We start from the raw sequence: 61,202 nt of genomic DNA on the forward strand, positions 1-61,202 counted from the left end.
ATCTCTCATGTCGGTGATGTGGTTGTGCAATGGAATCAAGTGATCATATCATTCTAGACTACACATTTGCAAGAGCGATGTGGTTTGGTAATTCGCTCTCTTTTTTTTGTCCCAAGTTTAGAAGACCTGAAATTATACAAGTAGATTAAAGACTGGGACATAATTGACTTTGAAGAAAGAAGAAAGCTGATAACACTCTCAGCCTCTGCTCTTTTATCTGCTGGTATCTTTGGGTGGCAAGAAATGATCTGACATTCAATAGGAGGAATTGGTCTCCAGTGCAAGTTTCCCAAATGTCTGAAAAAGCATTTCATGAATTCTGGGAAGCAAATTCTGCACCCATACTAAACTTCCTTTTCCTCCTCAAGGCATTGAAGGCCACCAAATTGGTATCCTCCTCCTAAGGCTGCTCTCCCAAAAGTCTCATGTTTAGGTGGAGTTGGTACTATTACAAGAGATCATCTTGGTGCTCAACTGTTTGCATTTTCAGAACCAGCCCTCTTCAAAGATATTCTTATTGGAGAAACCTTGGCCATTGGACTAGGTCTGGCCATTCTATTGCATCTAGATTTTCTCATATTCAATTGGAATCAGATTGTAAAGAAGTGATAATTTACCTAAAAAATCCCAACAAACTAGCTCCACTTTTTTGGCTTCACCAGTTCTACAGGATATAGTTCAACTTTCCTCATTTTTTTGGCTGTTTTTTCAGCTATATTTGTAGGGATTCCAATGCTATTGCCCATTCCCTAGCCCGGAAGGTCCTGTCAATGACATGTAAAATAGTATTGCCACATTCTACTACTTGGCTCCATGAACTTCATGTCAATAGTATGAAATCTTATTGACGAAAGTGACATGAGGAGCATAAGGCTTCCTGTACACAATTATCATGAAGCCAAAGAGAGGATTGTGGCCAAACTGTCTTACATGTCATTGATAGGGCCTTTCTAGTTAGGGAATGAGCAGTACTAATTGTATCCCAAGTGCATAGCTGAAGTAGCATTCTATGAAGAAGGAAGATAAATGGAGGATATCCTGGATGGTAGGCGAAATCTAAAGGGGAGGTTTGCTGGGGAGTTTGATAAAAAGCTAATAACTTCACTGTATCAGATTCCAGTTGAATTTGAGATAGACCATCCTTAAAAGCATAATATTATCCTAATTAAATAACAAGAGCTTCTCCAGTAAGGAAGTCTTTAAATGAGGTTGGTTCTGAACTAGCAAATTAAGCTCCTAGATGGTTTCCAACAATAACTCCAAGATCTTTGAACAATTCATCTTGAGGGAGGGCAACATCACAATTAATCTTATAGAAACCAGATGGAGGTGGGTGGCAAAATGTTCGAACATTGTCATTCATGGAAGATGAATTGGGGTGCTGATCCTGAATCTTTGATGTAGCTGAGAAGAATTCATCAAAGGCCCTCTGAGCTACTGAAGGCTTCAATTGATGACAAGTCCCTTCTGTTGAACAAAAGCCATTTCTTGCAATCCATAAGTACCAACATATAAATGAACATAAACTTAGGCTTCTTCAGCCCTTTTCTTGCTCATAAATAGAATTTGGTCCTAGCCTTGTAGCCATCTAGACAGCTTTGGAACTCTTCCCGTAGGTACTAAGAAAGACAAGGAACTCCCAAACCATGTTGCTTTTGCAAAAGGACAGTCAAGAAGAATATGGTCCTTTGTTTCCATATTATACTTGCATTGCTTACACGATGGGTTAACTGGTAAATGACGATTAGAGAGACCTTCTCTTAAAGTAATGTCCTGGGCATAAGCTCTCTATAGGAATGCTTTGATCTTCAATAGAGATTTATAGTTCAAATTCTTTTCCACACAATATTAGGGATAAGTTTCCACTCGAGACAACGAGAAGATGATGATTGAAGGGATGCATAATTAATTCCTTTGGTTTGAGAGCTGGTAACCTGTCTTGACTGAAAAATCCCGTTATGAGCACCCCACCACTTCTGATGATTTGTTCGAGGGAATATGCCCAAATTGATTTTCAGAATTTCATGCTTATAAAAGGCGTGAAAAAAGAATTAAGCACGCCAATTTTCCATGCTTTGGTTTCTTTGTCAATAAAAGCAACTTGAATCAAAGGGAAATGTAACGGTTTAAGGTGTTGAATGATGAATTTGGAAGGGTTGAAATCCACTTATATTCCCATATGTGGATTCTCCCCCCTGCCAACTTGCTAGAGAAGGCCACTTGAGAGAACTTTCCGGCCTTCGAGGACACTTCGCCAAGCTTTGTCTCAAAGAGAATCTAGATTTGACCATAAACGCCATGTGACTTTTGATAGACATCCTGATCTGCAAAAAGGATCACAAAGACCAAGGCCACCACGTTGTTTAGATAGACAAACGAGTCCCAATTATCCAATGAATTTTGTTCTCCTCCCCACAATGACCCCAATGAAATTTAGACATTGGTTTTCTAATCAGATTATGATGGGATTTCAAAAGCTTGAAATGAGAACCAATATAACTTGATATTGATGCGTACAAGGTTGCGGGTGGAGAGAAAATAGGGGAGAATATAGAAAAGAGATAAGGGAAAGAGATTGTTAGAAGGGTTGCGTGAGGAGTCATGGCCAGCTGTCTAGCGCATAGGATTAAAGTGTTGGTATCGGTCGGCCAAAATTAAGATACGTATCGGAGGGTATCGTATCATATCGGAGATACGCTAAGATACACTAAAGATACACATATAAATGCATAGGAAACATTTTCTTAAACACTTTTGCATAAAGAATTTTTTAAAAAAAGCTATTGATAGCATGTATTATGCATAAACACTAAATTGAGGGTATTGCACTAAAAATTCAAGGTTTGTAGTTGTCCCATAAATGTAAAATCTTTATTCCCAACATTGATTTCCACTTTAATTAGAGAGAAATATAACCGGTAGTAACTTTGGAACAAAAACTTCTCAAAAAATCGTGTTTTTTTGAAAAATTATCCATCGTGGCCATTATATGATCGTAGCGCACTATATCGGTACATACCGATACTCATCGATACGTACCGATACTCATCTATACGTACCGATCGATACATACAGATGCTCACCGATACCTGCCGATCGATACACCGATACTCACCGATACTTACCGATACATACCGAAACGTACATTTCACCTCGATTTTATATTTTTCATAAAGTCGTATCGGTGCATATCGTATCGTATCGATGTGTATCGGTGGTGTATAGATGCATATCGATATGTATCGTGGGATATATATCGATATGAAAGGATTTTAAAAATTCCATGTATCGTATCGATGTGTATCGTATCGGTCAGCTAAATTTAAGATACGTATCGGAGGGTATCGTATCGGTATCGGAGATACTTTAAACCATGAGCGCATGCCACGAATCCCCTTAGGGGTTTCATATTCTAACTCTAGTTTGTTAGTAAATTAGAATTAGAAGTTAGCTGTGTTTCCTGTTTTATTATTTCCTATTCCTACTAGGAATATGTAATTACATGGTCTATCTAAGGAGAAGAGTTGGGCCTGGGCAGCTCAATCTCATTGTTTGGGACTCCCAAGTTTTCCCATTCTTTCTCATTTGTCTCTTTCTATTTACATGGTATCAGGGCCTGGTATCTAAGAAAGTACATTGATCCTTGCTATTTCTTGATTGCTAGTAACAATCCTATCTTCTTCTACTTGGCTGTTACTGGTTCTTCTTAAGGGATCCATGACTTCTTAGTGGGGGTGGTTTCATCCCCTATTTTGCTGATTTGTGAATGGAGGTTTAATTGATGTTTGATCAATTATATGACTTCAAGAATCAACTCAAGGTACTGTTTTAAGTGATCGCTGGTTGGGTTTCATGTTTTGAGGACTAAAATACTCAAATTGAAGAAATCGGTTGGAGCTATTAGGGTTTTGGTCTCTACCAAAATTGATTTTGGCTATATCTCTCTAGTGTGATCTTTGTTTGGAAAATCCTTTCAAGGGTTTACAAGCATCATATCAGGGACATTTAGTCCAAATTTGAAACTCATTGGAGCACTACACACCCATCCACATGTATCTCTGTTTCTCACCCAAAATAAGGTTTTTTAAGCTGAGTCGATTCTTTTTTGGTTGCTGAATTGGTGGAAGTTTGTTTTGAGACAGTGTTTGTTATCTTGCAGAAGAGGTTGTTTCCAAGTTTTGAACCTGTCTCCAAGGTGGCATCTCTTGCAGATACTTTTTCCCTAATCTTACGGGTATCTCGAGAGAATTCTTATGATTCTACCCCAATGGAAAACTCCGCACTTGCAGCATAGAGTAATAATCGTGGAGCTTCATATGGTGGTAGCAAGGGGCAATTTATTGGAAACTCTTCAGATAGTTCAGGGGCAATACACTCATGCCACCATTGTGGTAAACCAGGATGCATCCAACGTTTCTATTGGAAACTTCATGGCAAACCTTCTCAGAAGCAATTTGCTAATTCGGTTACAGTTGAACATTCTCAGTCTGGACAATCTGAGGGTAAGATGGTTAAGATGATCGATGAAGAATTTGCACGGTACAACCAGTTTTAGGCTCAAGCTCCTCAGCATTCCATTGCTACTTCTGTTTAGACAGGTAATGCCATTGTATGTATCTCCTCTTCTTCTCGTCCCTGGATAATTGATTCAGGTGCATTGAATCAAATGTCTAGTGTTTCAGGTTTATTTTCTTCCTTTAAGGAATCCTCTACTAATGCCACATGGGCCAATGGTTCAATTGTTAAGGTCAATGGCATTGGCACTATTCGTCTTAATTCTTCTTTTTCATTATCAGTTGTCCATTATTTGCTGCAGTTACCGTTTAATCTTCTGTCTGTAAGCAAGTTTACACATGCTTACAATTATTCTATAACCTTTTATTCTGACTTATGTGTTTTTCAGGATCTTATGACGAAGGAGATGTTTGGTAGAGGTTGTAAAGTTGGGGGCTGTACCTTTTATAAGATAATTTCATAGCCTTTTGGGGTATTCTGACTCCTCATCAGGTTCACTATTGTTGGGACCATCCATATTTACAAAGTTTACAGAAGCTTGATCCTAGTTTTAATTCTCTTTCTAGTTTAGAATGTGAGTCATGTTAATTTGGAAAACTACATCTGTCTGTTATTTGCCTTGAGTTAATAAATGGATGCGTACCCTTTTGCTTTCATTCACTCAGTTGTAGGGGGTCCTTGTCCTGTAACATCCAAGTTAGGTTTTCAGTATTTCGTTACCTTTGTTGATGACTATTCCAGAGTGACTTGTATTTATTTAATGAATTTGAGTTGTTTACTATCTTTTGTGCCTTTGTTGCTGAAATTTAAAATCAGTTTAATGTGACTACCAAAATTTTACGAAGTGATAATGCAAAATAGTATTTTCTGGTCTATTTTCTCAGTTTATGTTTGGTTTTGGTATGATACATTAGTCTTCTTGTTCAGATACTTTTCAACGGCATGGTTCGAGAACGCGAGCGAATTTCGCAGGTATTAGCCCAGGTCGAAACGAAACCTTAGGGGATTTAAAAAAATACCTGTTTCGACAAGTTTCGACCAGGTTTCGAAACATGGGAAATTTCGACCTTCTCTTGTGCATTTTTTCTCCCAAGTGTGGGAAACTTGGGGAAACAGTGGAGATTTTCATTTTTTGGCACTTAAATATGCCAAATATCATTTAAGTAATACTTAAGATAATATTCATAAATAAGGAAATACCCCCTATTTGAATCCAATAAAAATAGTTTAAAAATCAAATTCCTAAAGGATAAAATGTCAATCCCCCAGTCCAAGAACAAAAACTGGATTTTGGTTATAGGGGTGATTTTCAACTTTTAAATGCTGGGGTTTTTCTCAATTATAAAATTTTTATAAATCCTATAATGTTAAAACATTGCTAAAAACCAAGAGTCTGGTAAAATAATATTTTCTTTTGATATCCCTAAAATTATTTTCATTCAGGCGATTTTAACAGCATTCGCACACTTTAAAATAAGTTTGACTGGAGCATAGCTATGTCATTACAACTCAGATTTAAGTAATCCTATACTTATTGGAAACTGGTTTTATGTTGTGCCTAATACGAAATGTCTCATGTACAAATAAAAATCATTTGACCAGTCAAACTTATTATAGAACAAGAGCATTTCTCTAAATGTTGATTCTTTATAACTTAGTGTGACTTAATGTTGATTTCTTATGATTTAATGTGGCTAAATGTTGATTTTAATGACGTGATGTGGCTTAATGTTGATTTTTTATGATATAAGGTATATATAGCTTACTATATAATGTTAGAAAAGATAACATGCGTGCCTTGAGGGTAGTAAGTCACTACTTGGATGGAACCGCCTAGACGCTCTACTTGGAATTGAGTCACTACTTTCGAGTGTTGAGTAATTGAGTCACTACTGTTCAGTGGTGATAGATAACTGTTGATGATGTAATATTTTTATCTATTTTGGATCATTTGGATTATATCTTATGTTTTGATGTAGATTGTAGACTATATATAGTCATTATGTAGTAAAATTTTAGAATTTAAGCCAACAAGTCAGTGTAATGATTATCGAACCTTTGGTTCACCACACAAGTAAGACTTTATGTGTTTTTGTTTTTTAAGAAACTAATGATGTGAATGTGTTAGAAATGTTTAAAATAGGTTGTACACAAAAAATCAGACAAAATAAACATTGTTTGGGGGTCGAAACCTAAGTTTCCACCATACCTGGAAAAATTCCTTGGTATCCTCGAAATTTCCCAGGTTTCCACTGAAATTTCGGTCTCCCCAGAGGTCGAAACCCGATACCGTGAACCTTGTTCAATAGAATGGAGCGGTTGAAAGGAAGAATCGTCATTTGATGGAGGTTGCTTGGTCCCTTATGTTTTTTTTTTTTTTGGATGAATAAAATTATATTAACCCTAGAAGAAAAACATATTGAAATGCAAAGAAGGTGGGGAGAGGCATATGGCCTGCCAAAGGGACATGCCCAAGCAAAAGAAAGATTAAACTAATGGATACAATCCCTCAAGGGGGGAGAATAGAAGAGGGGAGGTTCTATGAGTGAATGATGTGTCTGTTCCTAGGGGAGTTCTGGACCATGTGGGGCTAGATGGTGGCGATTTTGGTGGAGACTTCGAAGGAGATGGCCTTCCAAATCCCGTCAAAGGAGTGGGAGTTAGACGTCCTACGAAGATTCCTCTCCATCCAAATGTGGTTAATGGTGGCAAAAAAACCAAGCTTCCCAATGGTATCACAAATGGTGGGGCCTTGGAAGGTCATGTCAATCTAGATCCATTCTCTGTTGAAAGGGAGAACTCTTCTACTACCAGGCCAACAGCGAGAAAGGACATTCTTCCAAATGGTAGAGGAGAAGGGACAAGAGAAAAAGAGGTGATCCACATCCTCATCTCCTCTCTAGCAAAGGCAGCAGGCAGGAGGAACTTGAATGTGGCGGTGGAGTAGGAAAGCCTGTGTGGGGAGGTAGTTAGTGAGAGCTCGCCAAGTGGTGAAGCGATGGCGAGGGATATGACCTTTGAACCATAGGACTTTGCGCCAAAGGGCTGGTTGGCCTTTCGTCCTGACGAAGTTCCAGGCAGAGGAGAAGTTGAACTTCTTAGAGGGGGAAGGGTTCCAGAGAATGGAATCATCCCTCTCCGAGTGGTCGGGGGGGGAACGGAAGGGAGGGAACACTAGATATTGCTCAGAGAGTTGGGAAGGGGGGAGGCAGCCCATCCTTCCAAACCAAGGACAGAGGAGACCAAAGCCATTCTGTCTAACCCTAAGGAGTACAACTGAGAAGATGGAGGACTCCCGAGGGATGCCAGGGGTCCAGCCAAAGAGAAGTAGAGGCTCCATTTCCAATGGACTAGGAGATAGCCTCGAGGGCTAAGGGTTTGAGGCAGAAGATGCCTCTCCAGACCCAGGAGGAGTTGGGGTGGGGAGTAGTAGACCAAATGGAGTTGGATTTGAGGAGGTAGGAGTAGATCCAGGAGATCCAGATATTGTTCTGCTTAGAGGCAATCCTCCAAATCAAATTGAGGATGCCCACATCGTTCATGTCTTTAATACGCCTGAGGCCTAGACCTCCCTTAGCTTTGGGAAGGTCGACAGAATTCCAGCTGGAGGGGTGGAGGAACCAGGTGGTGTCAGTTCCTTTCCAAAGGAAGGAGCTGATGAGGGAGTCGATGGCTTTAATGGTTGGGGGAGGGAGGACAAAAATACCAGACCAATAGAGGTACATGGATTGGAGAACAGATCTTGAGAGCTCCAGACGACCCGCATCGGATAGCAATTTGCTCTTCCAGAGCTGGAGCTGCTTGCGCAGGAGATCGAGAATTGGGGTGTAGTGATGAGCAGAGAGCCTAGCAGGAATGAGCGGGAGGCCCAGGTATTTGACCGGGAGAGAGCCAAAGGAAAAACCCGTGATTTGGAGGAGAGCTTTCATAGTCCCAGAGATCCCAGAGGTAAAATGGATGGATTTAAGGAGGTTGATGCTGAGGCCCGAGAGGCTCTCGAAGTGGCGAAGAGAGAGGAGGAGATGGAGGAGGGATCGGATTTTGAGAAGATCATGAGATCGTCCGCTAAGGCAAGATGAGTGAGGGAGATAGATTTACATTTGGGGATGGGGGTTATAAGGTGAAGGTCAGTGGAGGATTGGATTGATCTAGAAAGAACTTCCAGGCCAAGGGAGAAGAGATAGGGGAGAGGGGGCAGCCTTGGCGGATCCCAACTGAGGAATGGAAGAACCCCGCAGGGCTCCCGTTGACAAGTACAAAGAACCTGAGGGTAGAGATGCAGGCATAGATCCAACGGACGGAATTTGAAGGGAAGGACATAAGGAGAAAGGTGTTGCAGAGGAAGTCCTAGCGAATGGAGTCAAAGGCCTTATGAATATCAATTTTAAGGAGGGCGGCTGGCATGGTTTTAAGTATCGGTACGTATTCTTACCGTATCGACCGATACGTATTTACCGATACGATACATGAAATTTTTAAAACCCTTTCATATCGATATGTATCCTATGATACATACCGATACGCACTGAGACACCACCGATACGCACCGAGGCACCATCGATACACACCGATACGATACGATACACACTGATACGTATCGATACTCTATGAAAAAAATAAAATCGAGTAAAATATACGTTTCGATATGTATCCGATACATACCGATACATACCGATACAGTGTGCTACGGTTATATAATGGCCAAGTTGGGTCATTTTTCAGAAAAACAATTTTTTGAGGGGTTTTTGTTCCAAAGTTGCTACCAACCATATTTCTCTTTAACTAAAGTGCAAATCAAGGTTGGGAACAAGGATTTTATATTTATGGGACAACTACAAACCTTAAATTCTTAGTGCGATATCCTCAATTTAGTGTTTATGCATAATACATGTTATCAAAAGTTTTTTTTAACAAATTATTTATGCAAAGGTGTATAAAAAAGTGTTTCCTATCCATTTAAGTGCGTATCTTTAGCGTATCGGATACGATACCCTTCGATACGTATCTTAATTTTGGTCGACTGATACGGTGATCGATACCGATACTTTAATCCTTGGCGGCTGGAGAATGGGATTTACAGTTAAAGGCACGAATAATTTCGTGGCATAAGATATTGTCAGCAATGCTTCTCCCTGAGATGAAAGCAGACTGGTTTTGACTGACAGGGGAGTCAACGACCTTCTGGATATAGATGGAGAGGATTTTGGCATTAAACTTGTAGATCAAGTTACAAAGGGAGATGGGCCTGAAATCCTGCATGGAGGAAGCCCCTTCGGACTTGGGAACGAGGCAAAAGAAGGTATGGTTAATACTCGAAATTTGGGCAGGATTGAAGAAGAAGCTTCTAATCGCCCGGATGATGTCGTCCTTGATGATATCCTAGCAAGGGGTGAAGAAGCCCATGCTAAACCCATCAGGCCTAGGGGCTTTGTTGGCCTTATGGGATAGGATGGCTAAGGTGATCTCATCATCAGAAGTAATGGACTGGGGAGAGGGGAGAAGGTGACTGGGGATGAATTTGTTGATGAGGGGGATGAGAAGGGGGTGGAGGGGGGTTAAAGAGCTCAGAGAAATAGGAGGAGGCTTTAGCCTTGATGTCTTCTGAGGTGCGAAGCAGGGAACCATTCCTGGAAGTAAGCAAGGAAATGGAGTTAGCATTGTTCCTAGCTTTGACATACCGGTGGAAGAAAGCAATATTGGAGTCACCGAGCTCCAACAACTTGATTCTGGTTTTTTGCTTGAGGAAACTTTCTTCCTGAGTGAGAATGAGGGAGAGCTCAGTAGAAAGGGAGCCAAATATTTTTGGGCTGATGTTGTTCTCACTGCTTGTTGCCTTATTAATCATATGCTTTCTTCTATTCTATGTGGTGGTTTTCCTCATTCTTTATTATTTCCTTCTGAACCACTTTTTGTTCTTCTCCCCCATGGTTTTGGCTATGTTTGTTTTATTCGTGATCATCATCCAAGTTTATCAAAGTTGGATCCTCGAGCCATTAAATGTCTCTTCTTGGGTTACTCACGTACCCAAAAGGGATACCGATGTTATTCTCATGTCCTTCAAAAATACTTTGTTACTGCTAATTGTCGTTCTTTGAGTCCACACCCTATCTAGATAAGTCATTTGTTTTGTCTGAGTTAGATGATGATCTTCCACTTTATGTTATCCATCATTCTATTCTACAGGTTACCGCAGAAGCATAGTTGCCATCACCACCTCCTCCACCGATTGTTCCATAGGTTTATACTCATCGTGCTTGGGAAGAATCAGCACCCCCTCTCTCTACGGCACCTACCCCAGCATCTTCATCTATGGATCCTACTCCAAGTATTCCTCTTTCTGATTTGGATCTTCCTATTACACCACGTAAGGTTGTTAGGAGCTGTACCAAACATCCTATTGTTGATTTTGTATCTTATTCTGGTTTTGTTGTCTTCTTTTCATTCCTATCTTTCCATTATCTCTCGTTATCCTGTTCCTAAGTCTATTGCAGAGGCATTATCTAGTACTGGCTGGAGGACAATAATGGAAGACGAACTACTTGCTTTGGATAAAAGCTAGACTTGGGATCTTGTATCATTGCCTCCAGGAAAGAAGGCTATTTGTTGTCGTTGGGTGTATGTGGTTAAGGCTAACCCTGATGGATCTCTTGCTCCTTTGAAGGCATGATTAGTAGCGCAGGGGTATGCCTTTGTTTATGGTGTTGACTATCTGGATACCTTTTCTCTTGTTGCCAAGTTAGCTTCTGTTCGTATTTTGATTTCTCTTTCGGCTTCGTCTCATTGGCCATTGTTTTAGTTTGATGTGAAAAATGCATTTCTTCACGGTGATTTGCATGAGGAGGTGTATATGGAGCAACCTTTAGGGTTTGTCACTCAAGGGGAGTGTGGAAAGGTGTGCAAGTTTAAGAAGTCCGTTTACGGGCTGAGATAGTCTCCTTAGGCATAGTTTGGTAGGTTCATTGATGTGGTTTGTGCATTTGGGCTGTTAAGGTTTGATAGTGATCATTATGTGTTCTATCGGAAGTCTGATGTAGGGAGGATATTTCTGGTTGTATATGTTGATGATATTGTTATTACTGGAGATGATGTTGAAGGAATCAAAAGTTTGAAAGCACATTTACAACAACACTTTCAAACTAAGGATTTAGGAAGGTTGAAGTACTTTCTTGGGATTGAAGTTGCTGCTCAGTCTAGGAAGGGAATTTCTCTATCTTAGAGACAATATGTTTTGGATTTTGAAAACTGGTATGTTAGGGACCAAACCCCTTGACACTTGAATGGAGTCAAATGTGAAACTTACATATGAAGGGGACGATTGTTAAAAGATCCTGAGAAATATAGGAGCTTGGTGAGAAAGCTGGATTATTTGACTGTGACTCGACCTAACATTGCCTTCCTTGTCACAGTGTTGTGAATCAATTTCTTTCATCTCCACAAACTTCACATTGGGATGCCATTCGCATTCTGAGATATCTCAAGAAAGCTCCAGGTCGTGGTCTGTTGTACTCTGATCATGGACATAGTCTTGTTGAAGGTTTCTGTGATGCTGATTGGGCTGGATCTCTTGTTGTTAGGCGGTCAACGACAAGATATTGTACTTTTGTTGGTGGAAATCTTGTGTCTTAGAACAGCAAGAAGCAAACTGTTGTGGCAAGGTCTAGCGCTGAGTCTGAGTATCTTGCCTTGGCTCATGCCACCTGTGAGTTGATGTGGATAAAGCAGCTTTTGACGGAACTTGGGTTTGAGTGCACTTATTCTATGCAGTTGTGGGTGATAACTAAGCTGCAATCCATATAGCATCAAATCCAGTGTTCCATGAGAGGACAAGACCCATTGAAGTAGACTGTCACGTTGTTCGAGAAAAGTTACAGCAAGGAGTGATCTCTACAAGTCATGTTCGAACAGGAGAACAATTAGCAGATGTTCTCACTAAGTCTTTTGGGAGTGGTAGAGTGGACTATATTTGTAACAAGTTTGGCATGCTTAATATTTATGCTCCAACTTGAGGGGGAGTGTTAAAAGTGATGGGTGAGGAGTCGTGGCCAGCTGTCTGGCGCAAGTCACGACTCCCATTAGGGGTTTCCTATTCTAACTCTAGTTTGTTAGTTAATTAGAATTATAAGTTAGCTGTGTTTTCTATTTTATTGCTTCTTATTCCTATTAGGAGTATGTAATTACATGGCATATCTAATGAGAAGAGCTGGGCAGTCTAATCTCATCGATTGGGATTCTAGGTTTCCCCATCGTCTCTCTCTCTCCTCTCTTTCTATTTACAGAGATAAAGATAAAATAGTTAAACACACTCCTGACGGCATAGCTGAAGGTCAATGCCATGGTAACTTTTAACTAGAGGCTGCCTATTCGGCCCATCAGATCAGAAAAGGAGAATAGGGTCAGATCAGAAAAGGAGAATAGGGACTTTCTTTCCCGGGTGTAAGGAAGGGGAATGAAATAGAATGGAAATTCCTGGCACCCCTGTTGTGTTTTGGTTTTTTTTGCTGGGCGCAGAAACAAGAAGATCAATTTTGGGTTGAACCAACAACCAGATTGTGTAGTTATTATAGATGCAGATAGAAATTCCTTAATATTGTACCGTATTGGCCGATATGTATCAGTATCAACCCTTTCCGAACGCTACATGGAAAATTTAAAATCCTTTTGTATCAATATGTATCGTATGATACGCAACGATACACATTGATGCACACCGATACTTTATGGAAAAGTAACAGTCGAGGTGAGATGTACGTTTCGGTATGTATCAGTACGTATCAGTATGTATTGGTCGTACGATACATACCGATATGGTGCGCTACAGTCATATAATGGCCAAGATGGTCATTTTACAGCAAAACACGATTTTTTGAGTGGGGTTTTTGTTCTAAAGTTGTTGCTAGCCATTTTTCTCTCTAACTAAAGTAAATCAAGGTTGGGAACAAGGATTTTACACCCATAAACAATTATAAATCTTAGATTCTCAGTGCGATACTCTCAATTTAGTGTTTATGCAATACATGTTATATATAGCTTTTTTAACTATTTTCTTATGCAAAAGTGTATAAAAAGTGTTTCCTATCCATTTATGTGCATATCCTTAGCGTATCTCCGGTATTATACGAAACCCTCCGATACGTATCTTAATTTTGGCCGCGACTGATATGGTGACTGATATCGATACTTTGATCCTTGCTTATTACACATATATCACTTCTCTAATAACTACTATTCTAACTACTGACAACTCCTACATAACTGATAACTCTTAACAGGCACATTCCCATCTCTCAAGTAACTATTCCCTCCCATACGTGCCCATAACAGATATGAAGTAAGCCATTGATTTTAATAACGCTTCTCGACCTTCATGAGACAAACAATTGACATTGAGTTCTTTGAAAACTTGAGCTTTAGTCATGCCAAATTCAGCTGGTAAGTCCAGGTATTTAGAAGAACCATTTCCATATGGAACCTTGAGAATTCGGGAGAGCCAGCATTTGAGTCTGTTTGTGGTGTTGGGGCTGAATGTCAATCTCGATTCTGCAAATTGATGGCCTGACCACTAGCCTTATAATACAACTCAAGAAAAGCTTTGGGGAGAGAGAATTCTTGAAGCTTGACTTCAGAGAACAAAGGCAGTCATAGGCAAAGAGCAGGTGGAAAATTGGTGGAGATCTATTGTGGATTTGATGCCATGTAGAAGATTCAGATTTTCTGCTTCAAATATGATCAAGCTGAGGACTTGAGAACACATTATGAAGATAAAAGGAGAAAAGGAGAGAGGGAGACTCCCTGCTACCTCTAGAAGGAGAAATAGAACTCCTGACTGCTCTATTGATACGAATGTGATATGAGACAAATGTAATACTCTTCATTATGAAAGAAATCCAATGATTACAGAAGCCAAGTCTGATGAGAACCTCTCCAATATATTGTAAGCTTTCCTTATGTCAAGTTTGAGAGCTAGGAATTGCTTCTTGCCTTTCTTCTAGTGCTTGATATAATGGAAAAGTTCATGAGCGATAAAGATGTTATTTGAAATCAAGTGGTTTGGAATAAAGGATGATTGAGTGGGGGAAATGATTCCTTGAAGGGCCTCCTTTAAGTCTATGCTCCATGATCTTGGTGATGACTTTAACAACGATACCACAAAGACCAATGGGACGGAAGTTATCAGCGGCTTCTAGAGATGGCACCTTAGGAATGAGGCAGATGTAGGTGCTTTTAAGCTCTTTGGGCATTAAACCTGTGAGGAAAAACTCTGTAATTAAATGAATCAGATCATCTTTAGTTATATTCCAGAATTTTTGAAAAATTATTGGAGGAAATCCATCAGGGTCAGGGGATTTAAGAGGGCCCCTAGCCATGAGAGCCTTCTGAATTTCGTCCATGGAAGGGGTAATGCACAAAGCCTCATTAAGAGCATTGGTCGCCATTGGATTAACAGTTGCAAGGGCCTGACGCAGAGAATCATAACAATCTCCTCAGATGAATATATATATATATATATATATATTGCGGAAAATGGTTCATAATGTAAGGCTGGTTACAAGAGTACCCAACCCCAATTACAATCAAAACTCCAACACAAATAATAACCTAATCAGCTAGGTCCAAAAACAAGTCAATAAAGCTGTTGGCTAGGATAGAATGGATTGACACAACCAGCAAGGTTTAACACTTATATCCCCAATAAACAACAATAATTAGGACCACAAAAAGTCACTGAAACTTAGGATCGGACCTAACAGAGAATTGAACTCAGAAAGGGGAAACAGTACCAGATTCTTGAAGTCAATTAGGACGATTAAGAGAAAACAATAACTCGAAATCCTGGCCTCTGATGAGGCTGAAAGTGGGGTTGAGTGGGGGTATTAATAACTCCAATAAAACCCTAAAAAATCAGCATGAGTTGATGGCTGATTGATGAGTTTTGAAGATTCTTGATGAAGGTCACCAAACAGGAACTTTTGGTAACAGGTGTTGGCAGCTTCAGAAAACCATCAACTTTGGATCGAAGGAGCTTTGATAAACCCAATGAATCTCCCAGAATATGGCCTGAAGTAGATCAAGGATCAAAGAGATAGGGGCAGTCAAAGTCTGACCAGATATCTCTTTTCTAATGTTGTCGCAGATGCTATGTGATCTCAGAAACAGCAGCAGTAGCTTCACTTGATGCCTTCTTGAATCAATCCTCAGAACAATGTTCAATAGTCTCTTTAATACCTCAGCATATAGAAGAAATAGGAGAAGAGAAATAGAAGGAATTGATGGGGATAGATAGAAGGGGTAACTATCTCAGCTAATGGGTCTCTCACTGATGCAGATTGAGCTCTCAAAATGAGAGTTCAATGCTGACCCAATTCTGGTTCAGATTTGGTTCAGTTTTGTACATCGAACCGGCCTTATTTTTCTCCAATCGGATCAGCCAACCTGCATTACTGTTCACGGAGGTACTGTTCACCTGAACAGTACCTTGGGGTCCAATATTGACAGTTGGTTTGGGAAAGATGCTGCCAGCACTTGTTAGGATATTAGATATTAGTTTCTATTTTTATTTCTTTGTTTTATCTTGGCAAGAAAGCTTTGTTACTTAGGAAGATTTGTTTCCTTTTTTAGTTAGTTTCTATTTTCTTATTGAGCAAGTTAGTCTAGTTAGTTTCCTATTTTGTTAGTCAAAGAAGTTTCTATTTTGTAACTTAGGTTAGTTTCCTTTTTATCATTAGTTGTTAGTTTCTAATTTACTCTTGCTTGGTTAGCAAGTTACAAGTTAAATTAGATGGTTTTATTTCCAGCATTAGTTTCCTTTATCAGTACGTCTTTGTGTCCAAGTAATGTAGGGCTATTTAAAACCCATCAATTATAATGAGAAGACAGATTTGAGTAAATAAAAAAAGATGGCCTATGCTGTTGTGCTGTGGGATGCAGTTGGGTGAGATGCCTAACCTTGAGGGGTGAGATGCCATTCTCCAATTCTTCTTCCACCCTTCTCAACCCTCCATCAAATTCTGTTTTCCTTTATTTCTTTATTTTTTCTGAGTGCTGAATATCCGTCCAGTACCAGCTTGAAGACCACTTGCAAGGCTGTTTCATTATTATTGTTGCTGTAACCTGATTTTCTAGGAAGCAGTGTTATTGCTATAAGTTCCTGATTATTGAGCCATTCGATGTCATCTTTTGAAGGCTTCATTGCGTTTTTACTAGGGTCCTTCAACTTAAATTTGAAGACCATCCAAGGCCTGTAGCTGCTGCTACTGCTGAGCTTCCATAAAGCTTCCTTTTTCATTCTTCGAGCATAACTTCCCAAGCAGCCATCAGTTGAGGCTCATTTTTAGACGGTTTGTTGACCCATATAGGACCTTCGTCTACTCCAAGTTTCAGCTCCATCTAAGCCACGGTTTGTGAGTTCATTAATTTCTCCCTATTCAGCCAGATTTTGAGATCCAGCCTGGGATTAGGATCACTTGTGATTCTAGTCCCACATTACTCACACTCAGCTATACCTGCTGATCTCTCAGTCTTTCTCGAACAATAGTGCGGCAAGCAATAACTCAAAGTTCTATTAATCAATTCTGTCGAAAGAGTCCAACTGATCCCTTTAAATAGGCTGGGAAACCTTGTACAAAATAGGAAAGTATTAAAAAGGAAATATATAGCAAAAGGAAATAGAAGGGAAAAATAAATTTCTTCCCCACTTAGACTCCTAATTTGACTTAACTTGCTTGACAAGAAGAATAAACAAATAAAAGAAACAAATCACTCCTTCTAGAAGACTTGATCAATTCCCTTTTCTTCCTTACTGATTAAGTCTTATAATAATACAAAATTCCTACTCAAATCAGAATCGGTAGAGAGAATATGAGGGCTTCTAGATGATGGTCCAGCCTAGGACCACTAGGTTCAATTGGACTGGTCCAAGGCTTGGTTTTTTCTGATGGTTCTTCCTTTAGGATACTTCAGTCCAGCCATATGATCTACATAAGTTCAGGATCTCTGTGTGCACCTCTAATTCAGATTGAGTCCATCTTGATTGCTGTTTAAGTTTAAGTATTCTGTTAATTTGCCAACACTGAACAGTGGTCACATTTATTCTTCTCTAGCAAGCTCTTCAGCCAATAAATGAGAGATTTCATTTCTCGGTCCTGAGTATGAGCAGACGATGTGAGACCTTGGAGGTGTTTTAATTCCTTCTTTAAGAGATCTGATTTTAAATTGCACTATAGCAAACTCCTTGTTCCACTTCTAGAGAGTGGATTTACAGTGCTCCATCTTACATTGAAGATTACGCGCATCTGAACCAGCAGTAGAAGTGGACCATGCCTTTACAACCACACCTTTACATCCAGGATACCAAATTGATTCAAAACAAAACGGCTGGGGACCTGAGGATTTAGCAGTTCTCCCATGGAAAAAGATGGGCCGGCTGGCGGTGCCTTTGGGTCACAGGCAGGCCCCCTCGACTGATAGCACTTCATTATCACAGGGGCCAACGGATAGTACTAGTGTACTACCCTAACTACCAATCCAAAGTGCCTATGTCAGTATCAACTAATATGGGATTATGATCTGAGCCTATAGTATGACCAAGAACTTTCTATCTGCATCTATAATAACTACACAATCTAGTTGTTGGTTCGACCCAAAATTGATCTTCTTGTATCTTGAATGAATTTTTTTCGGACTTGGGAACAATTGGTCAAAAACCCCCTGATCTTCCATTGAGAATCATCGATACAGGCGATTCTTGTCGCCATTTGTTCTATTATCTCATCGAATGATGGATTGGGCAAACAAATACCGTTGCATTCATCGAAATTGTTCCTCCATGATGGGTTAGCTAGAGCATGATCGAGTTTATTTCTCATATTTGAGATACCTGACGTTTTTGTTGCTCCAGGTGAAGGTTGGCCTATTAGAGCCAAGGTCCTTTAGATGACAATAGTTGAGCATTTCTTGAAACTGAGTTGATGCAGATTAATAACCAAAATAGGCTTGTTTTATTAGGAATAAGCCTAGGGTTGGGTTGTATATGTGTTGGGCCTTCAATCCATGTGGTTTGGAGTGTATTGGACCACTTTTATGGGTCTAAAAGAGGGGCTCTAATATTGAGTACGGGATTACCAGTTAGTTTCATATTTTCATTAGTTTCTTTTTTAGTTGGGTTTTGATGGGGTTAATTAGTTTCTAATTTTAGTACCTAGTTAGTTTCTAATTTTCAGTTATAAGTTAGTTTCTAATTCCAATTGTTTTATTTCCTAGTTTGTTTTTCCAGATTTAGTAACTAGATGTTAATAATCCTTATTTCAGTTTTTTAGTAACTTTGAAGTTACTAAATTGTAATTACCCCCCATCATTATTATAAATAAAGGAGGAGGCTCATTAGTAGTTCACGATTTATACAAAAAAAAAAAAAAAAAAAAAAAAAGATGCTTCTGCATTTTCTCCTCTAGAGTGTTTCTTTGTGTTTGATCAAAGAATAAGGGTTTGGTGTTTGATCCAAGCGACTCCTTGCGGCGTGAAATCTAGGAGGGTTTCTACAAGTCTTCTTTTCTCTTTCAAGTTTGTTTCAGGGTTCTACTACTGTTAAACAATCCGGTATTTATATTTCTGATTTTACCCAGAATTTCCCAAAAATAGAGTAATTGGCCTCCTTTGGAAGAACCAGTTCCAGCCATCGGTTTGCTCCAATATTTTGGTCGATTGTTCCCCTCTATCTAACTAAGAATCGATCCAATTTCTGGCTATTTCTGTGCAGCCATTAGTGAGATTTTCAAAATCTCCATGTTTTTGTCTTCTAGTGATCTGTCAAGACCAGAACTGAGATCGATTGGTTTATTCCAATTTTTATTGGTTGTTAGGCCTGTGATTCATATTATTCTGTTGGTCTGAACCGATTTGATTGAAGTTCTATTGGTTCCTGGTTGAGTCAAATAGATTACGGATGATCTGGACTTTTGTTAACATTGCCTCTTGAAATCGGTTACCTGTTGGACTGTGAATTGTTGTTCTGGTTGTTGTTATATTGTTGGACTGGTTTGATTGGTCTTTGGTTTAAAAGTTCCTGCAGTTTGGGTCTAGTTTGAGCTTTCAAATCTAGTCTTACATTAAGTGGTATCAGAATATGGCTAAAAACAACAGTCCCACCTTAGTTTCTGTTATGGAGATGCTACAGAATATGAGAGCTGAACTGAAGACTGAACATCAAGCTCTTGGTGCAAGGTTGTTGGCTGTGGAGACCCAACCACAACAACCTACCCGTGACTCTCATACACCACCTGAGGTAGAAGCCCCGTTGAATGTAACTGCTCAGTTGGCTAACAGGAGACCTATCCCTAATCTGAGAGCACCACAGAGGGTTCCTGTAGTGCAACCTACTTTTGAAGAACACATAAGGGGTTATTTTGACACTGAACGACCTACACACCAGAGTTACTCTGGAGATTCACAAAAATTCAAGCTTGACCTTAAGGAGTATGATGGCTGGCATGACCCTCAAGTGTTTTATGATTGGATAGCTGCATTGGATAACTACTTTGACTACTATGACCCATCTGAGGAATGAAAAATTAAACTAGCTCGTGGTCAGCTAGTCGAGGTTGCTCATGTTGGTGGAGAACCTATGAGCGTGAACTGGAAGACCGTGGTAGAGAACCTACTACATGGGAGGAGATGAAGCAAAAACTGTCTGACAAGTACTTGCCACGTAACTTTAAGGCTCGCACACATGACCAACTGAACATCTTCGTTAGGGGAATATGACTGTTGCAGAGTATATGAATAAATTTGATGCATGTTATTCTCGCATAGGCATTAGGGAGAATTAAAGGCAATTACTTTCTCGGTTTCGACTAGGATTGCGAGCTGAAATTAATAGGGGAATTGGTGTTACTAATGTGTATACAGTGAGAGATTGCTTTGATAAGGATCTTCGAGCAGAGGAACTTATAGCACAACCAGGTATAAGGTTTGGTCACCAAGCTGGGGAGGTCAAGAAAAAACTTTCACCCAATAAACCTAACACTTCAGCACCCCCAAGAGCCACAACTCCTCCATGGGAAGTGAAGATACCCCTATTCAAACCAAAAGAATTTGAAGTCAAGGTTCACATTGAAGAGATAGTTCTTGAAGCTTCAAAGGTAGAAGGTCAAGAGATAAAAGGTTCAACTGAAGAGTTCTACATTGAAGAGAGCATAGTAGACAAGACTGAAGCCGTGGAAGATGCGGTAGTGGTTGAGATCACTCCGCAACAAGTCTTTGAGATTCATGATGACAAGGAAGTGCTTGTTTCTCCAACCCTTTATGAGAAGGTTACCAACGTTGACGACATTATGCACACGACATTCACAGTTGGTATTGATTCAAAGGTCGAGCATATAGAGTTTGTTATGCCATTATGGTTCTTCGAAGGGGAAGCTCTACGCCTTGAAGACTACCTTCCAAAAGTCTACAAGCAACCTGAATTCTGTTTGGGAACGGTTACAGCTGCTATTCACATGTTCGACCTCATCACTGTAAAATTCGAGGACGAATTTTTTCAATATGGGGAGAGTTGATGCAGATTAATAACTAAAATAGGTTTGTTTTATTAGAAATAAGCCTAGGGTTGGGTTGTTTATGTGTTGGTCTTTTAGTCCATGTGGTTTGGAATGTATTGAGTCACTTTTATGGGTCTAAAAGATGGGCTCTAATATTGAGTACGAGATTAGTAGTTAGTTTCCTTTTTAGTTGGGTTTTGATGGGGTTCATTAGTTTCTAATTTCAGTACCTAGTTAGATTCTAATTTTCAGTCATAAGTTAGTTTCTAATTCCAGTTGTTTTATTTCCTAGTTTATTTTTCCAGATTTAGTAACTAGATGTTGGTAATCTTTATTTCAGTTTTTTAGTAACTTTGAAGTTACTAAATTGTAATCACCCCCCCATCATTATTATAAATAAAGGAGGAGGCTCATTAGTAGCTCACGATTTATACAAAAAAAAAAAAAAAAGAAAAAAAGAAAAGAAAAGAAAAGAAAAGAAAAGAAAAGATGCTACTGCATTTTCTCCTCTGGTGTGTTTCTTTGTGTTTGATCAAAGAATAAGGGTTTGGTGTTTGATTCAAGCGACTCCTTGTGACGTGAAGTCCAGGAGGGTTTCTACAAGTCTTCTTATTCTCTTTCAAGTTTGTTTTAGGTTTCTACTGCTGTCAAACAATCAGGTATTTATATTTCTGATTCTGCCCAAAATTTCCTGAAAATAGAGCAATCGGCCTCCTCTGGAAGAACCAGTTCCAGCCATCGATTTGCTCCAATATTCTGGTCGATTGTTTCCCTCTGTCCAACTAAGAATCGATCCAATTTCTGGCTGTTTCTGTGCAGCCATTAGTGAGACATTCAAAATCTCCATGTTTTTGTCTTCTAGTGATCTGTCAAGACCAGAACTGAGAACGATTGGTTTATTCCAATTTTTGTTGGTTGTTAGGCCTGTGATTCATATTATTCTGTTGGTCTGAACCTATTTGATTGAAGTTCTATTGGTTCCTGGTTGAGTCAAATAGAGTACGGCTGATCTGGACTTTTGTTAACATTGCCTCTTGAAATCGGTTACCTGCTGGACTGTGAATTGTTGTTCTGGTTGTTGTTATATTGTTGGACTGGTTTGGTTGTTCTTTGGTTTAAAAGTTCCTGCAGTTTGGGTCTAGTTTGAGCTTTCAAATCTAGTCCTACATTACTGCTGAATGTCACAAAGCCCCTTTCTCCCCCATCTTTTGTATGGCAAGACAAAAGGATTTAGAATCTCCAAGACAATCATTGGTCCTACAGATTAGAGCCCAGAGAAATCAATTTATTCCGCACTACCTGGTGGATTGCTATAATCTGAGTTAAGAATTTGGAGTTGAATGTGCTGATGCCATAGTAAGGCAAGACCACCTAACTTATATAAAGTATGCGAAAAAGATTGCTATGCTGTCCTTATACAGATTCCTTCATACCCTTCTCACATGATAAACAGTGGACCCACACCAACACTCTTTCTCCTATTTTGACCATCTGGGGCCCATGTAGACTCCATATGTATGATACCATTTTCCTCCCTTCATTGGTGTAGCATGCAGATTCCTTCTTACACTGCTCTTGTTGGAAAGCCTCCCCCACAAAGTATTTAAATATAAGCATTCAGGACTGATAGTCCTAACGAAGTAATGATGATGATGAATGATAATGACTTGCAAGATCAGAACTTATCCATTACACATCTTTGACCATTCTGTGTTTGATTCAAGACTATTATAATTGGAATTTAATCATACATTTGTTTGTTTGTTGAAGTTCCACGAAAACATTTTCCTTATTTAATTGGTGCAGATACTGTCTCTGTAACGTGGAGAAGCAATCTGATTTTATCCATTAGGAGAGTGAGATTTCTTGCAAGACCCCTCTTTCCTTCAATACTGTTACTTTTTTTCCTTCGTGGGTAAATGCTGAAACTCTCAACAGTTAATGGGAGTCCCAATCTAAACCCCACTGTTTAATATCCTTTCTGGACTGATGCAAGTCAATGTCAGCACTGAGGCAAATCCATGCTTTAATCATCACTTTTGGCCTCTCAGAAGATGACTCCTTCATGTCAAGGGTCCTTTCTTTCTCTGCTGTCTCTGATTCTGGTGACATTCATTATTCCTATTAGGTGTTTCGTAACCTCTCCGATCCGACCATCTTCAATTGGAATACTGTTATATGGGGGTACGCAAGAAGCAAGAATCCAAGTCATTCTATCACCATTTTTACTGAAATATTGCGGGCTGGAGTTTCACCTGATCATCTAACTTTCCCTTTTTTAGCTAAGGCATCAGCCCGTTTGTTATCACTGCAGCATGATGTGGCCGTACATAACTGCATTTCTAAGAGTGGGTTTGAGTTTGATCAATTTGTTCGGAATTCTTTAATTCATATGTATGCTTCTTGTGGGGACATAATTTCTGCCAGGAAGTTGTTTGATAAAATGCTGCAGAGGAACTTGGTTTCATGGAATGCCATGGTAGATGGATATGCAATTTGTGGTGATTTGGTTTCTGCGTGGGAAACATTTGAAGTGATGCCTGAGTGGGATATTGTATCTTGGAGCTCTTTGATTGATGGGTACATCAAGAGCGGGGACCATAGGGAGGCATTAAGTCTCTTTGAAAGAATGCAGCTTGTAGGGCCAAAAGCCAATGAGGTTACCATGGTGAGTGTGTTATGGGCTTGTGTGCATTTAGGTGCTCTTGAACAGGGGAGAATGGTGCACAATTATGTGAAGGATAGTGCATTGCCTTTGGGTCTGGCCCTACATGTATGCAAATTGTGGTGCCATAGATGATGCTCTCGCAGTCTTCCATGGGGTCACAACGGAGCAGACAGATGTCTTAATTTGGAATGCAATAATTGGCGGCTTGCTACACATGGATTGGTTAAAGAGTCATTGGAATTGTTTAAAGTGATGGAATCTTGGGGGATCTCCCCATATGAGATCACTTGCCTATGCTTATTGAGTGCATGTGCTCATGGAGGGTTAGTGGAGGCAGCTCGGCAGTTCGTCAATTCACTAAGTAGCCATGGCATGACACCCTAAGATTGAACATTATGCTTGCATGGATTGGACGTGCTGATCGATTAGATGAGGCATACCAGGCTTTAGATAGAATGCCAGTGGAGCCAACTGCTTACACTTTGGGTGCTCTACTTAGTAGATGCAGGATGCATGGAAGGTTGGATCTCACAGAAGAAGTTGGTAGGAAGCTCATTGAATTGGAGCCAGATCACGATGGCAGATATATTGGTTTATCAAATGGCTATGCTGTTGCCAGGTGATGGGATGAATGCTGGAACATTGAGAGAAGCCTTGGAGAAGAGGGGCATTAAGAAGTCCCCAGGATGTAGCTTCATTCAGGTTGGGAGGATTCTTCATAAGTTCATTGCTCATGATAAAGCACATCCTCAATCAGTAGAAATTTATTTGATGTTGAATGATATAGCTCAACTAATGAAATTGGATGGTGATAATCAAACTCAAGAAATTGATGCTTATGAAACTGTAGAAGACGGATGAGTTGCCTGGTTTCCTAGTTTGTTATTTTAAGGTTTTTGTTATGTGTGAGAGAGAGAACTGGAGAGATGTCTTATCTTCTGCCTCACTTACATTTGGGCTGGGCTATTGATCGGGGCATCCTTGTTGAGGAGAAATGGCTTGTTATCATTTGGTTCTAGCCATGACTGGAAAGAAACCTGTATGCAGGTACATCCCTTGGTTCGGATTTCTTCTTATTCAATTTCTTTTTCTAGATTTTATTCTTAATTTGTTCTAATTTATACTGCAAATTCTTCTATGGTGTTTGCTTTGATCTGATTGGAGTTCTTTCTATTTTCAATTTTTTTGTTCTCTTTTAATCAAGATAGAACCCTAAATGATATATTTTTTCTCCTGATTTATCTATTAGTCATTCCCCTGAACAAGCCGAAAATATAGTAGCCTGTTTAACTTCTGTATGTTTCAGGAGTCATTAGGAACCTCAATGGACAACTTATTGAAGTATTCAATGGTTTTGCATCGATAATGGAGATGAATTAGTGCCTTGTGCTTTTCAATCAATGAAAAACTTTATTATTCCACCACCACCCAATTTGATTTGTTTGCTATTTATTGGTGATTTTTAAGCAATTTGATTCATCAATCCATTTTATGTGATTCTGTTTGTGAATTTGGTTGCTCATATTGGGAAGGTATTTAGAAGAATGTCTAATTCTTTTAATTGACAATGAGGGAATTGGTTTGGCTTTAGTTTGACCTTATTTTTATTTGGTGCTAATCGGATGACAGATAGGGTACGCCTAGTATGCAAAAGTTACCTAACTATTGAGCTATTTCTCTGTTCTCAGGTCAACTAATATTATCCCTACAAAATTTATTGTTCTTGATTTTCAGCCTTGTCAACGACTCAACGATCTCCATTTGTTGAAATCTAAATTGATATGATCCATCAATATCCTCATGTCTATTGGCCAAAGTCTCAAATCCAGCACGAAAAGCCCTAGACCTTCATACACAGCTAGGATTTTATCTACTTCTCCATCAAAATACCAGAGTAAATGTACAATTCATACAACAACAATAACTCAGCATTTTCCCAACTTAATGGGGTCGGCTACATGGATCCGCCAAAGTATTGCACAATTCCTAATTTCCCCTTATTCTTTTACCCCTCTTGAAAATCCATGTTTATCCTTTGTAAACCTCTATGCTGTACCCCAGCTTTTCCTCTTTCTGAATTTAATGCTATTGCATGTCTTCAATAAGCTATAGGTTTGAACCTTGTTGAAGTTAATTGATCCAAATTGGGGGGAAAAAAGGCTTAATCCTTACACTGTTCTTAATCATTCCAAGTCATAAACTTCTTTATTTTCTTAAGTGTTCAGTCTTCCTTTTTGCTAATCTGTCAGACCGGGCCTGTATTAAGTGTTTTGAGGAAATTCCTGTCAAGTACTATTGGTTCATTGAGTACCAATTTCTTCTAGATGTCCAGCATTGTCATCAATCTAGAGTCCAGTTTCTTTGCTCCCCCATGTGATAGCATAATTTATTGAACAGTAAAAGGCTAAGCCAAGAAAAATCTTGTTTCCATCCTAAAGGAAAAACCATTGTTTCTAGCCTAAAATAAAAACTGAGTCCCTGGGGCATAGGCTACTACATTCCAAAAACAATGCCATAATAAACCAAGAATTAATCCCTTTCAAAAATATGATCAGCAGACCAAGGTGTCGAGTTACTCGAGTATCGGTATTAGTTAGCGTTTCAGGAGGATGGTTTTAAGAGACATCTTGGATGTATTAGAGAGATGTAAGATATGCTATATATATGCAGGAAAATGTTTTAGAAATGCATTGATATGCTTGGGATACTTGCAAAATATTGTTTTGAACCATAAAAAATGGCGTACCCAATTCATGAGGCTCCTGCCTTTGGGGGATTTGGGGAGAGTCATAATGCTGCTCGCAGCCTTACCCCTGCTTTGTGGTGTGGCTGTTTAGGATATGCTTAGGATATTTGCAAATGTTTATTTTGAACCATAATGCACCTTAAATAAGCAATCATTAGGTCTGACCATAGGACGTTAGGTGGTCGATCCAATAATGCCACATGGAAGATCAATTAGGGTCCAAACTTTGTGTACAAGTGTGCCCTTTGATACCTTGGTTGCCTGTCAATGCATGTTACCACCATGCTAAAGTATGTCTATACCTCGTGGTTTGAGGCTTTGGTTAGGCCCGAAACTGACCTTGAGATTTCAGTCGAAACCATGTATTTTTTCTAGCAAGTTTCGGGGGCCATATGGCCAAGTTAGGTCCTGACACCTTTAGGACGACCTATTTTAGGCCTTCTAAACATAGTGGGTGTCTCTTTAAGACTGCCTCTTCAAACTCTTCTTCTGTCCTTTGTTTTTCAACCTCCTTTCCTCCCTTTAAGTGCTTAGACATGGCCTACTGCACCTCATAAGGAATTTGGGTGCATTTGGCCACATCACTGTACCTACCAACCAAATGCTGCTTCAATCGAGCACCTCCTCTAGAATTTAACACCTCTTGACAATACCTCAATCTTGACTTTTTCTTGTCATTTCCTATAGGATCTCCATGCTTCCATGCTATATCTCCACCTCCACCCTCAGCCATTGTGCAGCAATTGTTTTTACACCGTTACATAAAAAAGTGCATGCACTATTAGCTATTCAACTTTATTTCAAACTCCTAAAACACTTATATATATCTATATTTCATATTTTCCCCCTAACTATAACATTTTTTCTTAATAATTTTTTTTTTTGGAAATAATAATACCATAATTTATCAAAACTTGTAATGGAATGAGACGGGAATCATCACTTTCAATTTGAAATACAGTAACAATGCTTTCATCTATTTTAAAGAATTTTCTAACCAAAATGAATATTTTCCCCTAGTTTTTGGAATTTTTGTAAATTTTAAAATTCCAGAAAATAAAATAATTAATTATGTGTCTAAAAAAACTGACCCCATGAGGCCATAGATCGGTCAATAGTGTGACCTCCAAACAATAACTATTAAATTTATTTTTTATTTTATTATTTTATTTTTTGCATAATATAGAATCGGATTTTGTCAAGTCATAGATCAGGCAACAATGTTTAACATATACAAATTTGAATCCCAGCAAGCAAATATTGATCATATTTTTTTTTGCAAAAAATAGTTTTGGAGTAAAATGTGTTACCTTCAAGTTTCAATCTTCCTCAAAGCTTTTGTTGGGCAGCAAATATCCTCCTAATCTTGTTGATGAGAAACAAATCCTCTTGTTCCAAGCTTCTTTGGGTAAGATTTGGTCAAAAGAGGGAGCAAATAGGAGAATTGGGGGCATGACTTCACAAACAAGCAAAACAACAAGATAACTGAGACAATCTTTTTGGACTACTATATTTATTTTAAGTGGTTTGTAACATTTCGTCCAAAAATAGGTGACACGAAATATCAGACCAAAATTTAAGCTAGATGCCGAAATTTTGGTCAAAACCGTGTACAATTTTTGCTTCGATATTGGCTTTGTCTCGGGAGAAGTGGTGAAGAATGACATGCATAGTCTCGGTCTTGTCCCAAGTATGACCTTGGATAGAGCCTATTGGAGAGCAAGGATCCATGTAGCCCATCCCATTTAGCTGAGATTTTCCTAACTTGTTGGGCTGTGCCGCTTTCCTCTTATTCTCATCTTTCTTTTCTCATATCTCATATTTCCATCTCTTCCTTCCCCCATTTTGTGTTTGGACTTTTTCTATTTTGTTTTATATGGATCCATGTAGCCAACCTCATTAAGTTTTGATAAGGCTGAGTTTGTTGTTGTTCTTTTCTTGAACCTCAACAGTGAAATGAGAGAAAAATCTCAACATTGAAGTGAAAAAGTAAATGAGTGCGAAAGAGGATGAAGAGGCGTGATTGTGAAAGAGACATTGTAAGGCTCTTTGAGCTTCTTTTTCTCTCTCTTTCTCAATGTGGATAGAGGAAACAAATTGGTTGAAGCCAAATAGAGCCCGTCGGTTTAGCCTGATTTGGGGTTTCAAATATGAGTTTCAACCCATATTCTCTAATGTGTTATTATGTAATTAGCAGAAGAATGCAACAGATGTTTACAAAAAAAAAAAGGATATTGTAGCAATAGAGGAAATTGTCATCGTTGTGGTGGCCAGTACAGACTTAGCTCCCTAATCAGGGTATGCGACCCCCTACCCCTCTAAGTCTAAAACGGTTGATCTCTCTTGAAACATATTGTCTATGAAATTGAATAATACACACTTGATCTGCAAACCTCTCTCTTAGCAGCTATATTTAATTCTCTTCCAAGTTGTTAGTCAGCACTGGTGAAGGGTCGTGGGTTTTCTGCGACTACATTTTTATAATCGATCAATGAATTAGGATTCCCACATTATTAAGCTCTGTCACTCTAGCCTGAGCTTCTCCCCTCATGGTGGCCCTCCCTGATGGAGGACCTCCTCTTCCTACTGCTTCTAGCCTTCCTCCTTTGGCCTCCGCCCCTTACTCCCCTCCAACTTCCTCTTCCGCCCCCCCTCCTACTTCAGTTTGGAACTCCCACCATAACTTCACCATTGCCGCTCTTGTAGATGGGCTCCATCTTCATTTCGTGCCTCTTTACCCTTTGGGGGACTTCCTGCTTGCTAAGTGTCCGACAGGTCTTCTTGATGATGAAGTTTCCAGGTGGTCCTCCTCCCTTGTTGGCCATTTCCTGGGCAACCGACCTCCTTTCCATCTGGTAAAGCATTCCCTGCTGAAGCAATGGAGGCCTGTAGGAACGGTAGACATATTCTTGATGGACCATGGGTTTTTTCTGTTCAAGTTTTCTGACAAGAGAGATAAGGTTTGCTCCTTGGAAGGGGGTCCCTGGCTTGTAGGTTGTAAGCCCATCTTCCTCAGAACCTAGAATAGGAAACTTCTTCTGAACAGGGTGGACTATTCCACCATTCCCCTGTGGATTTCGCTTCCAGGGCTCCTGCTGCATTTATGGTGTGCTGAAGGGCTGAGCACTATTGGCTCTGTGCTGGGAACTCCTATCTGCTCTAAGCTGGGAACTCCTATCTGCTCTAATGCAAGAACAAACAAGAAAGATAGATTGGCCTACGCCTGGATGTGTCGAAGTGCCAGCTTCTTCCATTCTTCCTTCTTCTATCTCTGTCCAAGAAGGAGATGAACCTTGTTCCCAGGAAGCAATCCACTACGATTGGCAGCCTCCCAATGCTTGTGATGTAATGTGTTCAGTCACAACACGGCTGTATGTACTCCCAGTGACCATGCGGATGCTGCCATCGCTGCTACCTCCTGTCAGGATAGATCGATAATGTCTATAACGGAAGATCGGCCTTTCACTGCTCCTCAGGCGAGGGGAAAAGGTTGTGGGAGGCATCGCTGTCCGCTGCCTGCTTCCACCACCACAAATGGGTTCCACCTGGAGATCCCTTCTGAAGATTTTCCAGATGGACAAAATCGATTCTCGATTTTACATCCGAAAGAGGAGACGGACCTTCAACTTTTGCCTATCTGTGTTCCTGCCAGTGACCAACCTGTCAGCCCCAAGAAAAACCTTCTGATGAAAGTCCCTCTACTACCTCAGCTTCTGATGCATCCTTTTATGAAAACCTTTCCTCTTCCGAAGATGAGTCCTTTGGCGATGAGTCCTTGGCTTCTAAGTCCACAAAAGATGCTGATCGTCACTCTATCTCTTGTAGCGATATGGCCCCTGCGAACTCTTTCTCTGAGAAAGATAGACTTATCTCTCCTTTTATCCCTTTGGTCCACGACCTAATTGGTCAACCCGATGCTTTGGTCCCCTCCCAGGCTGGTTCGCCCGATGCTTTGGTTGAACCCTGGATTGATCCACCCTCTCTTTTGGAAAACCACGGTTTCTCTTCCCTCCATTGCACAACAGCCCACATCACCTCATCAGCCTAGACCCTTCGTCAAAGCCCACCTCTTGGCCCAACTCCTATCACTAACCCTCCTCCAGCCCAATCCTCTTTGCATGCAATCGACGGGCCCCCAAATCCTATCACTCATCTATCCGTGGCAAACCTTAAAAATCCTTCAGACTTGACCCATCGGACCTTGGTTGACCCATCTTCTTCACCTGATTAAGGAGCCCCATCAATCAGTTCTCATGCCAAGAAGCCTCGCCAGAAGCTTGGGAGAAAGCCTCACCAATTGCCTGCTACGAAGGCCAAGCTCTCCACCCATTTTGCCTCTCCTATCACCCCTTTGCAGAGATAGGTCCCCCCTCTTGCCACTGACTGCTCCCTCCCTGTTGAGCACGAGTTGCCCCTAGAGGCCATTGCTTGATGTCGAAGGCCTTGGTATGGAACCTCCGGGGTTTGAACTCCCCAAATAAGCAGGCTGCCTCCCGCTTGTTCATTAAGGACCTTCGTCCTGGGATTTGTTGTTTGCTGGAAACTCACGTAAAAAAGAATCAATTTTCTCGAATTGCCTCATTATCGCCCCTGGCTGGTCTTTCCTCACCAACCATTCTTATCATCCTAATGGAAGAATTTGCATTCTCTCCCCAAAATCCTCTCTATTTCCTTCATCTCCGCCTCCTCCCAATTCCTTCACTTGTCTATTTCTGACTCTGCCCACAACTTCTCCTTCCTTTCTCTGTTATCTATGCATCCAATAGATTGAGTGAGAGAGAATCCCTTTGGAATGATCTTCGTTCAATTGCTGGGCAAGTGGGCTCTATGCCTTGGGGAATATGTGGAGATTTTAATGTCGTCCAGTATGCCCATGGAAATCAAGGTGGGGGCCACCTAAATATGGCTAACATTGTTGCCTTTAATGACTGTATTGAGGACATAGCAGTGCATGACCTTCGTTGGTCTGGAATTAAGTTCTCTTAAAATAACAAAAAAATTGGCACATCCCGCAAGCTTGACCGAATGCTTGTACATGAGGCTTGGCTATCTGCTTTTCCTTCCTCCAATGCTTCTTTTGAGCCTCCATCCATCTTAGATTATAGCCCCATAGTCCTCTCAATTCACCCGTATAGTTCCTTTGGGCCTAAGCCCTTCAAGTTTTTCGATATGTGGACTTCTCACCCTGACTTCTCTAAGGTTGTTGGGGGAGCTTGGTTTAAGCCTATCCAAGCTTTCTCTTCCCTCCTTATTGCCTTATCCAGGAAGCTCAGAAATGTCAAGGAAGCCTTAAAGCTCTAGAATACTAACACTTTTGGCAACATCTCCTCTCTTGTTACTAATTGTAGGAATTGGTTGGCATTAATTCAGATTTGTCTTCAATCGAACCATTAGAACTTTGCTCTTGCTCAGGAAGAGAAATTTGAATCAGCAAACCTTTCAGCTCTTTTGGCTGAGGAAGAAAGTTTTTTAAGGCAGAAGGCCATAATCAATTGGTTGGAATTAGGAGACTCAAATTCCTTATATTTCCATCGATCCTTGAAGGACAAAATCAATTTCAACTCCATCACTATGTTATCCAATCCAGATGGATCTTCTATCTCAAGTGTGGATGAGATAAAAGAGGTGGCAGTCAATCATTTCAAGAGTCTTTTCAATCTAGAAGTTGTCCCCCTTTAGCCCATCTCCGAGGGGCTCATAAGAAAATTTATTCCAGACAATGTTGCTCCTATGCTCTGGGCCATCCCCTCTAATGATCAGATTACTGTTGCCATCCTATCCCACAAAGCTAGCAAAGCTCTAGGGCCTAATGGTTTTAGTATGGGTTTCTTCACATTTGCTTGGGATATCATAAAAGAGGCCCTTATAAAAGCTGTTGAGAGCTTCTTCTTCAACCTCTGTCAGATTAAGGCAATCAGCCATACCTTCCTTTGCCTTATCCCAGAGAAGGAGGGCGCCGACACTATGAATGACTTCAGGCCGATATCCTTATGCAATCTCCGATACAAGTTCATAGCGAAGATCCTAGCCAACCGGATCAAGTCTATCATTGGATCCCTTGTTAGTGACAACCAGTTAGCCTTCATCCCGGGTAGATCCATTGGAGACAACATCCTTCTTTGCCATGAGATTGTTAGACCTCCAGCAGCTCTCCTGAAAATTGATATTCACAAGGCTTTTGACTCCTTGAGGTGGGATTATATTGTTTTTGTTCTCAACTTGATGGGATACCCCCCAATCTCCACCAACTAGATCTTCCACTGTATTGCCTCCAAATTCTCAGTGCTAGTCAACGGCAGTTCGGCGGGATACTTATCCTCTTCTACTGGGATTCGTTAGGGATGCCCTTTATTCCCCTACTTATTTTTTCTGGCCATGGAGGTTCTGTCCTATAGCCTTCAATCTGCTATAGATTAGGGGTCAATCATTCCTATCTCCAAGTGCAAGGCAATCAGGCTCACTCACCTTGGATTTGCTGATGACCTGATGATCTTTTTCTCGAGTTGATGCTTTATCCCTTGGCACTACCATGCACTGTGTTAGCCGGTTTGCTTTGATGTATGGTCTTTGCATTAACCTTGGGAAATCTTTTATCTTTTTGGCTGGGATCTTAGAAGCCTTAAAGGTATCTCTTCTCTAGATCACAAGCTTTGCTTTGGGCTCTCTCCCGGTCAAGTATTTGGGCCTCCTGCTCATCCCTGCGAGACTCTTGAGTCACCATTGCTTCCCTATGCTGGATATCATCAGAAAGCACCTCCAACTGTGGAAAGGAAAGCGCTTTTATCCTTTGCAGGTTGCCTCATCCTCATCAGATTAGTCCTTCAAGCTTCATAGATATACTAGTCTGGTATTTATGTGTTCCCCAAGTCGATTGTTGCAAAGTTAGAATGCTTATTTGCCTCCTTCCTTTGGAAAGGGTGTGAGTCCTCTCGCTTCCTCCGACCTGTTAGTTGGGCTACAATTTGCCTCCCTAAAAAGGAAGGGGGTTGACGCATCAAGGATGTCAACATGGCAGGCATGCTTAAACTCATATGGAAGATTGTCAGTAAAAAGAAAAGCATTTGGGTGGATTGGGTGTATTCGCATCTCCTCAGGCAAGAAACTTTCTGGTTGGTCCACTCTCCCTCGGATGCCTCCTTGGTTTGGCGGAAGTTAATCTCCTTGAGATCTTTGGCGTCCAGTGTCATTATTTCTCACATTGGGGATGGTTCCTCTACCTTCCTATGGTTAGATCCTTGGCATCCTAACGGGCTCCTATCTCAATCTCTCAGTGCTAGAAATATTTACAACTCGGGGCTCCCTAGAAGTGCTTTGGTGGCCGACATCATCTATGCTGGCTCTTGGAATCCTCCTACACTTGCTTCAGCTCTCTTAGCCGAAATCTGGGCTTTGCTACCATCCGCCCATCCTGGGAGGCTTGATACTATTATTTGGTCCCATGCTTCGAGTGGCACTTTCAGTGTCAAGTTTGCCTGGGACTTCATTAGAGCTCATGGTCCGCCCTCCCCTTGGCATAAGCTCATTTGGTTCAAACACAACATTCCATGTCAAAGCTTCATTGCCTAGCGAGTCTTTATGAACGATCTTCCTACGCAAGCTTTCCTTATCCAAAGAAGCATGCAATTCTCTCCTTTATGCTATATTTGTGGATCTGATCTATAAGACATGAATCATCTTTTCTTCGCCTGCCTTGTCTCTTCATCTGGAAGCTCATACTCTCCAAATGCTAGCTGGCCAACAAAAGAATCCTACTTTTCCAAAAGGAGTGGATTTGGGTGGACATGACTTTCCAAGGGAAGATTATTTGTGACTATGTGGGAAAGCTGGCCTTTTGTGCTACTCTTAACCAAATATGGATGGAGAGAAATCATAGGAAATGGACTTCCAACTCTCGGCTGCTAGAAAAGATTTGGAACTCCATCTTCTTCGATGTCAAAGCAAAGATCTCAAAAGTCTTAACCACATATCCCCCCTGCCCCAAAAATTATCACATTGTTGCCTCCTGGGAGCTTCCAAGCTCTGTAATCAAGAACATTGTAACCCCTTGAGGATTTTGTTCTCTTTTCTTCCCCCTCCCCTCTTGGGCCTGTTTATTTTTCCTTCTCTTTGGTTATGAATTAAATTATTCACCCAAAAAAAAAAAAATGATCGTGGGTAAAGAGACATCAATGGAAGGCTTCACCTAGACAGCTGGAAATGGTAGAGAAAACGAATATCATGAACTGGAACAAGATAGTACATATGAATTCTACAAGGAATATGGCTACTGAACTAGTTTTGCTAAAAAAAAAAAAAAAAGTGAATGAGTAGTGGATAAACGATGATAATAACTATTGTTTCATCGGGCAATCACAAGAATGGGTTGTTTAACACATATGACTTGCCATCTCAAAAAAATGGCGTGTTTGAAATTGTTTCATTTAAAGAAAAACATAATCATGAGTATACACCCTCACCAATGAAGCAAATGTTACGGTTGAAAAGAAAGATTACATCTACTGTAGGTGATGTAGAGAAATCTGAGATGTCCATCAAATCAACCATTGATTTATTGAGTATGCAACAAGGTTTTGTGAAAATTTTAGATGTTGATTATAAGAATTATATATATTCCAAGAGGAGAATGGTACTACCAAAAGGAGATGGGCGTGTTGATCGATCATATTTTATTTGATACAACTTGATGATGATGATGATGATCATATCATGAACATTTGTTGGGCAAATGCTAGATTGATGGTTGATTATATATACATTTTGGAGATGTGATGTTTTTTTTTTTCAAAACAACTTATCAAACAAATGCATACGGCCGGCCTTTTGCTTCATTTTTTGTGGTTAATCACCATAAACAAACAATTCTCTTTGGTGCAACATTGCTTTACGATGAAACTGCAGAATCATTTGAGTGGTCGTCTGAGATTTTTTTAGTGCAATGCCTGGAAAAAAACCAGAAACAATACTTATAGATCAATGTGTTGTAATGGCTAAGATAATATCAAAGGTATAATCTAGCTTATATCATTGTTTATGTATTTGGCATATTTACCAGAATGCAGCAAAGCATCTAGGCCATGTTTTTCATTTATCAAAACAATTTATATATGATTTTAGTAGTTATGTATATGATTATGAAGATGAAGATGAATGAATAATATATGGTTAGATGGGATTTGATGAGAGAGGGTTTATGGTCGACATATGTTCACTGCTGATATAAAAGCACCCAATGTAGTGAGTCAATGAATAGCAAATTTAAGAAATACTCAAAAAACGAAGCATATGTTTTTGCAATTTTTTAAACATTAATAAAGGCTCTTTGCTAATATACGCTATAAAGCAAGGGATGCCTTAGCCAACCGTTGCTCACTTTACACTACACTTTGGTCATAGTGAGCATATCACTTAATTTGGCAGGGAACACCCTAGCACCGTGTTGATAATATAAGGTTGAATAATCCATGTTATAGGATTTGGCTAGGGTTTTTTTTTCTTGTTCCGACTGTTGAGCTTAAAAAAATCATTAAAAATTATCCTTCGCTTTTTAATTATGTCTTAAACTCATTATTCATTGACTCACTACGTTGGGTGCTTTTCATATCAACGGTGAACATATATCGATCATTGCCCATTTTTATCTCTCCTCAATATCTCATCTAGCCATGTATTATCGTTGAGTGTATATTTATGAACATATTATCCCATGCAGCAAGCCATTCACCTTCATCTTCATAGTCATATACACAACTACTAAAATCAGATATAAATTGTTTTGATGAATGAAAAACATGGCGTAGATGCTTGGCTGCATTCTGGTAAATATGCCAAATACATAAACAATGATATGAGCTAGGTTATACCTTTGATATTGCCTTAGCCATTGTAGCACATTGATTTGTAAGTATTGTTTTTGGTTGTTTTCCAGGCATTGCACTAAGAAAATTCTCAGACGACTACTCAAATGATTCTGCAGTTTCATCATAAAGCAATGTTGCACCAAAGAGAATTGTTTGTTTATAGTGATTAACCCCTGTTACAAGTTTAGAATCCTGCAACCAGATTAGAGAAGAGGAAGGAGAGGAGAGAAAAAGTAAGAGAGGAGAGGAAGAAAGTTGAGAGGAAGAGAGCTGAGAAGAATAGAGTTTCTTGTTCTTTCTTCTTGTCTTGAGCTCTAAGGCCCTTACAACTTATATAGAGGATGTGGAGAAGAATAAGGTCTTCCTCCCTCCAAACTCTTCTCTACCATCATTATTATCCACCAAGCTCGCACCTAATATCATTAATGGAGCAAGCTACCAACTATCTACCTATCTTTGACCGTCGTGGTAGCCTCCCTTTGTTGACAATGACTCTCACCTAACATTGACAATGGAGGAGGCTGCCGCCTAGCTTTAACAATGAAGGCAGCCCCCCTTTGTTGACAATGGTGGGAGCCTTACCTAACACTAATAAGATTAAAATATCCCTAGAAATTCCACAACCTAGAAATTCCACAACCCCAAAAAATAGAGCAAAAGGCTGACCATATGCATTCGTTAGATAAGTTGTTTCAAAACATACATCACATCTCTAAAGTGTCTATCTATATAATCAACCATTGATCTAGCATTTTCCCAACAATGTTCATGATATGATCATCATCTAGTTGTATTAAATAAAAATATGATAGATCCTCTAACTGCATTTTATGAAAATACTCAAAAACAACACGCCCATCTCCTTTTTGTTGTACCATTATCTCGAATATATATAATTCTTATAATCAAAATCTAAAATTTTCACAAAACTTTGTTGCATACTCAATAAATCAATGGTTGATTTGATGGATATCTCAAATTTCTCTACATCACCAGTAGATGTTTCTTTTCAACCTCAACATTTGCTTCATTAGTGAGGGTGTATACTTATGATTATTTTCTTCTTTATATGAAACAATTTCAAACGCATCGTTTTTTTGAGTTGGCAAGTAATATGTGCTAAACAACCCATTCTTGTAGTTGCCTGATGAAAAATACTTGTTCCTGCCACTTATCCACTGCTGGTTCACCTTGTTTTGAGAAAAAATAGTTTGGTAGCTATATTCCTTATTATAGAATTCATATTTACTATTTTCACAATAAATCCTCATGCCAATTATTCTGGCCTTCAATTTACTACCTACCTTATTATGGTAAAAATGGAGTCTAGACTCTAATGCACTGGCAAAAGACCTTTCTCTTTCCTTTTCTTTTTTTTTTTTTTCTGTCTATTACATTGTACCCCTCTCTACTTCACTTTTTTGAGCACCAAGAGGTATTGTAGTAACATATTCTCTTATAACTGGATAGATGGTGCTGCATAAGTATAACCAAACCACAACTTCCTACAACATCAAAAGAAAAATGTATTTGGATATTATACATTCTGCACACATTCCCCAAAAATCTTCCTCCAGGTGTCTCTGAAATTCAGCTAATTATTGAGGCAAACTCATTATCTGTGGTACTAGTTCATTCGTAGAGAAAGCCACTAAAAAGATTTGGGAGGAGACTTGAATTGTTAGCATTCTAAAATAGTAAAATCCCGAATGGGAGACAGCTAAAATGTTACTGAAATTATTCGCTTCCATCAGTTGCTTTTCCTTGTCTTTCTGAGGATCCATTAATTTCATGGAAAACTTTGATGCACTATCATATAGTATTTTTTTCAAGAATACTGCCAAAGGATTTAGTGTACTCATAGTTATATCCTTTTGGTTCATTAGTGGAAGGACTGGCCGAATGGCTGTTTTATCCGGAAAACACAGTCATTAGTGTTACTTACTAGAAATCTTCCTGGTGTTTCCGACTGTCTACAGTCCTGGTTTCTCTCAAATGCAGTTCCATCTTACTCAGCTATCTCAAAACTAAAAGTTTATTAGTTTTGAATTTGAAAATACCATGCTCTAAATGAATTTTGCTTGCTTTACTCAACATTTTTGGTTTGGTTCTCTGATTTCAACAATAGCATAGATGTTACCATTCCAAGTGCATAAATAGCCTTCGCTTTGCCAATATCTAGTCTTGAGCCTTAGGAATCAGACTCTTTAATGGGACCCTGATGATCAATCTTTATAGGTAACAGATTTAGAATCCTGTTATCCAATATTTGGGCAATCTAAGCATCAATAGATGAACTATTTGGCACCTTCTTTTGTTTTTGTCTTGACATTTTCCTAAACCACCTACTTGCAATGTAGCTGAACAACACTTCTCAAAGATATCTAGGATGCAGAGTATAATAGTTATATTTTTTTAAATTTTTTTTCCAGCCCCACCATGGTTCTGTAATTTCACCCTTATGCAAGCCAACATATGTTGGGCTGGTGCTTCAGTTCCTATTCTTTGATATTGGAGACCTAAAGCTTTGAAAACTGAAAATCACCAGGAAGTTAGAATCTTGCGTTTAGTATTTATGCTGCCATTTGATTGCATTGTCTGCAAATCATAAGGAAGCAAGAGGCCTGCCATATGACTTGAAGCTGATCTAAACTTCTCTTGCATACCCAGCTACAATGTTGGTACATTTGCATTTTGTTGAATGGGGTAATGACTTGTGTCTAACATGACACGAGGCCTCTTTATTTATAACAATGGAGAGAATGTTCTAGAGAATTACAAAGACCATTAAACCCCTTAGGGTCCGTTTGGTAACTGACGTTTTCCCTAAAATCCATTATTACAACACTCCCCCTCAAGTTGGTGTATAGATATCACATATGCCCAACTTGCAGATAATATGATGAAACGTCTTACTACCAAGGTTCAAAATCTCATTTCGTTTCGGTATTTCAGTGGGTTTATGGCCACCAAAATACCAAAATTTCGGCGAGATTTCGGCCAAAACTATAAATTTTTTTTGTTTTGTTTCAGTTGGCTGTTTTAGTGGTCAAACAATGGTATTTTGACCTGAAACTTGGGGGATAGTCTATTGTAAGGTTAATAAACATGCTAAGAACATAAAAATGCAAAAATATTAGAACATGATGTTGTTTTAGAGTTGTACCTTTGTTTGGCATCAACTATCGAACTATTCTGGAAATTGTACCTACTTCATTGCTAGAACAAGATGTAATATGATAGTAAAACAAATAAATAATGCATTTAAGCCATGATCAAACATACATCAACATTAATTAGCTAATATTTAGAGTATTAGAGTAGTATACTATGCGACTCCCTAATCCACAAGTCCTAACTAAAGTCAAACACTGAGCACGCAACTTACACAATAGTATAAGTGTACAATAGTAATCATAATGACTATGTAGTATCTAATATCTCCTGGAAAGAACTATGACGGCTTGGCTGGTTCCACGCTCAGTACGAAAGAAATGACGTCCATTTTCCTTTGATTGCGCCACAAATGCATGCCACACATCATAGTCTGAGAGAATAATCGAACGTAGTCCTCCACAACTGTCAAAAAGACTGAGTCATCTACATACTGAAGGTAACCATTTCGAGAGTACGTATCACCACCATAGTATGAAGAAGAATCAGCTATTGAGTTACTGTCAACTGATGGATCCGACGTGTACGGGTTGATTGGGTAGGAGAATAAAGTGTCCACAAAGCCACTACCATGTGATTGGGTCTGGGAGCCATAGTCAGTACTACTACTAGGAATAGATGAACCAGATGTATGCCCCATCCTAGTGAATTGACCATAAGGTCCATGATAGTGCGACCAGGTGCTCCCTCCAGTAAATGATGGGACATGCCATTGCCCACTCCCTCTACTCTCATTGTCTAGATGACTATCTCTTCCACTCAAACTCATTCCACCAATAGAAGTAGATAGGCTATCAATGTCCATACAATCTCATTGCCCTTCACCGAATCGGCGATGAGGCCCTCTATGTAACCTGAACTCCTCCCTCTACCTGATGGACATGCACCATGATTAGAATCATGTGTGGCATACTCAAATCGACTCTCCTCAGTGAATTGCCCCGGCTCTGGCTGTGGATCGGCCTGCTCATACTGCTCTTGAACTCCTTTAAATCTATCACCACCACCTCCCCCATCACCACCATCACCATCATCATCGTCATCATCATCACCATCGCCACCATCACCATCACCACCACCATCACCATCACCATCACCATCACCATATGTTTGTGTCTGAGTCTGGGTGTGGATATGACCACCCGATGAAATGGACCAATCCTCTTTGTCATCATCATCATCATCATCCCTACCAGGTGCAGGCTCGAATGGTCGAGAGGTCTGTGAATGTATCCTTCCATCTGTAGCCATATAATCATCAACATTGACCGCCATCTCTCGCACTAGATATGGGTCTGGCCTACCTCCCGGTTGATCTATCAACGGCTCGCCTCTATCCCTCACCCAGTCCGCTAGAGGATCCTCATCATTTGAGTCGATCTGAAAAATATCAGCCAACTCGATCTGGTCCCTATCATTATCCTGACCTATGCGTATGTGTTGTATCCTCAGTTTCATATTATAATGCACATACACCAAGTCATTCAGACGTTGTGAACTCAATCGATTCTGCTTCTTCGAATGGATGAGTGAAAATGTGCTCCAATTTATCTCACAACTAGATGCAGAACATGTCTGGGAGAGTACTTTGATGGCAATATTTCTCAATTACGGAGATGAACCCCCATACAACACCCACCATTCAGCTGTATTATAAGTTACAACAAGTGTACAAGATTATTTATATTCCAAAACACTTAACACTTGTATAAGTAACATACTAAAATTTAGATTTCATACCAGGATCAGTATTAGTACGGCCCGCATATGTGGCAGGAGCCCTGAAGCTGCCTAATGCATCCCTAAATTCTTTCGTCTATATCAAATTTACAAATAGGACCCTAGTTAACAACCATTGTACTAAAATTTAGATTCCTATAGTATAATAGTAATAGTAGTACAAAACTAACCTTAGTATTGGCTTTGGCTTGTAGATCGAGGTTTGATTGTAACTTTACCTACTTCACTGCTTCTAAAAGATCCGGATCCAATGCAAGTCTCTTGCTGTACTGATACCTAGTGTTTAAATAGTATGCTGAAATGTGACAAAACATATTATTGTCAATGTGAACATTAATGCATTTTTATATCACATAAAAGAATGTATTCAACTTTGCTTACCGGCTATTATGCAACGGATGCAAAAGCTGGCTCTCCCTATGGTTTTCTATTATTTCCACAAATTTTCTACTTCCACGTGGGTTGGCAGCATAGACATTTTTTCCTTCATCATTGCAGTAGCAACCCACAGCCTTGGCAAGGTGGGTTTGAAAGCAAAATCCACCAACTTCAACACGCCAACAATTGTTGTCAAGATTTTAACCACTTTACCCAATTGTGTCCAAAACTACTCTAATGAAATGGTTGCCTATGTTTCCTTTCCACTAGCTGATCCTGCTTCCCTCCAACCAAACCACTCATTAGATGTGAACATGGATCGAAGACCAACTTTCTTGGATTCAAAACTCTGGAATGCAATATAGTTGGTAGCAAATCTTGTGAGTCCGGGCTTGACCAAGTCACCCCCGCACTTCTCCCTCAATAGGTTCAATGAAAACCCATGATTATAGACAAATGTGCTCACTTGCCTAGCCCTTTCAACCACAGTCTGCACAATTTTAAGTTTTCCCATGTCCTTTAACATTAGGTCAATACAGTGTGCTGCACAACGAGTCCAAAAGAGTTGGAATCTAGGGTTGTCCATCATTTTAATTTTGGCCTTCTTGTAGTTACTTCCATTGTTAGTCACAATTTGAACGACATTTTGTATCCCAACTTCTTCCACAACATCTTTTAAAAGCTTATAAATATATATTGCATCCGTTCTTTCCTTGGATACATCAATAGACTTCAAGAAAATGGTTCTACCATCACAATAAACCATAAAATTGATGATGGATTTTCTTGTGGGTCCTGTCCAACCATCACACATTATGGTTACCCCATAGCTCTTCCACATAACTTTTAACTCATCAGTATATACTTTCAAGTCAGCCTTCTCCTTAGGCAAATATACATTCATCACCTCATATGCAGTCGGCCCCTTTATCCCTAGACCGGCCTCAGCCACAGCATCAAGCATCGGCTGGTAATAAGGACCTGTGGTGGCATTTGCTAGGATGCTATGAAATAACATCCACTTAGACACTGCCTCCCCAACATAAACCTTCATGTCTCCCCACATCCCCTTTATCTTACGCTGCTTACTACCCTTTTTCCTGTACGCATGGGGATCCTGTTGTAGAACGGGGTTCACACGAGGTGGAACCACTGGAGCTGGAGCTGGAGGTGGGGTTGCCCTTGTACTCTGTGATCTCCTAAAGGGCAAAGGGATCTATGAAGATCCACTATCTCTTGCTCTAGATGGACCAGCCCCTCCATGTCTACACCTTTCCATATCCTTATGAAGACTCTGTTGGCTCAATGCTTGCACCTGCCGCCAATCTCTAGCCTCTTGGTCAGTTTCTATGTCATCAGGCACATACACTGGGTCATCGCTGTCATCATCACTATCATCATTATATCGATGCACGGGAGCATGTAATGCCTCCTCAAACTCTATCCTCGTTTTCTCCTTTGTCGCTTTTCTCTTATTCCCCCTCTTCATGTCTTCAGCTATGGCCTTGGCAATATGATAAGACACTTCTCTGCATCTAGCGACATTTAAGGAATTTCCAACCAGATGTTGCTCAAGTCTTGTGGCCCCACCACCCATAAACCTCTTATGATAGTAGTTGCATTTTGTATGCCTCTTGTCGCCTTCAATTGGCTCTCCGTGTTTTCATGCAATCTCTCCACTATCACGACTACTATCATGTCTTCCACATCCTCTTCCTCTTCTCCCTCTTTCCTCATCGCCTCCTTTAGCCATTTTATGTCACCTTGATATTGATGCAAAGAAAAAAGATTGTCATTATTAACTTACAAGTATATGGTAGCTGTTTATATTTTATTCTTACATAAAATTATTTTTTAATCAATTTAAAAAAATATTTTAATGACATAATACAACAAAATCAAAGATATTATAACATAGCAAGCATATAGTACGCTTCAAAACACTCTAATATTAATCTCCTATTTTTCCCTATTTTTAAAATTAATTTTCAATTATTGATCTATTTTTCAAAATTTTTAAAAATTAAAATAAATAAATACTGGCTGGAAAAAAATTTTACTCTGAAGGAGTCGTAGAACAGCCATTAGTGACTAAAATATATATAGTTGACAACCATCAAAGCAATATTTAGCATAAAAAGTAACAATTTATCTTAATGGAAAATGAATTTTTAAACCAGAAAAATAAAAGAATATTTATGTACCAAAAAAAAATTTCAACTCCGTGAGGTCATAGATTGGACTTTAATGTTTAACATATAAAAAATCCACAAGCATCCAATAAGTATTTATGTACTATTTCAAAAAAAAAAAAATGGTTTGAGAGAAAGAACTTTACCTTCCTTAGGCTTTGAAAGTATAGATCTTCTTGTAGGAATCCAATGGAAGTCAAATAGTGTGATAATGTTGCTAATTAGAGGATGGAAGGAGTGTTTTTCCTTCAAAATAGCCTCCTTGAACTGAAATCACCGAGATAGCTTCGACTCTGTCTTCACGAAATGGTGTTTTTATAACACTTGGATTGTACTGTTTCGATGAGATACCAAACGGTACCAAAATTTAGGTCGAAATACCAAAATTTCGATCGAAATTTTGCATACACCTTATTTCGTATGTAATTTTGTTTCGATAAAAAAAAAAACACCGAAATTCTGAAATTTCGCCGAGATTTCGAACCATGCTTACTACTAAGACCTTTAGTAAATACATCAGTCAGTTGTTCATTACTGGGAATAAAAGGCGCAGTGATAAGGCTAATATCCAGCTTCTCTTTGATGAAGTGTCGATCGATCTCCACATGCTTGGTTCGATCATGCTGGACAGGGTTGTGAGCAATGCTAATGATAGATTTACTGTCACAAAAGAGCTTCATAAGAAGAGTAGCAAGGACAACCAAATCAGTGAGAAGACCATGAAACCATAGGAGCTCACAAATTCCATATGCCATAGCACGGAACTCTGCTTTAGCACTTAAACGGACAACCACGACTTGCTTCTTGCTATGCCATGTAAAAAGGTTACCACCAATAAAGGTGCAATAACCAGTAATAGACCTGCGGTCATCAAAGGAGCCTGCCCAATCTGCATCTGTGAAGGCCTCCACCCTAAGGTGATCATGAGGAGAAAAAAGGATGCCACATCCTGGGGCAGATTTCAAGTACCAGAGAATACGCAGCACAACTTCCATGTGAGTCGAGTAGGGATCATGCATGTACTGACTAACCACGAAGATGGCAAATGCTATGTTAGGGCGTGTATGAGAGAGATAGATCAATCGCCCCACTAACCTTTGATATCTCCCCTTATCAACCGGATCACCTTCCTTGCTACTCAGGTGACCATTAGCTTCAATAGGGGTGTCTGCCGGCTTATATCCTAACGTGCCTGTCTCAGAGAGAAGATCAAGCACATACTTTCATTGAGACAAGTAAATCCCACGAGAAGACTTGGCAACTTCAATGCCGAGGAAGTAACGAAGTTGTCCTAGGTATTTGATCTCGAATTCCTCACTCAAGTATCTCTTGAGGTGAGAGATTTCTGTCAGATCATCACCAGTAACAACAATATCATCTACATAGACAATTAGGATAGCAATCTTCCCACTAGATCTCTTGATGAACAGAGTGTGGTCAGTATTGCTTTGAGAGTAACCTGTAGCAAGCATAGCCTTATGAAAATGTCTGAACCAAGCACGAGGGGATTGCTTCAGCCCATACAGAGCACGCTTCAACTTGCATACCTTCCCTTGGGTTTTGGAGCAAGTGAACCCAGGAGGAATGTCTATATACACTTCCTCCTCAACTTTCCATGAAGGAAGGCATTCTTTACATCTAACTGCTGGAGATCCCAATTTAAGTTGGAGGCACAAGCCAAGAGAACACGAATTGTGTTCATCTTAGCAACTGGAGCAAAAGTCTCCTAATAGTCAATCCCATAACCAAGTCTGTGTGAAGCCTTTGGCAAAAAGTCTGGCCTTGTACTGATCCACTGTACCATCAGCCTTTTGTTTTACTGTGAAGGCCCATTTGCACCCAACTGTCTTCTTTTGTGAGGGAAGACACACTAGATCCCATATGTCATTCTTCTTCAGAGCCAGCATCTCTTCAACCATAGCTGCCTGCCATTGTGAGTCTGCACTCACTTCTTGCCAGGTATGAGGAATGGATACAGAGGAAAGAGAAGACACAAAACTATAGTAGGAAAGAGAGAGAGAGTCATAAGAAAGAGTTTTAGCAATAGGATATAAAGTACAAGACCTAATGCCTTTACAAACAACAATAGGCAACTCAAGAGACTGATCAACAGAAGGAGAATTACTAGGGTCCAGGGGGACAAGATCAGGCTTGAGAGGAGACGACTGGCATGGTAGGATAGATTCTATATGTGTAGTGGTCTGAGTCTACTCTCTGTGACTATACACACGTATCCCTGGCCGAGACGCAGTAGGAGAAGTATGAGTGTCACGCTCCCCTCGAAACGGGATACTAGCAGGGATAACAATATCTAGAGATGCCGGCATATCTTCTACAATGGAAGGAGACTCCCCCTGAAGAGGTGTCGCAGTGTAGTATTACGTAGATTCGTGAATGACAATATCCATAGTCACAAACCAACGCCGAGTAGGAGGATGAAAATATCAATAGCCTTTTTGAGTAGGAGCATACCCCAGAAAAATGCATCGGAGACCACGAGGATCAAACTTTCTATGAGGATGATGATCATAAGCATAGTAAACACTACTGAATACCTTAGGAGGAACAGGAAAAACAGTGGAACCTTGGAGAAGATCCAGAGGGGAGCGGAAGGCATGGACCCGAGAAGGCACTCGGTTGATAAGAAAGGTAGCAGTGAGAATTACATCGCTTTAGTTCTGGGGAGGAACATGCATCTCAAACATAAGAAAGCATGCTACCTCACACAGGTGGTGATTCTTTCGCTCAGCAACCCAATTCTGAGCCGGAGTATCCACACAACTAGTCTGATGAGTCATCCCATGATTAAAAAGGTAAGCTTGAAAGGACCCTTCAAAATATTCCCGGCCAGTGTTGCTTCAAAGGATCTTAATGGTAGCACTGAACTGAGTCTGAACCATGCGGTGAAACTGCTGAAAGCCATAGAAGGTCTCACCCTTGGTTTGCATCATATAAGCCCAAGTTGTCCGAGAATGACAATCAATAAAAGAGACAAACCATCGATAACCATTGACAAACATATTACAAGATAGACCCCAAATATCAGAATGTATCTGACACTTTTATTTTCAGAAACAAAATAAGTGATTCGAGTTTGTTTGGCCAAAACATATGCCTCACAAAAAAACTGACTCGAATTATAATTTTTAAAGGAAGGAAAAACTCCAGCTAAAGTTCCCAAAGGGGGACGTCCCAACCGACGATGCCATTGCAGTAACTCAGAGATGGGAGGTGATGTAGAAGATGTCTGAAGAGCCTGACCAGAGACTAACGCCGAGTCATCATCAAGCAGATACAGATCACTATGTACCCTACCAGAGCCAATCGTTGCCCCTGTCACCAGATCTTGAAAAACATAACGAGACGAAAAAAATGTGACTTTGCAATTAAGACTGGAAGTAAGACTAATAGACAAAAGGTTAGTGGAAAAAGAAGAAACGCGTAATATACTAGAAAGGGATAATGAGGGGGTGCAACCAACAGAGCCCTTCCCTAGAATAGTGGAATAAGTCCCATTAGCCAATTTGACCTTACCATTACAAGAACAAGTAGTATACTGCGAAAAAAGAGATAAGCGGCCTGTCATATGATTAGATGCCCCAGAGTCTATAATCTAAGGGGTAGAAGGGACAAACATAGTATGGCCACAAAAGGAGATACCTGACCTAGAAGGGGTGGAATGAGCAGAGCTCGCAGTGGCAGGTGCAAGAGTCTAGACGTGTCAAGAGGCGTCGAAGAGCTGTAAGCTCGTCAAATGATAGCGAGGCTACTAAGGAGCTAAGAGCAGAGTCAGAGTTAGGGCTCTCAATATGGTTGGCCTGCCCAGAAGTACCAACATGACCCTTCCCTCGCCCTTTTCCAGATGTATCAGCAGGATGACCATGAAGCTTCCAGCAATGCTTCTTGGTGTGACGCTGCTTCTCAGAGTAATCACACTTCACTGAAGTCCTAGTAGAGGAGCCACCAGATTGTGGGGCTGCACTAAGGGACTGAGTGCTAGAAACGAGTGCAGATCTCTCAGTAGGAGTGGTAGCTTGCTGTGGAAGCATAGTGGTACGTCGATTGTCCTCAAGGTAGATCACAGTATAGGCTTGATCCAAGGTAGGAAAGGAGTCACGACTCAAAACCTGGGACCGTAATTGATCAAACTCCACATTCAGACTTGCCAGAAAGTCATAGACCCTGATTTTGTCTTCTCGCTTCTAAAACTTAGTGACATCTTCAGTGGTGGAAAGAATATACTCCTCATAGAAATCCAACTCAATCTATAGTGACTGCAACTCATAGTCGTACTATGACAGAGTGAGCCCTCTCTGCCTCAGATTATGAACCTTCTGACGAAGCTCAAAGGCCTGAGCATCATTCCCTGCTTGGAAATAGATCTCCTAGACAGACTTCTAGATCTTCGGAACGGAGTCAAGGAGGAGATAGCCATGCGAAAGCTGTAGCAACATGGTGTTGACAAGGAAGGCCATAACCAAAGAGTTGGCACACTTCCACTTGTCAATCTCAGCATTGGTGGTCGACGCTTTGTGGTTCCAGTGAGGTACCCGTAATAGCCACAAGACTTGATGGAGATGTAGACCGAGTGTGACCACATAAGGTAGTTTGTGCCATCAAGCTTGATAGCACAAGGAGGAAAGGTAGAAAGAGTCGCGGTGTCTCCACCAGTAGAAGTAGATGAGATGGTAGACATGGTTGCTACTCAAGGGGGCTATGCAAATAGAAGAGACACTAGCCGGAGATAGAGAAAACACCAAGATAACTAAAAAAAGCTAGAAAACCCAAAAATTGATAAAGGGTAAAACTCTGAGAAAATGATTTTGGGATAGCTCTAGAACGGAGACCTTAAAAGAAAAAGTGATCGGTATATACCACCACAAGGATAAGAGGCATCAATTGTAACAGACATCAAGACATTTGTAGCATCGAGCGGGGAAAAAGCATCACGGCAATGAATAAACATTCTCAGGGAGAAAACCCTAAAAAAGTGATGAAAAAAAGGTTCTGGGTCTCTCAGATCATTGTAGAAGAGAGTCTGAGAGCCCAGGGGAAGGATGGGTGGAGGCTAAAAACCCTCTTGGTGGTTTAAGAAGCTTCCACCATGAGAGAGAAGCAGATGAAGAGAGATAGAGGGAGGCACAGATGAAGGAGGCGCTGGGAGAGAGAGGGAGAGAAATGAGAAAGAGTCAAAGAGATGGAGAAGAGGGAGAGCCCTTAGGATTTTGGATCCTAATATGAATGGGGTAATGACTTGTGTCTAATATGACACCAGCCATCTTTATTTATAACAATGGAGAGAAGGTTCTAGAGAATTACAAAGACCATTAAACCCCTTAGGGTCTGTTTGGTAACTGACACTTTCCCTAAAACCCATTATTGCAACACATTTATACTTTGATAACCCTAAGAAAACACTACTTTCTCTTTTACTAGACCCATCTCTAGGTCGTATGCTATACTAGGTGGTTTCCAGAATTATATCATGTCTGATTTTTTTTTTTTTTGGGGGGGGGGGGGCAACTTGATTAGGGCCAATTTATTAGCCATTTGAACAGGATTGCAGATTACCATATTTGCTGGTAGCATGATTCTATTATAAAGGAGGATTTGTCTTATTTGGTGCTTGTCACCTCCCATTAGATGCATTTGTTACCTCATTGCAATGGAGTGCTAGGTGGGTAAATGACATTGTGGATGATCTCTCATGAAGCTCGGAATTGTTCGCCCTAGATTGTGATTTGGTTATGGTTCCTTTGTGAGATATGGCTTTTTGTCATTTATTGTCGTCGTTTAGATTTGGTTTGGGCTTTCTGCTCTGTTACTTTATGTGGAGCGTGACTACTCAACTTGTATTGTTTTTCTTCTTTAATGAATCATTCTTTGCTTAAAATATTACTCTTTTTTTTTTTCCCTGACACCTGAGGAGGTGTCAATTGGGTTTAACTGGACTTTTAACCATCTTGTTCTACCAAATAAAAGAAATAAAAAATAAAAGACTTTTAACCATCCTGTTCAATGTACAAGTATCACTTAACTGTGAGGATGATTTTGTAATTTTCTTCATCCCTTCATCCCTTCCGTGTAGGCAAGTACCCTTTCATTGATAGTTTTTCTTGTTGTCCGCACTCCCTCTCAAATCAACTCTTCTATCAAGTCTCATTTAATCTCTCTTCTCACCACATGTTTTTGGTGGTGAAAACAGCAGGGATTGTGACAAAGCTGACAGAAACTGCTGCAACTGGCCTCTGGTGATTGAAGTCCTCTTCCATTTCCTTGTTTTTCTTCTTCTTCAACTACGTCTTAAATTTCTTGCAATGCCCTGATGACCTCCATCTTTTCGATGGCAATTTCTCCATTTCCAAAGGGTTCTGATTTTTGGTTCACATTTAGGGTTTCAAGGAATGAGGTTTAAGGTCTCAAGTGGTGGGAGAGATGATTGGAGATGGGAGTGGATGGCAGATTCCTCGGTTTAAGGTTTCAAAGATTAAGGTTCTACCCTACAAAAAAAAAAAAAAAAAAAGATTAAGGTTTCTACCTGGGTGGAGAAAACATCTGAGAGGGAGAAGAAGATTGTTTTTGTTCGTGGTTTACTCGTTGTGTTGACTAAGTGGCCACTTTATCCCTTGGCTTGAAGTGCTGCATCAAATGACTAAAGGGTTAAAAAAAGTTGGGTTACAGACTGCCTAGCACAGTTGGTGAAGCTGTGGTGCACTAAGCCCACGCTCACCAGGAGGTCTTGAGCTCCAGCCTCTTGGCCGTTACCTTCCCCCCTCCCCCTCTGTTTCCCCTTTTTCTATAGAGTAGATACCTTTTAAAAACCAAACTTCACTTATAAGAGGTTTAAATTTCCTTCAAAGCCCAAAAAAGAAAATCTTACTTCAATGTTTAGATTATTATATAGGGTTTGATTACTGATGAAAAATGTGGTTTAGCATTTGCAATGTAGATTGATTGCCTTTGAATACTGTTTAGTTATTGTTAAAAACAATTTCAAAGGTTCAGGCTGTCAGGGAAAATGCCTTGGTTTGAGTATTTTGGGTGACCACTTTGCACAAATATGCTAGAGGCTAGGACCAATTCCAAACTCACCTCTCCCAGGACCTCGCATAGGCGGGACCAGCACTGGGTAATGGCCCTTTATGTTTTATATATTTATTTTTTATTGGAAAAGGATTTTCCTAGCGAATTCTACTGAATTTACCTATTGCATGAATTCTAATATTTATGGGGAAGGGTGGACCGTCCATGCTGGAAGCCTGACCTAGGGAGAAAATAATGCAGGATGAACTGGTTAATTATTAGTAATGACTGCCTTTCTGTAAAATCTCATGATCAGATAATTTTTCAGATGAGTAGTTCCTTTGAACAAATTTAACTGCAAAGTTTTGTCTGTATTCCTGCTGACAGAATTCTAATGATCTGGTTGGATGGATGATGTGCTAAGTTGTGTAGTGGAGACAACAAAGAATATTGCTGTAGTCTACTTGAAAGCATTAGTGATGTGCCTATTTTCAATACCATGTATGAGTTTTATGACCTCTTTGCAGTCATGTTTTTCTTTTACAAGCAGCTTATTATGATTGACCTGGGAGCTGACAACAACAAGATCACCTGCACTCTCAACGAGAAGCCTGTATCGACTTAGTTAAGACTGTCTATTGAGCTGCCTGAAATGATCGATCTGGTTAAGACCTCGAGCACTGCTCCAACAAGCACTATTACTGAGCTTTGGTACTCGTATGCAGTTCATCCAATTGCACAACATCATGTCCATAGTTTGTCAAGGCAGCTGCAAGGCTGTCATGGGGGGAAAAGAATGAAAAAGGAAACGAAATCTTCGGTTCGGCAGAGGGGAGGGGGGAAAATGAGGGTAAAAGTGGGTGGGGAGAATGCTGCAGAGGCAACTACAGTTGGTGTCACTGTTTCTGCACCGCTGCTAGCTCTACTGTACTTTATCTATTATGTTTTATACATTACTCTTTTTATGTTTATTCGTAGAAATAAAATTTTTATTTTGAACATAGAGTTACCCTCTAAAACATAGTATCTTTATACCTAACTCTCCCCCCTTTAGGTAGGACAACTTAAAGGCACAAGGCCCCTGGCCACTGCCTAGGCTCGCCTAATAGGAAGAATTAGGCAAAATATAGCACTGGAACCATTGATATGAACAGAACCAGATTTGAAAATTTGAAGAATTTTGACAATGGATGGTATTCATGTGTGTGGTGACTATGGAAAGACTGAAGCTGTATTTGATATACATTCTGTATCTAGAACGCATTCTAAAATGACAGAAACACTGTTTGGTATGCATTCTGGTTCTAATTTCCAAAATGGGTTGGAGAATGAGCCTCGTTCTGTCATGCACCAAAATGCCCATTATGTGTTCTCATTCCTGTGAAAAACGAGAACAGCTCATCCACCTCCCATGGAAATGAGGAATCAATAGAGACTTTGCAGTCGTTGTGATGGAGTCTTGCTCTCATCATGGCAATGTGTAAAATGAACATGCTCAAGATGATGAGCTTCAAGCTCTCCTCTAATATGACAAAGAGTGAGAGTACCTGTGCCGTTTAAAAGTAGCCCCAATTTCTACATATTGAATGCTTATAAATTCAAATCTATAGAGTCGATACCTACATAACGAGCTATTGCCGAAGTGATGAGTTGCTGCCAACAATGAATACAAATTGTCCCAAGCTGTTTTCTTGTTGCGAAATCAATAAAGGAGAAGACAAATAGAGCAGTAAGAGTGATCGACAATGGGGTTCAGTTGTTGGGTGATTTGGGGCTCCACAATAATAGATATATTAGGTCAGATTTTTGTCTCCTTTTCCAAGTCTTACTATATGTAGGCTCTATCCAGTTTCCCGTTGGAGAAAAACGGTTTCCTATCTATTAGGAATCGCCCCCCATAAATCTCTCCATATTCGTTCCGTTATGAAATGGAAATAGGTACCGTTGGATGAGGTCAACGTGGCCACATCACCAACATCTCCCTGGCCATGCTGGCCGAATGTATAATATCATTAGTCTCGATTTCCAGGAACATCAATCATGACATATCCATTTCTGTTTCCATTTCCAGGAACAATAAAAAGCATTGTCATGATGAGGAACATTCAGTTCCAATTCCAGACTTAGACTGTTCTAAGTCTAATATATATTCCGAACGCATAGTTCAAATTCCAGACTAATACTGTTCTAAGTCCCATTAAATTTACGTACTTAATGTAAGCTTCCGCATGAACTCTCTTTATGAGGAGATCGACTACCATATCACTGGTAGGTATATAGGTTACTTTAGTTTCACATTTTTCTACTATATCTCGAATATAATGGTATTGTATTTCTACATGTTTTCCCTTTGAGCTATTTGCACCACTGTGTATCAAGCTTATTGCTGCTTGATTATCACAGAATATTTTCACTGGTCCATTTACAAGATCCAGCTTAAATTCATTTAAAAACCGTCTTATCCAGACTGCATGAGTACTTGCCATACTACAAGCAATGTACTTAGCTTCCTGTGTGTGCCTAGCAACACACCCTTGTTTCTTGCTACCCCAAGAAACTGCTGCACCTCCATATATGAACATATGACCAGAGGTAGACTTACAATCATCTTTGTCACCTCCAAATTCAGCATCGGAGTATCCAATAACCTCAAGCTTTTCTGCTTGAAAACACAATTTCAAGTGTTTAGTTCCTTTAATATACTTCATAATCCTTTTCACAGTTTCCCAATGGGCAGAGCCAGGATTACTTTGGTATCTACTTACCAAACCGACTGGATAGGCCAAATCCGATCGTGTACACAATATTGCGTACATCAAACTACCTACTGCCTGAGCATAAGGTACATTCAACTTTTCCTATCCTTCTTGAGGACATTGACTTTTTGATAAAGTCTTTCCCAATACTATTGGAGTTGATGAGAGATTGCATTCTGCATCTCGAATCTTTTTAACACAGAGTTTAAGTATTTTTCTTGACTTAAACATAATCTATGTTGTGTTCAATCTATAATGATTTGAATTCCTAGAATATATGATGCTTCCCCCCTATCCTTCATTTCAAATCTGCTACTAAGTTCATACTTGGTTCTATTTAGCATATCCAAGTCATTTCCAGCCAACAATATGTCATCAACATACAAGGAGAGAATAGTAAAATTACTCATCCTCTTCAAAATATATACATAGTTGTCCAACTCGTTTGCCACGAATCCTAACTTAAGGACCGTTTTGTGGAATACTAAGTACCACTGACGTGAGGACTGTTTTAATCCGTACAAAGACTTTTTAAGTCTACATACTTTATCTTCCTATCCCACTGCCTGAAAACCTTCAGGCTGTTGCATATATATAGTTTCTTCCAACTTGCCATCGAGAAATACGGTTTTTACATCCATCTGGAATAATTCTAAGTCTAAATGTGAGACAAGTGCTAATATCAATCTAATAGAGGCAAATTTCGCTACCAGTGAATAAGTTTCAGAGTATTCTATTCCTCATTTCTGTGTATATCATTTTGCGACTAACCGGGGCTTAAATTTATTAATAGACCCATCCCCTTTATATTTTTCTTAAGTACCCATTTGCAACCTACGACATTTCTACCCTTTGGTAGGTCACAAAGTTCCCATACTTGATTCTTTGTGATAGAATCAATTTCCTCCCGTATGACATTCTATCATTCACCTGATTCTCACAATTCCATCGCTTCACTATAGGTTACGAGATCGACTACTTCTTCCACATCTGTGTCAACTGTATGACAAGATGGCTCACATAGATAAATGTAGTAGTCATCTAAATAAGTTAGGGGTGCTCTAGTTCTTTTACTCCCACTTACCCTAAGTTCCCAGTCCTGTCCCTGATGATCACCTTGATCTTCAGGAGCTTGAATTCCTTGATAAAAAATTCCTAGTTCCTCTTGAGAGTCAAAATCATAGTCATCGTCAATGAAATACAGGGGTTCTACATCCTTCTATTGCGGTTCCTCTTCTAGTTTCTCTAGAAATTCTGCATCACGACTCTCAATTATCCTTTTTTTCAGGGTGATAGAACCTATATCCCTTTGATCCTTCAGGATATCTTATGAACTTGTATTTGATTGTTCTAGAATCCAACTTGTTCCTATATGGCTCAGGTCTTAGTACATGGGCTATTGATCCCTACTTCCTTAGATTTTTTAAGTTTGGTTTCCTACCTGTCCACATTTCATAGGGAGTAGTCGCAATAGATTTGGTAGGGATTCTGTTCAAGATATAATTTGTTGTGAGAATGGCCTCTCCCCAGAACTCCTTAGAGAGAGAGGCATGTGATAACATGCAATGTACTATATTAAGTAGTGTTCTATTCTGTCTTTCAGCCACACCATTCGGTTGTGGTGTAAAAGACATTGTCTTTTGTTTAATGATTCAATGTTCCTCACAAAATTTTTCAAACTCTTTGGAATTATATTCTCCACCACGATCGGTTCTTAGAACCTTAATATTCCTTCCCAACTAATTTTGTACTTCAGTTCTATAGCATCTGAAACATTCAAATGCTTCAGATTTCCTACTAAGCAAATAAATATATCTATACTTTAAATCATCTGTGAATGTGATAAAATAAGTTTTACCACTATGAGTACTCACATTGAGTGGTCCACAGATGTAGAGTGTACCACTCCAAGAAGTTCACTTGCTCTCACTCCCACTGGAAAGAGTTTCCTCGTCATTTTACCAGAGAGACAATGTTCGCATCCATCGTATTCTGCTTTAGACAACTTAGGAACTAACCCCAATTTAACTATTTGTTGCATTTTCTTAATTCTTGGGTGTCCTAATCTCATATGCCACATGTATGAATCAACAAGGTTTGCACAATCAATATAAACTAAAGAACCAGATGCATTTTCATTAATAATACCAGTGGTTACATTGAGAACATTTTCAACAGTGGAAAGTAAAAACAAATCTTGCTCAGGAACAAATCATCCTGAAGTAAAAGAATAATCATGTTATCCAATGGTGACCTCAGTGCCTGTGAAGCGCACATCAAGGCCCTTCTTAACATGGGTTGGTATAGAAATCAAATACCGACGCATGTCGGGGACATAAATTGCATCCTTTAGACAGAAATTAGCCTTTCTAAGGGCAAACACATAGTCTGTAACACCTCGAACTTTGTTGTACGAGTTGTTACCCATGAAGATCTTATGGTCACCAGGTGCAAGAGTCTTCATCTCTTGTTGTCCTCTTGTGGTCCTTGCAATGTGACATGTCGCACCTGAATCGATCCACCACCCCTCACACTGTTCTCCAGATAAATTGTACTCAACTATGCCAATAAACTCTTTCTGCTGAGTGTTTGGTGGTGGTGCATGTGCAGTATTTCCTTTATTCTTTTTTCTTAGGGCAGGAAGCCCTAAAATGATCGAATTTTTCACATTCATAACATGCACCAGGTGGCACCTTTAAATTCCTGGATTTCATTTTTCCTTTCCCCTTGAACTTATTCTAGTTATTAGTGGGGCGAAACTGGTTGGCATTGGGACAGAATCAGTGCTGATGTGCCAATGATACCACTTGGTCAATCTCTGGCTGAGTTGGGTTAGACTGGGTTGTGTGTAATTCACCCATGGACTTTGTCATCATACACTGTTGATTGTATTGCAGTTGTTGGGGAAGTTTATCAATGCTGAGATTGTCTCCCAGAAATCTCAGTGCAGTTTGTGCCATTGCCCAAGAAGGGGGCAAACTGTTAATGATTGTGGATACTTGGTAGTTATTTGACACTTCTGATCCTGCATCAGCCAAGTCTTGAGCCAAAACAAGCATTTTTTTAACATAATCCACAACATCCTCACCTTCAGTCATTCTACAACTGTTATATCTGTGAGTCAGAAGCTGAGTGCGGGTTTCAGTTTTCACATCTTACTTAGCCTTCACAGCTTCCATTACTGCTTTGGTTGTTCTATGTTTGTTAAACACCTTCATCAGATGTTCTTCCATTTTCAATAAGATCAAGTTACAGGCTCTCTTGTCATCTTCAGCCCATTTTTCTGTAGCTTTAATATCTTCAATGGTAGCATTATATCCCCAACCACGGGTGAAGCGTGTATACATATCTGCCACCTCGGCCTCTCCTTAGGTCGACCCACCACCTCGGCCTCTCCTCATGCAAAGCAGCCACCTCGGTCTCCCCTTAGGCCGACCTACCACCTCGGCCTCCCCACATGCCGAGCCGCCACCTCGGTCTCTCCATAGGCCGACCTACCACCTTGGTCCCTCCTCATGCCGAGCAGCCACCTCGATCTCCCCTCAGGCCAACTTGCCACCTCAGCCTCCCCACATGCCGAGATGCCACCTCGGTCTCTCCACAGTCCGACTTGCCACCTCGGTCTCCCCTTAGGCCGACTTGCCACCTCGGCCTCCCCATATGCCGACCTGCCACCTCAGCCTTCCCATATGCCGACCTGCCACCTCAGCTCCTCCTTATGCCTAGCAGTCGCCTCGACCCAGTACAATCATGCAAGACACCTAGAAACGTATACACATCCACTCCTACATTCAAGAGACGTGATCCTTGATCATAAGGGCAGGACTCTGTCCACTACGCGTCATTAGAGGCGTCCACCCCTCTCATGACTTGCACTTCTGAGATAAGAGAAGAATATTCTTGAAAGATGCCCTAGGATCTTGAATATTCCTTGAATCAGAGAGCCATTCTCCTTAAGGACTCCACGCCTATCAGGACTCTCCATAAACGTTTCTCTTTCTCCCTCCATCAGCAGCCTATAAATACCAAGGTAAGCCTCCATCAAGGGGGATCGATCACTTCTTTACTGAAAACTCTCTTGAGTATCTGTTGTGGAAAGATCTGACTTAGGCATTGGAGAATCCCTCGTCGGGTCATCCTAGCTCTCCCCTATCTTCTGTTCTGTGCAGATCTGCTAGAGCATCAGGAGCTGTAAGGAAGATCGACTGGTCAATTTTGACCGCATCACAAAGCAATGGTGATACTCACATTGCTCCAATTCAAATGGAATTTACAATAAAAGAAGACCACAGATTCCTTATTTTTCCTTGGTTGGCGCACTCACGTGAAAATGCGCAACTATTAGGTGCTTATGGAAATGTGTTGCGTAGACCATTTTAAGCGCCAACAAGAGATTCCATCTTGATACTATGACCAAGATATTTTCGCAAATGACCCGTCAATGGCAATCCTCTAAGACCCAGTATGGTTATGGTTTTAGATATTGGGATCGGATAAATTCGGTATAGTGCCTTATGCCTATACCTGCTTGATAACGTGTCGATGGAATAAAAATTGGAGAGAGAAAAATAGTAATTTTTATTTTTCATTTTTATATTTTAAGAAAACACCTATAAAATAAACATTACATTCTAAAGACTGGTAAACCAGCTTTGTGATGCAACTAAGATCACTTAGAAGAAGATCATCAATATGGAAAATTCAATTTAGGATAATTTACAATGCCACCCCCTAGAGAATGCCACAATTATAAGAACACTCACTTTGTTTCACCAAATTAGACTTAGACCCCTTGCTGTCAATTGCTGTTAAATGAGGAGTTGAAATGACTATTGTACCCTTTTGACTAAAACATATGTCTAATTAGACATTTACTCAATTCCCTCTTCTTCTTCTTCCTCATTCACTGTTGCAACTGAGGACATGAGAACAAGCTTGTTTGGTGGCCACGGGAATCGGTGATGGAATTCGCTCGTATCGCTGTTGATTCTGGCAAGAATCCTGTTGCCAGAATCGGTGGTGCTCCAAGCCTCCAAGCCATTTTCTTTGTTCCAAGCCTCCAACGAGCAATCGTGTTCCTAAATCTAAAAAAGAAAATTAAAAAGAAAATCTTTAGAGCGCTGGTTTGAGTGGTTTCAAGCTCTTTTACTAGGAAAAAATGGTTTTATTGGAGGGCTTTACTAAAATGAAAAAAAGGCACATCGCCTTCATTGTGAAGAAACCACAAGAGTTGTCGGACGGTTATGCTGTTACGGGTTAGCTCACTCCTCTCTCCTACTCTTTAGCATTTTTCCATTAACAAAGCTCCGTCCACTACCTATCCCTTTTAAACTCATCATTGCATCAAATCCTATCTCCTCTAGACACATTCTGCATCTCCCGTTTCTGTTTGAATTCTCATATTTAATTTCAACAACCTAAAAAACACGAAAGACAGAACAAGTTAGAGATGATCGTTAACTGAAATTGAAACACAGATTTATGAAAACCTAAATAAGGAAAAATTGAGAAAAAACGAATGAAATGAAACTGAATTTGAATCCGATTTAGACAACTCACAAGGAGAAAAAAAGGAGAATTCAAAATGATTTCTCCAATTACAATTAAAAAAAGAATCAGTCACCGGCTAATTGCCCCACCACCCAACTTCTTCCCCAACATCGCTTTCTTTCAGGCTTAGGTTGTAGACACATTAATTTCCCTTTCTTCCCTCCCTCCTTCCAACCCTCCTTTCTCTCTTGTTTTCACCCCCTGATTAGTGCCTGAAAAACGCAAAGAAGGGTTGTTACTGTTTAGGTGAAAGATGAAGCGTTCATTGTTGCAGTAGCAGAACTGCAACGCCTGCCGGAACAACAGTTTTAGAGCAAATGGGCCTTTGGAGTCTGTAGTTGAGGGACCTTTCAAATCTTCAGCAGCTCTCTTCTGGTTGGTACTTTATGGGCTTTGCTGCCTCATCAGCCTTGTCTTGGGTTTTAGGTTCTCTCATCTCATCATCTTCATACTCTTCTCCACCAACAATAGTACCTACCCCTCTGTCTCTAGTTAGCTCTACACCACTACATGTCTGCTCGAGGTTTGCATCGTGTGGACAGGACCACAGGGAACATTGGGATACTGGTTTTGAAAGAAGAAAATGAGAGAGAATGAGAGAGAGAGAGAGAGAGAGAGAGAGAGAGAGAGAGAGAGAGAGAGAGAGAGAGAGAGGGTATATTAACTACTTCACCTTTTGTAAGGGTATTTTAGTATTTAAAAAAATATATAGTAGCTAACATCAACATATAAGGTATAATCCTTAACAGTGACTGACAGTAGGGGGTCTGAGTCTAATTTGGTGAAATAGAGGAGGTGTTCTTATAATTGTGGCATTCTCTAGGGGGTGGCATTGTAAATTATCCTTGAATTTGTTATAGATTCTCATGTAAATTAGCTAACGAATCAACTGCTTGATTGCCTTCTCGAAATGAAAACAAGATGTGGGCCCTCAGAGAATTGTAGAGGTTCATCTCTTCTTGGAACCAACACCAATAATTCTACAAAATCCAGGATCTTTGGGTAACCAACTTCATAATCAGGAAGAAGCAAAAATTAATATAAAAATCGAAGAGGTCCAAATCCCCACACAATCTCAAGCCATCTCTAAGGGCTCTCAACTCAGCCATTGAATTTGTACACACCCCATAAAAATTGGAGAATGTTGCAAGAACATTCCAATTGTTTCCAATAATGCATTTCCCACCACTAATACCCGGATTCCCCTTACTTGCACTGAATATTATTAAAGGGGGGACACCAGTAAATAGGAACCAGAGCCTTAACCCGACTAATAGAAGGATTTAACTTATACCTGCAAAATAAGGTCATCTCTCAAAGAAAGGAATTAAGAGAATCTAATGGAAAATGTGATCTCACGAATCCAATCTTTAAGTGATGCTAGTTGTGGCACGAGGAGCCTTCGATCAGCATATCTTCTGCTATTCCTTCCCCATCATTACTCTCAAGCAATAAATGTTGAAAACAAGCCTGTGATGTACTCACAAATACCCATGATGTTACTATTTGGGAGAGGGTTGGACAAGAAAGCTAATGGGCTAAACATGACTCATTTCCAAAGGAGAGGAAGAGAGAGTGTCAGAGGCTTAGCATCCCCGTCTCGATTCTCTACCCACATGATGAAGACCAATCAAGTGGAATCTCCATTTCATTTGAAACAGGGTCAGAAGAGATGGATGGAAATTGCATTTCATTGGCCCTCTCCCCATGTAGGTAAAGCCTCGGCATCCCAGCAACGTGCTAGGATTTTCACATAAAAAAAAAACAACTGTACCAATATTTTTTTAAGATATCGTTACCTAATTATGTGCCTTGTAGCAATGCGGGGCCAATGGAAGCAAGGATTTTAAGTTATCAACTTAATTTGGTAAAAGATGATTCGGAGTTTAAAGTCTACTATAGATTGTAATATTTGATTTTGATTCCCCATTGTAATGCAAGGCCTGTCTTGCTTGGGTTCAAGGGTCCTATTTTCCTTTCTTTTGGTCTGTTCGAAAGAGGAGATTAATGATGCCTAACTTTGTATGTTCTTTTATTCTTAATATAATAACATCACTTATCAAAAAAAAAA

General features: G+C 40.0%; 1 protein-coding gene, 1 long non-coding RNA gene and 1 pseudogene across 2 annotated transcripts in view; 2 read left to right on the forward strand and 1 right to left on the reverse strand.

Annotated features, from left to right (window-relative positions):
* LOC122081040 overlaps positions 1-5,296 on the forward strand; it is a 10,035-nt gene extending 4,739 nt beyond the window's left edge. Inside the window, exons 3-4 of the long non-coding RNA XR_006140987.1 lie at positions 4,160-4,598; positions 4,904-5,296. This is a non-coding gene — a long non-coding RNA (uncharacterized LOC122081040). The remainder of the gene's footprint in view (positions 1-4,159; positions 4,599-4,903) is intronic.
* Positions 5,297-19,633: 14,337 nt separating this feature from the next.
* Positions 19,634-51,828, forward strand: LOC122071105 (annotated as a pseudogene).
* Positions 41,861-43,099, reverse strand: LOC122071178. Its single transcript, XM_042635524.1, has 2 exons — positions 42,882-43,099; positions 41,861-42,809 (listed from the first exon to the last, which is right to left on the reverse strand). Exons 1-2 carry the CDS (start codon positions 43,097-43,099, stop codon positions 41,861-41,863), a joined length of 1,167 nt encoding a protein of 388 aa, XP_042491458.1.
* Positions 51,829-61,202: the final 9,374 nt, after the last annotated feature.

The sequence above is a fragment of the Macadamia integrifolia genome, chromosome 1, assembly GCF_013358625.1.
Source record: "Macadamia integrifolia cultivar HAES 741 chromosome 1, SCU_Mint_v3, whole genome shotgun sequence".
NCBI classification, from domain to species: Eukaryota; Viridiplantae; Streptophyta; class Magnoliopsida; order Proteales; family Proteaceae; genus Macadamia; species Macadamia integrifolia.

Coding starts and splice junctions, on each gene's coding strand:
- LOC122071178 (XM_042635524.1), bottom strand. CDS start 43,099: ATGAAGAGGGGGAATAAGAGAAAAGCGACAAAGGAGAAAACGAGGATA. Junction 42,810..42,881: donor CTTCATAAGGATATGGAAAG/GTGTAGACATGG, acceptor TTTGCCCTTTAG/GAGATCACAGAGTACAAGGG.